General features: G+C 38.2%; 2 protein-coding genes across 2 annotated transcripts; both read right to left on the reverse strand.

The window, feature by feature from the left end:
* Positions 1 to 13,460: 13,460 nt before the first annotated feature.
* LOC141623086 (succinate dehydrogenase [ubiquinone] flavoprotein subunit 1, mitochondrial) lies at positions 13,461 to 30,877 on the reverse strand. Its single transcript, XM_074439133.1, has 16 exons — positions 30,646 to 30,877; positions 30,324 to 30,482; positions 23,878 to 23,965; positions 22,977 to 23,123; positions 22,730 to 22,870; positions 18,279 to 18,364; positions 18,075 to 18,167; positions 17,885 to 17,948; positions 17,488 to 17,631; positions 16,655 to 16,842; positions 16,407 to 16,581; positions 16,122 to 16,292; positions 14,971 to 15,040; positions 14,755 to 14,875; positions 14,625 to 14,662; positions 13,461 to 13,993 (listed from the first exon to the last, which is right to left on the reverse strand). The coding sequence occupies exons 1-16, from the start codon at positions 30,724 to 30,726 to the stop codon at positions 13,891 to 13,893; spliced, it is 1,869 nt and encodes a 622-aa protein (XP_074295234.1). The 5' UTR covers positions 30,727 to 30,877; the 3' UTR covers positions 13,461 to 13,890.
* A 7,907-nt stretch (positions 30,878 to 38,784) lies between these two features.
* LOC141616986 (putative mitochondrial protein AtMg00820) lies at positions 38,785 to 39,186 on the reverse strand. Its single transcript, XM_074434155.1, has one exon. It carries the CDS (start codon positions 39,184 to 39,186, stop codon positions 38,785 to 38,787), a length of 402 nt encoding a protein of 133 aa, XP_074290256.1.
* Positions 39,187 to 72,089: the final 32,903 nt, after the last annotated feature.

A 72,089-nucleotide genomic window follows, 5' to 3' on the forward strand; every position in this document is an offset into this window, starting at 1 on the left:
TTGTTTGGCTGTGTCTGCGGTGATCCATTTGATATTGCCGACAAATGGTGAGCAGTGAGACTTTTCAGGTTGTCTATGGTTGTGGGTTTAACTACGAGGCTGGTTGATGACGACGCGATGACATCGAGTTCAGCTAGACTTCATGATATTAGAATTCCAGCAGTTGTATTCCAGTTAGTAGATATTAGGGTTGTTTATGAGATGTATTAGTTGTAAAGCTTGGTACTAAATTACTAATATTAATTGTTCTTTTATTGTCTAATGATATGTACTACCTCGGGTAACCGAGATGGTAGCACCCTTATTTAGTAGGGAAGATCTTGCTAAAGGCTCCTTGGTAAATGGGGTGTTACAATACCCGTCTACAATGAGACTTATTGATTTTTATAATGCTTCCTTTATTCTTTGTGCCCAAAAGAAAATCGGAAGAACGTTCGAACTAGGAGATTACATAACATATAGGACAACACGTTTATTTTTCCCAATGTATTCTACTTTTGTCTTATTCCTCCTACATAAACACATTTGTGCAGTCTTAAATGAGAATTTGTCAAGACCTAAAAGTGTACGATACAAATGCAAGGAAATTAGAAAATTTGAAGTTGTAACCTCACCACTTACTTAGAAGTTGTTTGGTTGCATGTAGGAACTTGCATTGCCTAGGAAGTAATAGATCACATAATTTTAGAATTCATGTGAATTAAAAAATGTTGTGTTGAGTGTGTAAAGTAAATGCAATTCACGTAGGCATTTCAACTTACCTAGAGGGGTCTGGGTAAGCAACTTCTTCCATTATGAAGGAATTGGAATTCCAAGGCAATTATATTTCGTGTATTAAGGTAGGCAAACAAATAACCCATTTTGCAATTCATTCCAATCCTAAAAGACCCTTAAGATTGTATACTAAAGGAATGGAGTTTGAAACCTTGGTGAAGATAAAGTGGGGTATTGATTGGAGAAGGTAAACAGTTAAATTTTATTTGAAAAACGTATTATATGAGAATAAGAACCCGACAAATACTATAAATATAGGCTAAAAACCTTTGAAATATCATGTACATAAACTCAATTTTGTTTCTTTGTTAGACACAAAACTAAACAATCAAATGTTATACTCCTTCAATCCAATCCACTGCTCCCTTGGATCGGGGCATAAATTTTAATGTGGAATGACTTTGGCATTCTTGGAAATAATTAGAGGTGTTTATAAAAATATGTCATAATGTAGAGTTCTAATAAGGTCGTTGCAATGCTATCATTGTAAAGAGGATAATTATGTCAACTAATTTACCAAGTATGGAAAGAGGAACATTGGATTAGATTGTACGAAAATGAATAGTGGGAACATGAATTGGAATGGAGGGAGTATATGTCATGTCAATATTATATCATTAACTTTTAATCGAGTTATTTTTTTTCACGGTGAGAATGATTGTAAATTTGTAACTACACACCCATCTCCATTATATCGTCTCAGGTGTACTGTTTGATCCCTCTGTTCCTTCACTATTTCACCCATACCTCATTTGCTAACCAAACAAGGAATTTTGCATGTTTTTGTTCCCTTCTCATTTCCCAACCCAACAAGGTCTTGATGATTAAGACATATTGTTTTACAACTAATTAATAACTGATTGAAATCTAAAAGGATAATATATCAAACATTAGATGCAGCATTAGAGTTTTACAACTAAAATAAGTAGTGCAATATTACACTATAGTTGCAACTAATTTTAGTATCCGTGCAACGTACATGAAACAATAACTAGTTATTGTTTAAGACGAACATAACCGCCTTAAACATGAAACAAATCAAATTGTTCAATGAAATAAAACAACATAATGCCTTAGCAATGCAAGAACTTTGTCGCATCTAACATGATGATTTACTATTTAACCCATTTTATATTAAAACGAATATGACTAAGGCTCTGTTCTTTTAGACTGAAACGGATCTGATCTGAATTGAACTGCACTTATAGGATCTGAACTGAACTTATAGGATCTGAACTGAACTGAACTTATAAGATCTGAACTGAACTAAACTTATAGGATCTGAACTGAACTGAACTTATAAGATCTGAACTGAACTTATAGGATCTGAACTGAACTGAACTTATAAGATCTGAACTGAACTTATAGGATCCGAATTTAAATTAACTTAATTTAATTTAACTTAATTATTATTATTATTATTATTATTATTATTATTATTATTATTATTATTATTATTATAAACACAAATCCGTCACAAGCTTGTGACGGGTCAAATAAAATCCACTTAGGTAAATGAAGACAAGGTTTTTGTGATTCCCTATGCATTATATTACTTTTGTACTATCTACCCAAGTGGGTGATATTTGACCCGTCACAAGCTTGTGACGGATATACTCGTCATAAGAGAGACTTATTGTATTATAAAAAAATGCAAATTTTTATTGAGATGAAATAAACTTTTTAAAAGAAATTAGTTAGTAGCCAAGAGAGAACATTGATAAGAAAATATAATTTAAAGCACAAGGTAGGATAATAACATTTTTCCGCTTTATATACATTGGTTTGTACATACATTATACTACGATTACATTACGATAAAAAATAATGAGAAAAGTGATAATGTTATTTTAAAAATAATAATGTATATATGTATCGAATAACTAATGTCAAATGTTTTTGCATCAGTTTTTAAAAATAATACTCCGTATATAATTTTGATGAACTGAATTTATAGGATCTGAACTTATATGATCTCGAATCAACTTACAGGATCTCGAATCGAATCGAACTTATAGGATCGAATCAACTAAACTAAACTTATAGGATCGAATCGAATCAACTTATAGGATCGAATCGAATCAACTTATTGGATCGAATCAACTTATAGGATCTAAATCGAATCGAATCAACTTATAGAATCTGAAGTGAACTTAAATTAAGTGACTTTAAGTTTAAAAGAACAGGCCTAATTTATCTATCTTAAGGACGATCAATTTCTAAAACAATGTGAATAACATCCAATTTTTTTTATATATTGTATTAAAGTTTTAAGTTAAATTTCTACTTTGAACACTTCGCGTAAAAGTTATTGCTTTCTGACGCTAGAAGATAGTAAAGTTACGTTGAAAAACTTTAGAGAGTTTGTAGATTTTACCAATAGTATTAGGCTCAGAGAGGGTTTCTTTTTGGACGGTTGTGGGAATGGTCAAGGTAAGACGAAATGACGAGGCCACCAAGTTAGGAGGTGGGGCTCACCAACCAACGGAAATGTAGTAACTGAATAAAGTTAACGGTGGGAAAAACAAATGCTTTTGACGAGGTTTTGACTCTTAATTGCTCTGTCCATCCCATCTAATTAGTCTTAAGTGTCAAGCCACGCTGTAAAACTGTATTGCTGTCTTTTAACTGTTTTTACTTACAGCTAGTCTTGCTTGTGACGGACTAATCTCGTCACAAGCTTGTGACCTCTCACAAAAAGGAAGAGAGGATAAGGTGGGGCACCCCCCATGTGCTTCTCAGTCACCTCTCAATGAGTATTTTGTGAGAGGAAACGGTATCCGTCACAAGCCTGTGACGGATGTCACCCGTCTTCAATGAGATTTTGTGTTTTAGTTAAGTTGAGTAGACATTCGACAATCTTTTTTGTGATGTTGCTTGCTATCATCTGCTTTTCCACTTTGCTCACTCATCCCACCTAAATCATACAGTACAGTATTGGATTCATGGCTATGCATTCCTTTCCTCGATACAGATATATCCATATCTATCATAAGAATAAAACGGGCTAAAGAACACCTTATTTATATTTAAACTGTTTTAAATTTAAGACGGAGACTTCTATCTTAAATAAGTATTTGTGTTCTTAATGGATAGTGTTAGTATGAATGACTTTGAATATGAGTCAGGTGTAAATTTTTGTTTGATTCGGAACATCTGATGTTTCCTTGTTAAAATACATTCAACATATCATCGTATATTTTTTGAGCTAATTAATGGTTAGACCATTTTATTTTGAGACCAAATTCTTTGTAGAAATCCCCTCCAAATTTCAACTTCACAAATTCTCATTTGTAACATGCACTATCCGTCACTTTGGAGTGACGGATACCATTTTACCTCACAAAGTACCCACTTTTTCTCTCTCTGCAACACTGTTCATGTGGTCCCCTTTCTCCACTAACCCATTTTGTTACCATTTTTACTCACAAATTATCCGTCACAAATGGTAACCAGTCACAAGGGAGACCAATTGTTTCAACTTTTACATCAATTGTATAAAAGATTATTTTGCTCACCTAGAGTGATCATGAAACTAGACCATTAAAAGGCTTATGACTCTTTAGAGTGGAGCTTTTTTGAGGAGATGATGAAGGCCCTCAATTTCCCTTTTTTTTCTGATTAGGAAAGAAAACTAAGTTGATCCTCTAGGGTAGGACCAACTTATCTCATCCTTTCGAATGAGGGGGGTAAGTTGAAGCCACCGGCTATCAAACCACCTCGAAAGAGTTGGACATGAAAGTCCAATAGAAGCCATGAAGTCAGCAACCTTGTTGGCTTCACGAAAGCAATGTTTAATTATCACTTCATCGAAAAAATAAAGGTCTAATTTCACATCCTTGATAATACTAGAAATTTCCCAAGGAATTTGCCGAGTACCTCGAACTGAGTTAATAACACATAAATTATCACCTTCCACAAATAACTTTGGGATTCCTAAATATTTAGCTGCTAAAATACCTTCTTTTAGAGCGAGAGCTTCTGCAACAAGGATACTATTGGATCCGCACTTTTTGCTCCTAACAAAAAACCTTTACCATTGTGATCTCTTATAGAATATCCGAAAGCAGCTTTATTACCTTCTATTTTCGATCCGTCAAAGTTTAGCTTTAGAAAACCGATTCTAGGTTTTTCCCACCAAATTTCTTCCTTACTAGAGTTGTTTCTAGCTGACTCTTCTATCTCAGGATTGTTGAGATCCTTAAATCTAGTCACATTCCAAGTTTTAGTGCTATTATTACATAAAGTAATAAGTTTGCTGATACTTAAATTAACATTATTGAAGATAATATCATTCCTATGGAACCATGCATTCCACCAAATAAAAATAATCTTAAGGAAATCATCTTTTGGAATTAAATCTTTAAGATAATTAAGTTTCGTTAGAAAAATTTGACTTGCAATATTATCATAATTTGACACAAACTCGTTGAAACTAATAATGTTCGAGTTTAATTAGTAAAATTATGGATTGTGTCACTACCTCACATTATTCTTTGTCCCTTAATGGTTAAGTCTTTGGATTTTTCAAGGGACAAAGGGGTTTGAGACAAAAGGATCCACTTTCCCCTTTGCTCTTTACTATGTGTATGTGTTAGAATATATGTGAATATCTTCTTGTTAATATTTAGTCAACATGTATAATTGTATTTCCTATAATTCAGTAGCTATCTTAGGAATGATTAGATTAGCATTCCTTGTAATTAGGAAAGAATTTCTCTGACTTTTTGTACAAATACCAACGTGATTACGTTGAATGGATCAAGCACAATATTATCATCTTTCATGGTATCATTTGCTTAGGTCTCAAAACGATCTACTGCTTCCGCTACTTCTCTTTCTTTTTTTTTCTTCTCTTTCTTTTTCTCCAATCTTGAATCCTTCTCTTCGACGTCACCATGACCATACCTGAGAATTCAAAAATCAATCCTTCCCCTAACCTCTCGGTTTTTGCCGTCAGCAATATCAAAAACCATGTCTCCGTCGTCCTTAGTATGGATAATGACAAATACCGTCTTTGGGTGGCTCTTTTCACCAATTATGCGAAAGCAAATTGGGTCTTGGATCACATTATTGATCCTAAAGGAAAATCCAAGAAGCCGGTTTCTGAGGATGACAACGATCTATGGGAAACGATAGATGCCACGGTTCTCCAATGGATCTATGCAACACTCTCCGACGACTTGTTGCAAACGGTGGTTGAAGAAAACTCCACGGCTATGGAGTGTTGGAATCGGATCCGCGATATTTTTCAAGATAATCAGCACTCGAGGGCTATCACTCTCGAGCAAGAATTTTCTCATACTATGATGGAAGACTTTTCGTCTGCCTCCGCTTATTGTCAACGTTTAAAGAGTCTTGCTGATCAACTCAAAAACGTTGGCTCCCCCGTCTCCGATACCCGTTTAGTGCTTCAAATGGTATCGGGACTAACAGCGGCCTATCATGGTGTCGGGACAATAATCAGGCAAGCTAAACCGCTCCCTCCGTTTCATCAGGCACGTTCTATGTTGACATTAGAGGAAGCGGGTCTTGCCAAGCAAGCGGCCACTAATGGCCAGTCCACGAATTACGCCAATTCCGGTGAGAGCTCAGACTCTCAATCCATTCTAGGTCGTCCTCCGTCGCAGGGGAAGTCCAAGAATAAGAAGAAAGGCGGTGGGCATAAGGGCGGCAAAGGAAAACAAGGGACGCACGACTCTGCTCCTGCGGTTGCTGCTACGCCGAACACCTTCCCTGCTGCGGATCCTCTGCCACCGTGGCCGGCAGGAGGTTATGGCGGGTTTGGTGGTTGGCCATGGGGACCTTCTCCATGGGCCTGTCCTCCGTGCCCTTACCCCACAACTCTGTTGATGCGTGCTCCGATGATGCGAGCTCCACGACCTTCAGTCCCTCGACCCCAGGCGTACACGGCGGAGTCTCCTCCGTCTCAGACTGACATTGAGCAGGCTATGTACACACTTGGGCTGACCCCCCCTGATCCGTGGTATATGGAAACTAGTGCTACCTCCTTCATGACATCGAGTGCAGGTAATCTCTCGACTTATTCTAATTCGAGCATTTCTAACTCTATTATTGTCGGAAATGGCCAATCCATCCCCATAAATGGAACCGGAATAGCCACTTTACCAAAACCACATCCACCCCTCTCCCTTCGTAATGTTCTTCATGCACCACAACTCGTCAAAAACCTCTTGTCAGTTAGAAAATTCACTACCGATAATTCTGTGTCTGTCGAGTTTGACCCTTTTGGTTTCTATGTGAAGGATTACAAGACGGGGACACCGCTAATGAGATGTGAGAGTCAGGGGGCCCTTTATCCTATCACACCCACAAATAAAGTCCACGCCCAAGCCTTTGCTGCTTTTGATTCCACCCTGTGGCACGACCGTCTTGGACATCCGGGTGAAGTTATCTTTAATTCTATTAGGTCTCAAAATTTGATAAATTGTAATTCTATTTCTAGAAAGGCAATTTGTCATTCTTGTTCTATTGGCAAACATATTAAGCAACCTTTTGTCGTATCTTTTTCGAGTACAATTATGCCATTTGATATAATTCACTGTGATTTATGGACTTCTCCTGTTCTCAGTTCTTCGGGTCATCGTTATTACTTAGTCCTTATTGACGATTTTACTAACTATGTGTGGACTTTCCCTATTGCAAAGAAATCACAAGTTTTTCAAATTTTCGTCAATTTCCGTATTTTTATCAAAACCCAATTTGAACGGGAAATTAAGAATATACAATGTGAAAATGGACGGGAATTTGATAATGGCCCATTCATGGAGCTCTGTGCTTCACACGGTTTTCAATTCCGTTTTTAATTTCCATATACTTCTCCACAAAATGGCAAAGCCGAACGAAAAATTCGTTCCATTAACAATATCGTTCGAACTTTGCTTCTCCATGCTTCACTACCTGAACAATTTTGGCACCATGCTCTCTCTATGTCTACATATTTGCTTAATATATTACCAAGTAAACAACTTCAGTTTTTGACACCTTTATACTCCCTTTATCAACGACACCCATCGTATGCACACCTACATGTTGTTGGGTGCCTTTGTTATCCCCTCATACCATCTCTCACAATTAACAAGCTACAAGCTCGTTCTTTGCCTTGTGTTTTTCTAGGGTATCCTGACAACCACCGAGGATATAAATGTTTAGACCTCCGCACCAATAAGATAATTTAAGTCGTCATGTTCGTTTTGATGAAAGAACCTTTCCTTTCGCACAAAACCGAACCCCTGACTCTAGCTCTTATAATTTTTTGGATGATGATGTGTCTCCTTTGATTATTCCTCTTCTTAATCAGGTCCCTGCCTCCCAAAACACAACTCAGTCCTCTCCCACCACTTCTCCTTTGCGTCCCTCACCTACCGTCCTCCACAGTCCGAATAACACCTCCACAATTGACTCCGTCACCCGTGCCCCGAGTATTGAACCCGTGTCCCTTGTTTCCCGCAGTGAACCCGTACCAAATACTTCCCAACCCGTGTTCTCTAAAGCTGTTACTAGAGGCTACCATGGCATCTATAAACCTAAGACAATATTTGACTTAAACATTACAGTTGCCATCTCCCCTATACCACGTAATCCCGTGTCAGCCCTCCGAGACCATAATTGGAAATTGGCCATGGATGAAGAGTTCAATGTTTTAATTAGTAATAAGACTTGGGATCTTGTTCCTCGTCCGTCTAATGTGAATGTTATTCGTTCTATGTGGATTTTTAGACATAAAATTAAATCTGACGGTTCGTTTGAGAGACACAAAGCTCGTCTTGTAGGTGATGGTAAGACGCAGCAAGCGGGAATTGACTGTGGTGAAACTTTCAGTCCGGTTGTAAAACCGGCAACCATCCATTCGGTAATCTCTATTACTTTATCTAATGGGTGGTCTATTCGTCAATTAGACGTCAAGAATGCATTCCTTCACGGTGACCTCAACGAGACAGTGTATATGCATCAGCCACTTGGGTACCGTGACAAGCGTTTTCCGGATCACGTTTGTCTCCTCCGCAAGTCTCTTTACGGGCTAAAACAGGCACCTCGGGCTTGGTACACTCGTTTCGCCTCGTTTGTGAATACTATTGGGTTTGTGCATAGTAAGTGTGACCATTCCCTATTTATTTATCGCGACAAAGACGGTAACTCGGCTTACATATTACTTTATGTTGATGACATTCTTCTCACGGCTTCATCCGAGCAACTTCGTGTCTCCATCATAACACATCTTAGTACGGAATTTGCTATGAAAGACCTTGGTCCCTTAAGCTATTTTCTAGGAATTGCGGTCACTCGAAATGCTCAGGGGATTCATTTATCTCAACAGAAATATGCGGCCGAAATTATTGAACGTGCAGGTATGACGAATTGCAAACCATCTCCCACTCCAGTTGACACAAAACCGAAGCTTAGCTCTTCCACAAGCTCCACTTTTCGTGACCCAACTCTTTATCGGAGCTTGGCAGGTGCGTTGCAATACCTCACTTTCACGCGTCCCGATATATCTTATGCAGTCCAACAAATATGTTTATTTATGCACAATCCAATGGAGGTTCACATGAATGCATTGAAAAGAATAATTTGATACATTCAAGGTACTTTGAGTCATGGTCTATGGCTGACTCCTTCTAAACCCACGACTCTTACCACCTACACGGACTCGGATTAGGCCGGGTGTCCGGATACTCGCCGCTCTACAAGCGGTTATTGTGTTTTCTTGGGCGATAATTTGGTATCTTGGGCTTCAAAACGACAACCCACTATTTCTCGCTCCAGTGCCGAAGCTGAATATCGCGGCGTAGCTAATGTGGTCTCCGAATCTTGTTGGCTACGGAATCTTTTACTTGAACTTCATCACCCTCTTCGAAAGGCAACGATTGTTTATTGCGATAATGTTAGTGCCATTTACCTTGCTAGTAATCCCGTTCAACATCAACGTACTAAGCATATCGAAATCGATATCCACTTTGTCCGGGAAAAAGTCTCTCGAGGAGACGTCCGAGTGCATCACGTTCCAACACGCTCTCAGCTATCCGACATCTTTACAAAAGGACTGCCCTCGGTGTTGTTCGATGATTTTCGCAATAGTCTCAACATTCGTCTTCCTCCCGTCTCGACTAAGGGGGAGTGTTAAAATATATGTGAATATCTTCTTGTTAATATTTAGTCAACATGTATAATTGTATTTCCTATAATTCAGTAGCTATCTTAGGAATGATTAGATTAGCATTCCTTGTAATTAGGAAAGGATTTCTCTGACTCTTTGTACAAATACCAACATGATTACGTTGAATGGATCAAGCACAATATTATCATCTTTCCGTATGGAGTACTTAACAAGGGTTTTGACTGTGGTTTAGGAGTATGAGGGATTTAAGTATCATCCTCTTTGCAGGAGCACAAAACTCACTCGTCTGTGCTTTGCAGATGACTTATTGCTATTCTGCAGGGGAGATAGCAGATCAATGGTGCTACATTTAAGGGCTTTTGCTACATTTTTAGCAGCCTCAGGGCTGAAAATGAATGCAAGTAAATCCAACATATATGGTAATGGGTTAATGCATGGGCTGTTACAGGAGATAACTGGAATATCAGGTCTAGTGATTGGTTCATTACCTTTCAAATATCTGGGAATTCCAATTGCTCCTAGAAACTCTCTGTGTTGGAATGTAATGCTCTGGTAGAAAAAGTGATGGATAGGATAAGGGCTTTGGGGGCCAGAAAGCTATCTTATGCAGGTAGGCTGGTTCTTATTAAGCCTGTTCTCAGCACTCTCCATTCTTACTGGGCCAGAATATTTATTCTACCATCCAGTTTGTTGAGGAAAATCGAATGCATCTGTAGAAATTTTTTATGGCAGGGTGATATTCATGTTAAATCTCCTGCTCTGGTTTCTTGGGAGAGTGTTTGTTTCCCTAAAAAGTAGGGTGGATTGGGGATATATAATTGACATTAATCTTTGGAACACGGCTGCCATGGGGAAGTATGTATGGCGGATAATGCAGAAAAAGGACCATTTGTGGGTCAAATGGGTACATAGCATCTATATTAAACAAACCGATTGGTTATCTTATGAGCCTAACACAGGTGCTAGCTGGTCTTAGAGAAGCATTTGCAGGTGTAAAGACAATTTAAATGATGGCTATACTGGTCAATGGTGGCAGGAAGAAGATGGTAATTATTCTATTGCAAAGGGGTACCATTGGCTTAGAGGTGATCAACCAGAGGTGAAATGGCACTCGTGGATTTGGAACCAAGTCAGTCTCCCTAAACACTGCTTTATAGGGTGGCTGACAGTGAGGCATAGACTGTTAACAAAAGCCAGGCTTTGTAAAGTGTTGATTAGTATTGATGCAGGTTGTGATCTATTTTTCAGCTGCCCATATAGTGTACGTTGCATCCATTTGGTATCTCAACGGTGTGAGATACAACTACCTACAACATATATTGAAGAATGGTGGTGCACGAAGAAGTTTAATTCCTAGATACACATAATATGGTGGCTGCAATCTGGTGGGTTCTGATAGATGAACCATCTCAACCAAAACCTTAAGGTGATGGTTGAGGCCCAACTATTATAAATATTCCTATTACGCTCCCTCACTCAAATGCCTGTTGGGCTTGAAGAGTGGTTAGTTGTGCACCGGCTCCCCGTCAGTGTCGGGTTTCCACTTCGAGTTTTTGAGGAGTTTTGAAGTTGTCAGGATTTGAACCCGTGACCTTCGGTCACACTGGCTCTGATACCATGATAGATGAACCAACTCAACCAAAACCTTGAGGTTATGGTTGAGGTCCAACTATTATAAATATTCCTATTATGATGGTTGAGGCCCAACTATTATAAATATTCCTATTAGGTTCGAAACACATGCAGGTTGACACATTCAATTTCTCGACCTGAATATGTTTTACAGATGATCAAAGAAGTGGTGAGGAGTCGTGGTACAGTCGAGTGTAGGAATAGTGCTTCTATACATTGGCTAAAGAAGTGAAGTGTAATATAGTTTAAAGCTTGTGTTGTTCTTCAGGCTGGTCATATGAAAATTGTAAGACGATGTAATGTTTGCTCGATGATGATATAATAATTCATTACATTTTACCAAAAAAAAAAAAAAAAAAAAAAATACTTCTTTTACATCAACCAAAATAATCAATTTTACTGTTTGTTACTATATATTGTTTGGGTGAAAACATGGAAAAAAAAACAGAGAAAAAGGAACATACATCGGATGTACTACCTCCAACTTTTTTGTTTTTTGAGCATATATGTATTTTTTTTTTAGCTTATTACCTCAAACTTTATTTGTTTTTGAGCATGTGGATTTTTTTTTTTTTAGCATAATAAAGTTTATAAGTTAAATTTTAATATTTTTTCCATCAAAACTCAAATTTAACTAAACTCATATGTAATGTTTTTGAGTTTTATTGTAATTTTTTAGAGCTTAATGTTTAAGTGAATAAACTCAGAAACTTTATAGTGAAACTCAGAAACTTTAAAACAAAACTCAAAAACTTTATTATAATGCACAGAAACTATAGAATTGGAGGTAGTACATCAGATGTATAAATCCTCTTACTGAAAAAAAAAAAAAAAAAAAAACATTGGTAGTGGGTGACACTATCCTATCACTAAATTGTATAAGCAAATCATTGCTACAATTCTTATTTGGTAATGATGGTAATGAAGACTAATATTTCGCACTAAACAAACTTTTGATTATAGAAAACCAAATTAGTCAGTAGTCAGCTGACTAATAATTAAAGTTCCAGACAATACTAAATTGTAGTGTAGCATACGGACACATAATGCAACTAAAAAAATAGTGTTGAATAGACGACATATTATACAACTAAGAAACATGGGTAAAATAGTAAACATGAATTCTCATTTGTAACGGACATATCCGTTGCAAGCTTACGACGGGTCAAGTATTACTCAGGGGTAGATAAAACTAAATGGTAAATGCATCTATTGTATGATTATAGTTTGTTTTTTTATGTGCCTCAGCAGATGCCTTTCGTTAGAGACACTGGGTCAAAACACTCTATTATCTTGATTTAATAGCAGCTGTCGTCTGCCATCTGACCTAGCAAAAAAAAAAAAAAAAAAAAAAAAAAAAAAAAAAAACCTAGAAGAACTTGGAAGAAGTATTATGGTAGAAAACTTGCTCTCGTCGAAGAAAGGTGACACAAAACAGCCTACCTAGAAAAACTAGGAAGTAGGAAGTATTATGTGCGAGCTACAAACTCATGTAAACATCTTATAGTATCGTTTATGCCTACTATGAGCAAAACAAAAAGCAGTAAAAAATATGGGCAAATTTATTCCGGTTTCTCACATCATTTCCGTCCTACAGCATACTTTGTAAATAATAATCCAACTGCCCACAAAAATCAATCTGTTTAACGAAATGGTCCAAAATAATGAGCAAAGATCCTCTCCATTTCCTTCTCTCCATTTCTTGTCCATTTCCTCTCACAATCCCATATTATATTAGTATTACACATTTATCTCATCTATCACTTGCACCATTAGATCGTAGTAAAGTATAATCCGGACTGTTAAAAGGAAATGGAAGGAAATGGTGAGGAGAAGAAATGGAGAGAATCTAAATTGCAAAATAATGTAAACAGCAAGTGTAGATATCAGCAAAGTTCACTAAACAAATCCCAAGTAAACAAACGGAAGAGCTAACTAATAAGAGGATTCAGTCCCATAAGTAGCAATACAACATAAGGTGTTCAAGAAGAAATACATCAATCCAGGGAACAAATTAAGCAGTAGCTTCTTATTAATCCGACCTGCTGTTACCTTTCTGTGTTTATGAATCACAATTTCATAAATACAAGTTCATTGGTGTGTCTTGGACACTGTTTCGTTTATCCAAACAATTACTTCTGTAAAAACATTATTGTTGGAAGAATCTCGCAAAATTCATTAGGCAACGACAACGCCTTTACTTGGCTGGTTGGCTTCCATAGAAAGATGGAACCCTTTCCAAATATATATCTCGTCGGCTTTATTTTCATTTCAGGTCGTTCTTTGTTCCCCTCCCTCTAATCATCCTATTTGCCGTAGAAGGCAGACCTCAAGAATATAATACATCAATAGACACGGGCTTTAGGAGGGAAAGTTTCCACCTCATCATCTAAAGTGTCCATATGAACCGGGCGGTAGTCTAGCTTGACCTTCTCGTTCTCCCAGTATCTGCATTTTTAGAATAGAGGTTAACGAGATTGAGTCAATGCAGTGAAAATGATGGAACTTCTACATTATTATTATATGGCTACACCCCAAAAAATAGCCGGCTTTCAAAGCTACAGATCTAGTAATTAACTAACCACGCTTACCAGAAGACTAATATTATGCAAAATCAGCAAGCGCCTGGTAGGCCACCTATGCGTCTAGTCCTAAATCCTAATCCCTTGACCGGAAGACTTCCCTTAATCGGTTAATCCCCATGGTGTCTATTTTTAAAAATAAATAAATAACATTCTACACAAATTTAACACAGCAAACTATGATGGTATGTTTCCGGTTTCCTAGAGAGGCAAAACAGATTTAGAAACCAAATGGACAGTAGTCACAGTACGATTCTTAGTTAGCATGCTAATTCTAGTTTAAACAAAGTTGGGAATTCTAAGATCTTAACAGAAATTAACTTTAGATATTTTTAACAGCCTTTAAAACAGGTAAGAATCAGGTTGTAACAAAGCTTGTCCATTACAGATAAACAATCTCAAGCAGTGAATGACAAAACTTAAACCGATCAAACGTCTTGTAATTTTAATTAAAACTCTTGAAGATAGAACAATGGGTACAAATATGAGTAACATACCCTAGAGTGTGCTTCATCCACTTCACGTCATCTCTAGTCTGCAAGACCAAAGTAAATCATATCATTAAAAACAAAACCATATGAAACACTTCTAGAATAGAGTAGATGGATAGAGTGCAGCCTAACTAACCGAGAAATCCTCCCGAGCATGAGCTCCTCTGCTCTCTTTTCTGGCCTCAGCAGAGTGCATCGTGATGCAAGCATTAATCAGCAAATTCTCCAACTCTAGGGTTTCTATTAAGTCAGAGTTCCTGAAAAGAAGAAGAAATTTGCAAACTCATAAGAGGGCAAAACATAAAAGAAGTTTCAGAAACCAAAAGTATCATATGAAAGAAATGAAGCATACCATATGAGACTGCGATCTTTCACTTGAACATCATGGAAACTATCCCAAGCCTTATCAATCAATTCACAACCTGCAGAAAATAAATAGGAAAAAACAAGCTAATCAGAATGACTAAGAGAATTGCAATAGCATACAAATGGCATTGAAGTAGAGAACTTCAAAAGCCAAGCAAAAAGTTCAGCGCTAAATAAAACAGAATAAAATATATGACCGAGAGGCCTGTTAAGTGAAGCCGGCTGAAGAAGAAAAAAACTTGGATTATCTTTCAATCCTTCATATTACACTATAACTTCCGCTCTTATTTCTTTTCTTTACTTAATCATCCATCTTTCATTCAGGTGGCAAAGAAGATTCCAAAAAGGAATGGAGTGGGCCTCAATGAGGGAAACCTCCATATCTAATGAGGACAAAGGCCAGTCCTTACTTTTTAGAGACTAGAATAAATAAATAAATAAATAAATAAGTTACACGTGTTTTCAATCCTTGATCTCTATATATATTTCCTTGATCTCACACCCCTGACTTGTGTAAAAAATTACCTGAACTTTTAGATATATCACCTAATCTTTCAGGCTTGGCCTGATCTCAAAAAAAGAGGCCTAAAATCAGATAATTAACGGAATGAGAATCATAAACCTTAGAGATCACAACGAAATGTCACCTAAACTTCCACAAATGCCTGGAAGCTTAATAGCTCTCAGAGTGTCTCTCAACATACATATGATGTGCCTATCACACATCCAAATTCATACACAAACTCACATCTAGTTGTTTATAGAAAGGCAAATACCATCATCATAGAGAGCTTCATGTAGACACCAAGAAGTAATATAATGGCTACATACTATGTTTAAGAAGTGCTAACAGTTCAAGAAATGATTCAAGACTTTGTAACATTGATTAAAAAGAGAGAGATGCAATCCGCACAGGCGCAGAAATAGCATCCTATGTTCTTTCTAGGTTTAAGAAGTGCGAAGATATTAGCAAGAGGATACATAATTGGCAACATAACAAGACAATCCTGATCACTGATATATCTACATTCAAGTTTCACCAACTAATGAAATGTTCGAATTATCAAACATTTTAGGTAGAACACAAAACAAACTGATCAAACAGACCCATCACAAGTAACGAGTGAAATAACAGACCTTCTTCTAAGGTACTTTGTGTCCGGAAAACAGCAGCATTGTTTTGCATAATCCGTTGCATGTTCAGACGAACTTGAGAAGTTGGTAGAGAGCCATTAGAGTTTCTTAATTTGTCCAACCATCCAATAGTCTTTTCTCCAGCACCCTTAGCCAAAGGCTTGAGCTTCTCCCCTGCAAGGCACTTATATAAGCATGTTTTGACAAATGATAATAACTGATCACCCGGTGCAATGAGTCAGCTATCCTAAGGCAAGCAGCTGGCTATTTACTCGTACAATTACATACCTGGTTTATTGATCTCCGCAATCCTGTTAGCACAAGCTCGACCAAAGACAACAATATCAAGAAGAGAATTTGCACCCAGCCGATTAGCACCATGAACTGATGCACATGCGGCCTCTCCAGCAGCCATTAATCCAGGAACCACTGTATCAGGGTCATTACCTTTGATGGTAACAACCTAAGGGCCCAACATATATTAGATTACGGAACCTGGAAACAATACACATCCTGCAAGCTTAAGCTATTGTTACCTCTCCATGGTAGTTTGTAGGGATCCCACCCATATTATAATGAACTGTTGGTAAGACTGGAATCGGTTCCTTTGTAACATCAACCCCAGCAAAAATAGCAGCAGTCTCGGAAATACCAGGAAGTCTTTCCTTTAGTACTTCTGGGGGCAAGTGATTTAAGTGGAGGTAGATATGGTCCTTCAATGGTCCTATCAAGCACAAGATCAACATGACATAATAAGAAAATCTATGTGACGTATAAATAGGCTTAGTTTATAAGTGGAATGTTGTACTAGGGATTACCGCTCAAATTGAAAAAAAAAAATACTGGCACCGTGAATGGGCTAATGAGGTCTATAACATAAAATATGAAACCAGAAGAGAAACACATGACAGATGATATCTAGTATACCAAACAAATGATAAAATGTCTTGAAGTCTTTATTAGTCTGACACTTCACTTTGATCACGTGTCGTGTGTCGACACGACACGACACGACAATTCACTTAAATTTAGACCAAAAAAATGAAAATTTCACGGAAAATAACCGTATTTGACACTGATACTTGTCAGTTGTCAGGACACTTCTCAGACGAGTCAGAGAAACATAGCTTGAAGTAACATCAAATCACCTTGTCAGACAAATAAATCCATAGAGATAACAAGAGCATCATTACCATATGTAAGGTCCCACCAACAGAGGTTACCGAGCTAAGAAACATCAATATGTACACAAACAACCGTTCTAAAATGAAACTCAATTCCCATTTTTACAAATAGCAAGAAGAGACCAACGAGATCATGCATTACCAGTGATCAATTGTTTTAGTAAATGGTATAGATCTTATCTTACCAACACCACGCCCTTCACGAATCTCCATCGTCATGGACCTAGAAACAACGTCTCTTGATGCCAGATCCTTCGCTGTTGGAGCATATCTTTCCATAAACCGCTCACCCTCACTGTTTCTGAGAATTCCACCTTCACCACGAGACCCTAGGTGGAAAAATGAAATCTTTAGATAACATCATTTTAATCTATTAAATTCAGAATAAATTAAATTCATCGAAGAGCCAAAAAAAAAAAAAAAAAAGAGAACTTTTTTTAGAAAACAGTAAGCAACTGTGGAGAGTTAGAAAGCCAAATTCCAGGATACATCCAATACAGCTTGATTCAATCTAGCAGTAAACTAACGAGATTCCAATTTGGAAACCAAAAAAAAAAAAAGACCAAAGCACGAACAACCAACCTTCTGTTATCAGGCAGCCAGCACCATAGATACCCGTTGGATGGAACTGCACAAATTCAAGATCCTGAAATAGATCGACGATGTTCAGGTGAAGTATTCAACAGAAAAAAGCATCAACCATGTTATAATTGGCTTGCATTACTTTAGAATATATCTAATAAGATACAAGCAAAACAGAGAGAGCCATCACCTGTAAGGGAAGGCCAGCACGAGCAACCATTGCATTGCCATCTCCTGTACATGTGTGTGCCGAAGTTGCAGAGAAATATGCTCGACCATATCCCTGCAAGAAATTGAAAATTGAATATTGGGGAAAAAAGGTCACAAAAAATCATGACATTGACGTCCTCTCGGTAAAATAAAGATTTCTAAAATCAGGGAATATAGCAAATACCCCAGTAGCCAAAACTGTTGATTTAGCACGGAATCTATGCAAAGTTCCATCTTCCATGTTTAGTGCAATTACACCTTGACACTCGCCTGAAATAGATATCATAAATCAGAAATCTTCTCCACAAAACAAAGCAACATTGTTTTATACCGAGATTTACGTACACCATAGACTAGAAAGTAGAAAACCACTTGCTTGAGAAATTAAAACGGGGATCAAGTAGTTGTCACAAAAAAAAAGAAATAAAGTTTCCCTGAATGGATTATGGATGTCATAAAAATCCTTAACGGCATTAGGAGGTTTGACTGACAAAAACTGCCACAAAAGCAACCCAGTCCTAAATAATCACAAGAATGACATCATGTTTCGTAAAAATTAAACAAGACTTATTTTTAAAAGGCAAAAAGTGCACTGAGGCGACAAGGGCCTGTTCCGACGAGCGATAAGGGCAAGGTGAAGTCGACCTTCTAGACGCAAGGCGCACTGCCTGTTTTTGAAAAATCATTGTATTTTCAAAATAACATTGTTTGCAACAATATTCTTTTTCTAATAAATAGGACTAACACGTAAAGGAGTAAAAGAAATGGATAATGTGGCAAAGAAAAAGGAATAACAAAACACGAAATTCTTCCACCGCAAAGCTCAACAACGAAAGCAAAAAAAAATTATTCGCCGAATTATTGATGAGAACGGTCGAAAGTTCGAAAATGGGGATGGAATTAGAGGGGCAACTGTTAAATATTTTGGGGCTCTTTTTATATCATCAGAACCGGCTAATTTTGAAAATATTTTGGAGGGAGTCTCGGGAAGGGTGACACATGAAATGAATGATATTCTAAGGGCCCCTTACAAAGGCGAAGAAGTTGTAGAAGCGTTGAATCAAATGCATCCTCTCAAAGCCCCGGGCCTGACGGTATGAATGCTCTTTTTTATCAAACATATTGGCATATTGTTGGTCCGTCTGTGGTTCGTATGACTTTACAAGTGCTTAATGGTGCTCCTTTTCCTACTGGTTTGAATACTACTCAAATTGTTCTTATCCCGAAAAAAAAAGCTCCGGACAAATTTGTAGACTTTCGACCTATAAGCCTATGTAATGTGCTCTATAAAATTATATCTAAAGTATTGGCTAATAGGTTAAAAAAATTTCTTGGTGAGATAGTCTCTGATAATCAAAGCGCTTTCACTCCGGGTCGGCTTATCACTGATAATATTTTGATAGCTTTTGAGATGTTCCATTATATGAAAAACTCGAGAGGAGCATGGGGACATATGGCGTTGAAATTGGATATGTCAAAAGCTTATGATAGGGTGGAATGGGATTTTTTGGAGCGGGTTCTTTGTGTGATGGGAATGGATAGGAGGTGGATAAATCGGGTTATGGAGTGTGTGAGAACGGTTTCCTATTCAGTCTTAATTAATGGGTCGGAATCTGAGACTTTTTTCCCGACTAGAGGGCTGAGACAAGGGGACCCGTTATCACCCTATTTGTTTATCATTTTATCATTTGTGCTGAAGTCATGTCAAGCATGCTCCGTAGTGCCATGAAGAGGGGAAGTATTCACGGGATTCGCATAGCACCCCTTGCTCCGGTTGTGACCCATTTGCTGTTTGCGGACGATAGCATTATTTTTGTTAAGGCAAATGTACGGGAAGCTGGCGTGGTTAGGGACATTTTGAGTAAGTACGAGGTTGCGTCGGGGCAGTCAATCAATTTAGACAAGACAAACATATCTTTCAGCAAGGGGACAAAGGCGTTTCGCAAAGAGGGAGTGCTTGGAGTGTTAGGGTCAGGGAAGTCGATGTACAGGAAAAATACTTGGGGCTCCCTACGGTCATAGGCTTGTCGAAGAAAGCCCTTACTAATATTATCCGGGATAAATTAAGCAAGAAGCTTCAAGGGTGGAGAGGTTTGCTCTTTAGTAAGGCGGGGAAAGAGACTTTGATTAAAGCGGTTGCTCAAGCTATGCCCACCTATGCCATGAGTGTTTTCAAAATCCCGACAACATTTTGTGACGAACTACGCTCTATGGTGTCGACCTTTTGGTGGGGTTCGGACAATGGGAGGAGGAAAATGCCGTGGGTGGCGTGGAGCAAAATGTGTAAGCCAAAGTGTCGTGGAGGGTTGGGGTTTCGAGATTTTGCGAATTTCAATAAAGCGCTATTAGGAAAACAGGCTTGGAGACTCGTGACAAATGATACCTGTCTTATGGCTCGTGTACTCAAAGGGAAATACTTCGGGGACCGCTCTTTTGTCGATGCGGAGCTCGGACACAACCCGAGCTATACTTGGAGGAGCATTTGGGAAGCTAGGGAGGTTGTTATGCGAGGAGCGAGACGACGAATTGGGGATGGTTGGAGCACTTTGGTGTGGTCGGATCCTTGGATCCCGAAAACTCAATCTCGACGTGTTATATCTCGACGTGTGAGGCGGATATGAAAGTTGCCCAACTGTTGCAAGAGGATGGCTTGAGGATGGCTTGGGCTGGGATCGACAGAAGGTGAGCTCCCTTTCTCTACCCTTTGAACAGGAAAGAGTATAGCATTCGCATTAGTGCAACGAAACCCGTGGATGATTGGTGTTGGGATTATGAGAAGGATGGTGAATATTCGGTTCGCTCGGCCTACAAGTTGCTTGTCGATGACGGCAGCGGGATAGAACAGTCGGACTTTGCTCGTGATAAATGGCTTTGGAGTAGGATATGGAAAATGCCAGTTCTTCCCCGTATCAAGGTGTTCTTCTGGCAATTGTGTCACGATAGCCTAGCCACAAAGGCGAATGTTGCGAAGAGGCTAGCTGGGCATGACATGGACTGTCCGTTTTGCTACAATAATATGGAGACTTGTCTCCATATTTTCCGGGATTGTGGGTGGGTGAAGGGCTTTTGGGAGGGATTGGGGTTGGATGTGTCGGTGGATGGTGGGGGAGAGAGGGTGAGGGAGTGGGTGGAGAGCACTTTAAAGGAGATGAGGGAGGAGCATTGCGTAGAGTTCATGGTCGGATGTTGGGCATTGTGGGAACGGAGGAATAAGTTTATCTTTGAGGGAGAAAGGGGTGACCTGAATGGGGTTTTTACTCGAGTGAGGGGACTGTTAGGGGAAATGAGAGCAGATGATGACAGGGAGCTGTACTCTGTACTCTGGCGCAGGGAGTGCGTCGAAAGCGAAAACAGGGGAGTGGAGAGGGGTGGAGGAACAGGGGGAGGTTGGTAATAAGAAGGGAGAGAATCAGGGATGGGCGAGGCCGAGGGAAGGAGCTGTAAAGGTTAATGTCGACGCCGGATTCATGGAGGAGATGGGTATGGGTTTTGGGGTCGTGTGCAGAGATGAACACGGGATGGTTCAGAGAGCCGTGGCAGTGCAGATGGAGGGGACGTGGGATGTGAAGATGGCGGAAGCCCACGCGGTGTTGGTAGGGGTGAAGGAAGCCATTGATGCGGGGTAAAAACAGGTGATCTTTGAAAGCGATTGCTTGGAGGTAGTGACGGATTTGCGGACTCGGCGAAAAGGACGTAGTGATATACATTTGATTTATGAAGATATTTTATCTAGCTGTAATTTTTTCGAGGTTGTTAATTTTTCTTTCGTTAGTAGGCACTTCAATAGGGTAGCTCATTTGCTTGCTCATGTTACCCCTTGGAGCTTAGGTAGACGACAACACATTTCTGATGTTACTTTGCTTGATTTAGTTTTATACAATTAAACTCTTTTGGGTTTCTTCAAAAAAAAAAGGAATAACAAAAGAAATAGAAGAGAAAATATAGAATTTGCATAGTGGTGCGTCAAGATAGGTGTGCCTTAATCTACAAGGCGAAGTTAAGGTGCGCCAAAGCCATTTTAGTAAGTGCCTCACTAAGCCTTGGAAATAAGTGTGCCCGACGAACTCTTTTAACTGCGCAACAAGACTGACAAAAACAAGTTTGCCTAGAGGTTCTGATAACCAATTGCTATTTTCATAGATAGTTAAGAGTCAGAGTGGCAAACGCTGTAGTGTAAATTAGCTGCATAACAGATCTAGAATTACTAATATGAGCGACACATAATAAGTCACACTTTTTTGCATGATATGTGGTTCCGATTAAGTACCCACGAGGCCAGAACAACCGACTATAAGCAAGTAGCCAAGTAGGCAACCCCTTCAATAGAGAATTAAAATGTGACGAGATCTTATTTTACAGTGGATGGTTCACAGTCCAAATGTCGCAAATCGATTTCATTTGGCAGGGAAAGGATTTTAATGGGCCAGTATTATGGTTCACAACCAAAATGTCAATCATTTGTCCAACTTATGTAAAATCATTGAAGCCTAATCTCCTCCAATTCTCAACACCAAAAGAAGGATTATCGTCATTCAACAAGAGAACTCCTCAAATTTTACTTATCGAAGTTGTAATTCGAAGCAACTGAGACATAAATAAACTTGTTCAAAGAAGGTAAAGGGGGTAATAACTTACCTTCATCATCCATAATAAGATCCAAGGCAAAATATTCAACGAAAAATTGTGTGTTGTGTCTCATTGCTTGCCCATACAGAGCATGCAACAGAGCATGCCCAGTTCGATCAGCTGCACATGCACATCGATATGCTTGGCCTCCTAAAATTACAACAAAAAGAAAATAATAAGGAATTTTTCCAAGAGCGGCAACAAAATATGAAATTTAAGCAATTTAAAGTACACCATTGATATTTGACTCATGTACCTTTCCCAAAGTTCAAGCTTTGACCACCAAATGCACGCTGATATATTTTACCATCTTCTGTACGGGAAAATGGCAAGCCATAATTTTCAAGCTCAATCACAGCTTTTGGTGCTTCTCTACACATGTACTGTATAGCATCCTGATCACCTATAAGACAAACAGTTTCCCACATGTCAGAAGAATGAGAAGTGCAGAATCCCACCAGCCAAAAGATGTCGAAATAAAATAAATGAATAAATTCCAGAATCCAACTGCTACTCAATTTTGAAATCTAAAAGAAGTAAAGACTGATGAGCGGAAATAATAAAGGGAATTGCTGAATGCTGAGAGGTAAACAAATCTTTAGCAAGAAAAAGGAGTGTCCTATTAAGATTATAAGTGATAGAATTCCTAATGCATTGAATTAGAACATTTATCCTTTGCATTTCATGGGCAAATGAAAATTAAAGGGGTCCAGCTATGGCCGAAAACAAAATGATACTTGTAATCGACAAGGAACAATGGTGTCCCTAAAAACTCCAAACCTTCCGGTGAGAAAGGATTAGAGAGTGAAACATAATTACAGACATTGGACAGATTAAGAAGGAAAATAATTGGACTGTCTTGTTAATATCGTACACTAGAGCTTCCACAATTACATTCACATAAACTAAAAATTAAGAAAGGTATTCTCCAAATGAAATTTCACATGGCGACTACCTATTTCCCTCTGCCCCTCCCTAATCTCTTCCTTTTTCAAGTATAATTGAACAAAAGAAACCTATATTAAACTCTACTTTCATAGTTTCATTGAGAACACATAATCCAGTACAAAGAGCTTTTTGGGACTAAATATAGTTTTCCATGAGACAAACAAAGCTATAACAATATTATCAAAGACGAAGATGTTAAGCGCACATACCTAGCCAGTCACTTCCTTTCACGGTGTCATACATATGCCACCTCCAATCATCTTCGGTCATATTACCCAAAGCAGCATTGATTCCACCCTGCAACAAGTCATAAAGACAGCTTGAGACAATCGCTAAACAAGAAACCAGTACGAGCATTATTAATGTAACCAACCTAGCTCCTCAAAAATCATGCATGAGAGAATGAGATGCTACTTTTAAAAAGGGTTTAACATAGGAAATAACTAAACTCCATGGAATTTCCTTTCAAAAAGGAAAATGAATCAACTCCAAGGAATGAAAACGGAACATATTCTTCCCCTACTAACGGCTCAACAGCACCGACAAGCCGACAACTATACAAATTAGCACTGGTATGAGTTATCTAACAATTACATACTTGAAACGAATCATCCAAACACCAACATGCAATTTACATTGTAACTTTCTTGCGCCATTATATACAGCAACAAAGAGCATCTACAAGACCAGGGAATACCCACTTCGAAGAATCCAAAATCTTCAGCTTCCTGATCATTTAGCTTTAATTTTTGATTTCTGACAATTTTTGATGAAGGGTGATGATGGAGGTTCAAGGAGGAAGATGAGTCGATTTAGCTTTAATTTTTGATTTCTGACAATTTTTGATGAAAGGTGATGATGGAGGTTCAAGGAGGAAGATGAGTCGATTTAGCTTTAATTTTTGATTTCTGACAATTTTTGATGAAGGGTGATGATGGAGGTTCAAGGAGGAAGATGAGTCGGCAGATCGCCATTGATGAAAAAATGAAGACTTGAAGAGTCAACCGACATTTGTTGAGAAAGAGGCGGATTTTAATTTTTTTTAATTTTTTTAATTTTTTTTTTTAGATATTATTAAATCCTAATAGGTGTGTTCCTAGGTTTTTGTGATTTTTATGGTTTTTGAGTTTCCAATGGAGCATTTGTATTTAAAAATTTAAATTTAAATGTAATGTGAATGTAAATTGAGAGTTATCCTTACGAGAAATTTATTAGTTACGTCGTGTTAAAATTTCATACAATAAAATTTAAAATTTAAAGTTCAAAGATTTTCACATTACAATTTGTTTTAGACTAGTCGGTTTTATAAATTTTACAATAAAACCTCGTAAAACGAAAATATAATACTTGAAAGAAAAATATGTTACAATTGAAAAGCATAACATTTGGGTAACTTTACTATCATATTGTTCGATATTGTTCGATTAGTTCTTTTAAGAGAAAAATCTTAAATAATAATAACAAGTATAAGAAAATTCTTTGTAAATCTTTTCTTAATTAATTTAAGAGCGTTGTAAAAACCGTTAACATAACCTATTCATGTGGCACACATTAGATAAATAATAAGGATCTTTTTAACCTATTGATGTGTGCCCAGCGGGCACACGTTAAAAAAATAATAATGATTTTTTTAACCTAATGATGTGTGCTCAGCGGGCACACGTTAGAAAAATTAAAAGGATTTTTTTAACCTAATGATGTATACCCAGCGGACACGTTAGAAAAATAATAAGGATTTTTCTAACCTATTAAAGTGTGCCCAACGGGCAATTCTTTTAACCTATTAAAAAAACAATTAAGGATTTTTTAACATATTAACGTGTGCCAACACACGTTAGAAAAATAATGAGGATCTTTTTTAACCAATTAATGTGTGCCCAGCGGGCACACGTTAAAAAAATAATAGATTTTTTTAACCTATTAATGTGTGTCCAGCCGATACACGTGTTAAAAGATAATAGGAATTCGTTCCTTAGACCTAATGTTTACTATTGTAAAGTGTAGAGTACACATCACTTATGAGTTGTGAGTCTGTGACCGAGTTATCGTTATAAGAAATTTGATCACTATTCATTATAATAGTTGAGTATATTGCCAAGAGGGAATTCGATCTCTAAAGCTAATGTCGACTGTAACTCTATGGTTGACCGACTGACCTTTATAAGGAACTTGATTATAATTCATATATTATAATACCTGAGTATATTCCTAAGAGGGAATTCAATCTCTAAAGCTAATGTCGACTGTAATTCTATAGTTGATCAATTGACCTTTATAAGGAACTTGATCACGATTCAAATATTATAATACTTGAGTATATTCCTAAGACGAGGGAATTCAATCCCTAAATCTAATGTCGACTGTAACTTTATAGCTGATCAACTAACCTTTGTAAGGAACTTGATCACTTGAGTATATTCCAAAGAGGGAATTCGATCCCTAAAGCTAATGTCGACTGTAAGTCTATGGTTGACCGACCGACTTTTATATGGAACTTGATTATAATTTATATATTATAATACCTGAGTATATTCCTAAGAGGGAATTCAATCCCTAAAGCTAATGTCGATTGTAACTCTATAGTTGATCAATTGACCTTTATAAGGAACTTGATCACGAATGTCGACTGTAACTCTATAGTTGATCAACTAACCTTTATAAGGAACTTGATCACGAATGTCGACTGTAACTCTATAGTTGATCAACTAACCTTTATAAGGAACTTGATCACGATTCATATATTATAATACCTTGATCTCTAAAGCCAATGTCGACTTTGTAAGTCAATAATTGACCGACTGGCCTTTATAAGGAACTTGATCACGATTCATTTATAATAAGTACGGAGTAGTTGATTATCGAAAAGGAAATTCGATTGCTAAAGCTAATGTCGACTTGCTTAATATTGTACAACATATTTACAATAAAAATATCCTTACAAATATTTATAATATTTAATTTAAGTAAATTCAATTTACAATTTTTAAAAAAAAAAAAAAAAAAAAAAAAATTAACAATTAAAAAATCAGAACAATCTAGATCCTATCTATAGTTTTAGAGTTTCAGTCAATACACGTTTATTATGTACCAGACTCATCATCTTCCTTCACTTCATATTCCTACTCCATTAATTTAACCATCAACGACACCCAATTAATGGCCTAACCTTAGCAATATAAATACATCATTCTACAACAATGGAAATCATATTCTTTTCAACTATCCCTCCCTTAATCAAATACTCCATATTCAGTATGTTTAACAAACACAATAAAACTTCCCAAGCCTCCCAAAGTAGTGCCATTGAAAATATCATTTCGGATTCTTCGAGTTCATCTGATGAAGATAACAATGGCACTATTAACCCAACCGAGCCCGGTACAAGAAAAAAACGCAAATATAAGAAGAAAAATTCAAATACACCGGATGTAAAGCCACTGCTTGCTTTCATCGAGTATACTAATAAGGAAGCTGAAGATAAACTTGCAAAAGATTCGAACCGATCTTGGATTTGCAAGTTTTGTCATACTGGGGGTAAGAGTACCTATACTAGAATTCATGCCCATTTCTTTGGTTTTGGTGGCAAAAAATCTGATGGTAAGCGTTGCCCAGTGATGGAGAATAATCCAGCGGAGTTAAACAAAGTAAAAAAGGCCGTTGAAGAGGCAGAAAAATTTGGAGTGTCAAACACACTAAAAAGTTCGGTCATTATAAAAAAAGCCTAAAAGAGAATCATCCAACCCACTTGAATCTGCATTCGGTTTAGTAGAGAGGGATGCTGTTGATCAAGCAATAATGCGTTTCTTTTGTGCAAATGGCATTGCATTCAATGCTATTCGTAGTCCGCACTTTGTTGATATGGTAAACGCCATACGGCGTGCTCCCGGGGGATACAAATCCCCGTCCTACGAAAGGGAAAGGACGACCCTACTGGATGAATTGAAAAGAAAGGTTGATAAAGATCTAGCTCTGATCAAAGATACATGGAGCACACAAGGAGTGTCCATAACCTCTGATGGTTGGTCTAATGTTAAAAATGAGCCACTTATTAATGTCATTGCTGAGAATAGCAGGGGCGCAATGTTTATGAATGCTTCCGATTTTTCAGGGGTAGTGAAAACAGGCCCGGTGATTTCAGATTACTTGATAAAGGCTATTGACGAGGTAGGTCCTTCAAATGTTGTTCAAGTTATAACTGATAATGCGGCTAACTGTGTATTAGCAGGTAAAGAAATTGAGAAGGTGCATAAGCATATTTTTTGGTCCCCATGTGTGGTCCATACAATGAATCTAGTGTTCAAAGATATTGCAAAAACATTCCCTTGGTTGAGTGATACATATAAGAAGGGAAAGGCAATTGTGAAATATGTTAAAAATCATCAAAATGCTTTAGCAATGTTCAGGTCTCACTCAGATTTAGAGCTACTAAAAGTTGCGGAAACACGATTTGCTAGTCACTATATACTGCTTAAGAGGATTTTGGATTGTAGAGAAGCTTTAGTAACTTTGGTTTGCCAAAAGAAATGGAAAGATTGGCTAAAAAAGGGAGACGAAAACTCTCGGAAACAGGGTAGTGAAATTGCTGAATATATAAAAGATGAGAGCTTTTGGGACGATGTAGAAAGTGTTCTAAAAATTTTGGAACCTCTTTACCATGTATTGAAGTTTGCTGATGGTGAAGGTCCTCTCATGGGTGAAATATATGAAAAAATGGACAATATGCTTGGAGAGGTAAAGGATGTTATGGCTACAAGCAGGTATCTTCATACTTCATAAGCCATCTTCATACTTCATAAGCCTTTATAGCACAATTTTTCATTGCCTTATATCTGTAAATCACACTGCAAAGTTTCAGAAAAAGAAACAGGCTGTAAATTTCATTGCCGTATGTTTATTACTCACAAGTAGTTTTTATGTAGGTACTCTTCTGATTTTGATGCAATGGCACATCTTATTACTGAAAGATGGGAGAAGATGAATGTTCCTCTTCATTGCTTAGGATTTGCCTTAAATCCTCGTTTCTACAATGCTAAGTATCTTATGTCCACTGCTCCCGGAGGTGTTAAAAGAAAGGCTCCTAACACCGATAAAGAAGTGGTTACCGGAGTAATGAAAGCTTTTGAAAAGTTTGCTACAAATTCTTCGGAGGAGGTTAAACTAAGAGAACAATTTGGACAATTTCACATGAAAAGGGGGTTATTTGGTATGAAGGCAGCCCAAGAAGATGCGCTAATAATGGACGGTATTACTTGGTGATCCTCATATGGTGTTTGAAACTCAGTGGCTCAAATTGCGATTAAAATATTATCGCAACCGATTAGTAGCTCCTCGGCTGAAAGAAATTGTAGTACGTACAAGTTTGTTCACAGCGTTGTTAGGAATAGGCTAAATAATGTACGAGCAGAGAAACTTGTCTTCATCCACTCGAATCTCCGCCTCCTATCCCGATTTACAGCTGAATACAAGACCGGAGAATTTAAGAAGTGGGATGTCGAACCTGACAATGCGAGTTTGGAGGATTCATCCGTTCAACTTCAAGACATGACTTGGGAGAGATTGGACATAACCCGTAATGCTTAATAATTCAAGCAAGAGTTCAGTGGGCATCAAGGCAGCAAGTCAGCAACTACTTATTTATTTCTAGCTTTTTCATTTATCGAACTTTGTTATTTTGGTCAGTTTTCCGTTACTTTTGTACTTTGGAGACTTGTTTTAAGTCATTTTATCAAAAATAAGTATTTTGCTAAAATAATTTTCGTATTTTATTCATTTTGTTGAGTAGGCGAATTGATTTGAATTAGCGAATTATGAATTCCTTTTGCGAATTGGATTCAACGAATTACCGAATTTTAAAGAATTGTAATTCGCCAGCGAATCGAATTCGCTAAATTGAGCGAATCGCGAATTAGAATTAAGAAAGCGAATTGAACGAATTGCGAATCCGGTAACCCTGTACAAGACCCTGGCTGGCTAATACTCCGTCAACAGTAGTAAAATATGTTAAAAATCAACTTCTAACAACAAATTTTGAGATCATATAGAACCCGAAATAGTTAATTAATCCGGCAGGAACCTTATAACCCTTTAGCCTCCTATGATATGAACAATCAATCAGGTTCAGCAAGCATTCTTTTCTAACTTTAAAACATGAAACAATACGGAAGTTAGGTTCAACAAACCTTCACATCTCACTTCAAATGAAACAATGCGGAAATTCACAAGTTATCATTCAAAATGCAACAATACATGAAGCAGAAAAAAATCAAGGCTACACTACTGCCACAAATGAGATACAAAATCAATCAAAATGCTGACAAGTCACAAGTCAGGATACAAAGACATAACCAATCAAATGCAAAAACAATCATGAGTCACACTATATGAAACAAAAGTAAATCTAGGCGACAAAATTGCGCCAAACGAAATACATAATGGATCAAAATGCAAAAACTTCACAGGCTACAATACAGAATACCAAGAAAAGAAAATTGAAATAAGCAAAAACAAATCAGTGATACAAAAAATACACCAAATAAGATATGCAATCAATCAAAACGCGGCAATTTCCGAGTCACAATAAGTAGCAAAAACAATCGAGGCTACCAAAATTACGGGATATAAGACAACATAATCAATCAAATTGCGAAAAAAATACCTGAGCGGCGACGGTGTGAGACCGTGTCGGAAAGAGTTTAGTTATACAAGCGGTGTTGAAACCGTGTTCCGAAAGACCAATGGCCGCACGAAGACCAGCGCCTCCTGCACCTACAACCACCGCATCGTACGCGTGGTCCACCACCGTATACCCTCCACTCTGCCACACACAATCCAATCCCAATCCAATAACATCAAATGATATCGAATCGAATTCAATACAAATACAATCAATCAATCAATCAAAGATCGAGTGCGATTTAAACCTAAATAAAAACAGTAAATATCACAGATTAAAAAGTTTGAAAGAAAGAAGTAGTTACCGAATTAGAGGAGAAGAATCTGGAGATCGGAGAAGTGGATGAAGAATGAGGGCGAAAAGTTCGAGTAACGCATCGCCACATGATTGTTGTATTGTTGTGATGACGGAGCTGTGTGTTTCTCTCTCTATACAAATTTTATTTTAATGGCGTACGGGGATATGTATTTATTTGGGAAAAGTGCGAGAGCCAAGAGGCGACGTTGCGAAAATGAATCCGAGGTTTTGATGGTTGTATTTATACTTCTGGTCTCTATTTGTTTTTTTTATTTTTTTATTTTGAGTTATCTTTACAATTGGATTGGTTTTTTTGGCTCGATCAAAATTTTAGAAATACAAATTCTTACTTGTGGCGGTATAATGAAAAGAGATGTGGTTGTAACTTGTAAAATGCCATAACCAAAAGTTCCTATTTTACGAAATACTTGATGTTTTTAAGTCAAATATTGAATTGCTATTTTACAATTTGTTCACCGCATAATTTAAACATTATCACCTCTCTTTTCAAACAATCAGACTCAAACCTTGTTAAACACATATGAGTTCTTGAAAATATTTCATTCCCACTTCTTGAAAATATAAAGTGATTCGGTCACAATTAATTCGGATCTATATTCTCATTCTTGTTAAACAGGTATATGTCCATTATTAATCAGTAATTTACTCTTTTAAATTTTAATTATGTTATACAATCTCTTGTGATTTGATTCTAAATTATACTCCACGAAGGATGTATATGAATACCATGTCCATCCAAAAAAATCAGATAATTTTCCTTAAGATGCAAATATCCGTCTTATCATAAAAGGAATATATCCGTCTTCAAATAAAATTTGTTATAGGAACTAGACTTGCCCTAACTTGAAAAGTCTAATTTGGTCACTACAAGCAGCTAGCACATAAAGCAAATGATGGTTATGAATAAGAAGGTTGAATTGGGTACGAAATCAAAGGAAGAACTCGGTGTACAATTACTAACCACTTGAGCCATTAGATGCAAATACTAGTTGGACGTGTCCATTAGCATTTCCAGTGGCAAAACTATGGAAGATTATTTCCGCAACCGACTTGTTGCTCGTGAGTCCATCTCATTAAAGATGGTTACTATTCGTCACAAGCTGAAGACGGATAGTGGCTCTTTCACAAAATACAAGTGGGAGGACAAGTGGGGGTATCCATTTCCCCCCACTTGTATTATTCATTTGCATTTTGTGATAGAGACACTATCCGTCTTCAGCTTGTGACGGATAGTGTCCGTCTTCAATGAGAATTTGCGGTTGCTTAATAAAGTGATCTACATATCGTTAAAGTATGATTATTGGTGAGACTTATCAAAGTATTAAGATTCTGCTACATCAGTTTTACACTAACTTTTATTATTATTTTATTGTTCAGACGCACCTCAAACTTTATACATTATTCATCAGACTTACCTCATACTCTACTTTTTTACTACGGAGTACATTTTTCTTATGAGGTTTTAGGTAAAAAGGAAACAATAATAGTACAACACATGGTAGCAATTTATTGGTTGTAATAATTATAAAAAAGTGGGGTCAAGACTCTTGTAGAAATTTCCAAAACTCAATTTAATACTTTCTCAAAATTTGGGTAGATTCTTAAGAGTCTTGAGTGAGTTTTATCTCAAAACTCATGTGAGTCTTGTCTTAAAATTCACCAATAATTTTACCCTTAGCTAATATGTATACAACATTCTTGTTCATGTATCAGCTTTTACCCCAAATTTGCTCTAGGAACACTTACGGGCCGAATTTCATGTCCTAGCTGATTATGGCCCATCACAAGGGAAGTTTCACTTTTGTGAGTTATACACTTATACCTGTATAGGTTCATCTTATTCGGCCCAAAATTAAGTTCATCAATTGATACTTGATAGTAAGTAACTAAGGAGTGTAGTAAAAAAGATACTCCTCCGTCCCAGTTAATATTACATTTGTTATATTCCCTCACAAAATAAAATAAATGTAACTATTCATTGTGACAAATAGAGTACTTACGTCTACGTGGAAATGATCGAAATGTTATGTTCACTCATTATCCGCCACCATGCCCTTGTAATTGGGGTGGCTATTAGGGTCATGGAAGATGTTCGCACCCACAACATGAGTCACATATCGATGCTAGACTTAACTAAGAGATTTATGAGTAACTTGTGTTTTATGTAATACGAATTATAGATCAAGTCACTCATTCATATAATTTCTTGGTTTGTTTTTCATTATTTAACCTCGTAGTCAGACATTCATCAATTTCTTGGTTATTTTCATTATCTAACCTCGGATTGAGGTACTATAGCTGGAATTTCGAGGGAATATAGTTATTTAGTTGGTTTATGACATTTTCTATAATAAAGCAAGGGGCAAAGCTTTGTAGCAACTTCCCTCTCATGTAGTCGTTGGTCCTCTTCCTTAGCCCCTATTGTCGCTTTTGGCAAAGCTACGTACAAGCCTACTTTTGAGCAGACCCGGACCGTGTTTTGCCTTATAACAAGAACTGAATGAAATGACCGGAGATTGTGGTTTCAATATCAATTATATTGTAATGCTACCCACCTATTGTAGATGGGTAAATGACCGGAGATTGTAGTATCATCTAATTTATGGTGATCGTTACATATCATATGGAATTTAATTGGAAAATATATTCCATCTTAATTCGTTCAAATCAATAGCTGGGGACGACAATGGTAAGATGGATTAAGTAAAGCAATGTGTGCATTTGAGCAATGATAGTGTGTTAGAATTGAAGACCATCTCAACCAAAATGTTAAATTGATAGTTCATGTCAAATTAATGATTTTATAACACATTTTTTTTAACTTGAATGTCCTTTGAGCTTGAACAATGCACAAGATAACTGATATAGTCATATCCAAGCAAACTTTCTCCCATTTTACGTTAGTTACAAAATCATGAAAATTGTTACTTCATTGAAACCAAACAATCTAGTTTAATTTGCATCTAGCAATAAATAGCGTAACTTTTAACTTTTATATTTCTTTGCAACTAAGATCCTCTCCAGCAATTGGGAATTACAGTACAACAATACTTATTATCAGACACAAGACAAATAAGATGGTAATTACATATGTAATCCCTCATTTGTCTTTTGGAAAAGTATTAAACCTCTCCAATTACTAATACGGATCATTTGTTTTGTCAATGTTCATTATGGTGTACTTGCATACGAAATGTCAAAACATAGGACATGACTCCATTAAGTGTCGGTCCAAAAAAGAGTTCATACTAAAATGATTAATTAAAACAAGAGAAGAGTAAAAACGCCTTTAATAATCGGGTCTCATTCGAAATTTCCCATCGTAATTGCAACTTTATGCCTGGATTATCGAAAAAGCAGTGAGAAAATAGAACCGCGTTAGCTGACTTTACTTTTTAAAGAGGATTAAAAGTTGATTTATTTTTTTGGCATCAGTCGAAGTTTCAACGCCCTTTATTTTCCCCAGTTGCATTGCATGGCTGCTTTGCTGAGACAACGCCAAATTAGCTAAGCCATACGTCATGTCCATTTAAGCACTCTTATTTTCTACCCTAACATTTTCTTGATTTATTATCAAAACTCTTTGAACCAGCAAGCCTTTAACCAGAAAAATTAACTTGACTAAAACTGCTTAATAAATAACTAGTGTAGAGCCCGTGCGAATGCACGAATGCACGGTATTTTAGATGGTCATGTGTAGAGAACTTAATAATTAGAGCTAATAATAGTATATAAACGAACTTTGAATTTTATTTTTAATTATCTACAATTGTTAATGTGCAAAAATACTAAGAATTAAAATAGAGAGAATCTTTCATTTTTACTCGGAATAAGTATGTGATTAAAAAAATAAGATTATTTACAAAACTTATGCTTATTTTTACGTATTTGAAGCATATAACTATTTTTGTAATTTTTGTTACTACATACGGAGTAACAATTTAAACGGAGTAAAAAATTTAAAGAATAAAAAAGTGAAAAGCACACATTGGTTTTAATAAAATGATTAAAATCTGCATACGTTTTAAATATAATATTTACGACATTTAAGATAAATATATTGGACAAATGAGATAATAATCAATAAAACACATTTAGCCCAACTATAAAAGTTGCGGTGTTTGATAAGATACTGTGAGTCTGTGACACATAAAGGTCATATATTAGGTCCAATACATATCCAGATAAAGTTAGGCCCAATTTCTAGCTAATAGCATTTAGGCGGGAAAATTTTCATTTTTCTTATTCTCTTAGTATAAGGGGGATAACGAGTAAAATGATCTAGGTCTAAATATCGCCGGCCAGTAAAAATTGAACCACAAAGTTAACTTCACTTGTTAAGTTATGTTTTGTGTTTAATCATTGTGTTGCCTGTCTCATTAATCATCATTGGCTTAAATACAATATCGAGACCCGAGACTTCGTATGTCATAGGCCGGCTCTAATACCCCCCCCCCCCCCCCCCCTCAAACTGGAGCATGAATATTAAGAATGCCCAGTTTGCGGAGGAGAAATACAAATTGAGTCGATGCTAAGGCCTTTGTAAAAATATCAGCTATTTGTTCTTTAGTCGCTACATGAGAAGGACGGATTAATCGATCAGTAATGGCACCACGAATGAAATGACAATCAATCTTGATATGCTTCGTTCGCTCGTGAAAAAGGGGATTTTGAGCGAGTTGAATTGCGGACTGACTGTCGGAGTAGACATTCGTGGGAGACGAAAAAGACACGCCTAGGTTGAGGAGCAATCCTTTGACCCATTTTAACTCGCAAAGGAGAGCTGCCATCGCCCTGTACTCGGCCTCGGCTGAAGATAAGGAGACCGTCTGCTGCTTCTTTGTCTTCCAAGAAATGGAGGAGGCACCAAGGAAAACGAGCTACCCAGAAACAGACCGTCGAGTTGAAGGATCACTGCCCCAGTCGGAGTCACACCAACCTGTGACAACGAGCTCGCTATCAGAACGAAGAAGAATGCCTTGACCCGGGCTACCTTTGAGATAGCGAACAACACGAAGAGCTGCGTCATAATGGACCTTGCGTGGCTTGCTTAAGAAGCGAGACAAGGTGTGGACAGCGTAAGAGAGATCGGTCCGTGTTACAGCTAAGTATACAAGGCGCCCAACAAGTCTTCGATAGGACTCGATATCGTCAAGAAATTCACCCGTATCAACCCCGAGTGTATGATTCTGTTCAATGGGAGTGGCGACGGGTTTGGAACCCAGCATACCGGTTTCAGAAATAATGTCAAGGGCATACTTTCTCTGACTCAAGAAAATTCCTTTGGAGTTTCGGGCAACTTCAATACCCAAAAAATATTTCAAGACACCTAGGTCTTTCATATGGAAACAGTCACCAAGATACTTCTTAAACTTCGAAATAGCCAAAGAATCATTACCGGCCACGTCATGAGGTCATCCACGTAAACCAAGACGTGAAGAGAGGTAGTATTCTGTGTGTAGCTGGACAAAGAATAATCAGAATAAGACCGAGTAAAACCATACCGGCGCAAGGCAGTTGCTAGTTTAGCGAACCAACAACGAGGAGCTTGTCGAAGGCCGTACAGGGATTTGCGTAACCGACAGACCTTTCCCTCCTTTCCGTTTCCAAAGCCGGGGGGAAGCTTCATATAGACTTCTTCGTCAAGATCGCCATGAAGAAAGGCATTGTGCACATCCATTTGATGGAGCTCTCATTTCTTTACAACAGCTACAGCTAAGAAAGCACGAATAGTGACCATTTTTACCACAGGGGCGAAAGTTTCACCGTAATCAATACCCTCCACCTGATGATTACCCAAGATATTGCCTTTCTCATTAATCATCATTGGCTTAAATACAATATCGAGACCCGAGACTTCGTATGTCATAGGCCGACCCTAATATAACTACTCTTCATCAATTACATTTAACCGTAGAATGCTTATCATAAGATTTCACAAAGTAAATGTAAATAACTGAATCCCTAATCGGGTCATTCTATTGAGTGTAGTACATATAGGGCATGTTTGGCCTCGCTTTAGGAAAATTGTTTTTGTTTTTAGAAATGAGTTTTTTTAATAAGCTACTTCTTGATAAAATTGTTGGTGTTTCGCCTAATATTTTACAGAAAACGACTTTTCAACAAGACTTTTTACGTAAGCGGATGAAAAAAAACGAATTTTGTTGTTGAAAAGTATATCAAATGGGTCTCGATTTGTAGAGAATCAAAAATATGAATTCATAAGTATTAATTTTATTTTTTTTAACATGTTTACAACATACAATTTGTCATTTATGCATTAAAAATCTTTAAAATGAAAGTAAAAGCTAGAAGCACCAAATTGATGCTTCTACTTCTGACTCTCAAAATTGACTTTTGGGCTTAAAAGAAGTTGTTTACTTGTTTTAACTTCTTCAAAATTGATTATTTGGCCTAGCTTGTGCTTATTTAGTGGAAAAACACTTCTAAAAGTCGGGCCAAGCAGCACCATAGTTAGGGTACAAGGCTAATTACAGATGTGAACGTAATACACGAAAGGATATCTACGATATACAATCTAGCCTAATAAGAGGAAATACTCCTTCCTATTCGAAATAACTCTCCCTATTGGAGGGTGCCACGAGAATTAAGGGTGTTTGAATTAAATAAGCTAAAGTATTGTGGTAAGGTGAGATAATTGGAGAGAGGGAAGGTATTGTGAGGTATTATTGTGGGGTTAGATGATTAAAATAAGTATTGTTGTGGGATGAGTTGATTAAAATAAGATAAAGTATGTTATTGCAGAGTATTTTTGTGGGGTGAGGTGATTAAAATAAGTATAAAACTTACTAAAAAAAGGAAAGGGGGAGAGTTATATGAATAGATGAAAAAGGAAAGGGGGAGAGTTATTATGAATAGGAGGGAGTACAAAATATTGCGTAAATAAGCGGGAGGAGAGCGGACGCAAAGACTGGTCCAAAATTGATTGAAGAGTTGTCGTGGAAGCCCCTTGGTGAATATATCAGCATACTGAAACGTAGAGGGGACATGAAGGACGCGTACTTTGCCAAGCTGCACCTGCTCACGAACAAAGTGTATATCAAGTTCAATATGTTTTGTGCAGTGGTGCTGAACGGGGTTGCCAGAAAGATAAACAACGGAGATGTTATTGCAATAAACCAGAGTAGCATGGCGAATAGGCATGTGAAGTTCAAGTAACAAATTTCTTAACCAACTGGTTTCAGCAACTGCATTAGCAACCCCGCGATATTCGGCCTCGACGCTAGAGCGAGAAACCGTAGCCTGGCGCTTAGAGGACCATGATATCAAATTATCACCTAAAAATATGCAGTATCCCGAAGTGGAACGGCGCGAGTCGGGACAACTGGCCCAGTCGGCGTCGGAATAAGCAATTAGAGAATGCGACTTGGATACGGACATAGTAAGGCCAAATTCCATCGTACTCTTCACATAACGCAGGACACGTTTCATGAAGTGTAAATAGGGTTCCCGTGGGTCGTGCGTAAATAAGCACAACTGTTGAACAACATAGGGGATGTCAGGTCGCGTTATAGTAAGATATTGTAACGCACTTGCAAGGCTCCTGTAAAGAGCAGGATCGACAAAAGGTGGACCATCGGTCGCCCTGAGTTTGGATGACGTGTCAACGGGCGTGGTAGAGGCATTGCACCCCGTCATTGAGGCACGGGCAAGAATAGACCGAGCATACTGACCTCGCGAGAGAAAAAGACCTGTTGTAGAGCGAGTGACAGTGATGCTGAGGAAGTGATGGAGCTTGCCCAAATCTGTCATGGCAAATTCATGAGACAAACTAGCAATAATAGACCGAAGAAAAGCAGTACTAGATGCAGTTAAGACGGTGTCATCCACATATAATAAGAGGTAAAGCCATATTGGAGCCATCGTTAAAGATAAACAATGAGGCATCACACTTACTGCTTCGAAACCCCTGTGGGATAATAAAATTTGAAAATCGTTGATACCAAGTCCGGAGGGCTTGTTTTGGCCCATATAAAGATTTACATAAGCGACACACATGAGACGGGGCAGAGGAATCCACAAAACCTGGGGGCTGATGCATGTACACAGTTTCTAATAAATCACCGTGCAAGAAAGCGTTCTTAACGTCAAGCTGATGAATGGGTCAAGCACGGGATACATCGAGGCTTAAAATTTTGCGAATAGTAGCTGGTTTAACAACAGGGCTAAAAGTCTCATCATAATCTATACCGACCTGCTGAGTTTTGCCATTAACAACCAAGCGCGCCTTATAGCGCTCAAGATTGCCGTCGGAACGAAATTTATGGCGAAATAGCCACATACACCTAATCCCATGGGAGTCTGAAGGACGAGGTACCAAATCCCAAGTATAATTATCATTAAGAGCTTTGTATTCGACATTCATGGCAGCTCTCCAATTCAGATCACGGAGGGCCTCAGATGGAGATTTTGGTATGGGTGAAAGCCAAAAGGGTAGGTTTGTGTCAGCGATAAGGTTCATACGAGAGATGGGTTTATAAATGCCATGTTGTGAACAGGTGGTCATTGTTGGAATATGTGTCCTCCGACAATAATGCGATCACAACTGTCGATCATGATGATCACATGTTTAAATCTCATTTTAAGAATACATGTGGGAAGTAATATTTTACTGTCAACTGGTCCACACATATCGGTAATGATTGGCTGACTAGAGTTTGACATTACTGTCGTGCGACGGTGGTGATCAGTTGATCCCCTTAGGTCATACCTAAAGGGTAACACTCTTAATTGATTATTTAATTGATCGTATGTTGATACATATTAATTAAATTGCTTAAAATTGACGGATGATTTTGTGAGTATTATTGACGTGTCTTATTGTAATTTGATTAAATAAAGATACAGACTAAGTAATCAAATTGTTTTATTACTTGGATAAAATTATTGTTTACGAAACAATTGAAACTGAATGAATAATTTATTATAAATACAAGACGTTGTGATTTATAATTGATAAACCATTTTTGGTACAAATAATTATGAATTATTAAGTCGATTTTTGTACATGCCGTATTTTTATTAATACGTTGATTTTTAATATGTTAAAAATACATTACATTGTGACATGTCATGTAACATGTTACATATGACAAATTGACAAATGACAAAATATAAAATGGACCTCCTATTTTATGAAAGTGCCGAAAATAAAGAGGGAGTATTAAGCTTAACACCCCCCCTATAACCGGTTTTCTAAAGGGCCATTATAGAGAGTGTTTCTCTCTAATATTCATTCACAACTTCACATAAAAATTTCTAGTGTAAGAAATTAAAATTTCCTCTCTACATATTATGAAAAATTAGAGAGATAATAACTCCCAAAATTCCTTTCTCAATTTTTAGTAAGATTAATATTGTTCTAGTTCAAGTAATATTAATCTATTAAGAGGTTATCTTGGGTATACATCTTTGGGAGGGATTCTAAACTTGAATCTTTGTTCTTCCATATAAGGAAAGCTCAAGAACAAGTAAGAAGGGGATCTTACTTGTGCCCTTTTAATCCGAAAATCCATAGTAAGAATAACGATTTCTTCTCTATTTCGAATTATGTTTGCATGCATAAGATTTGTAATTATTTTATGACTAAATAATTTCTCACATATATTAATATGTTAAATAATGAGATTAATAATTTATAACAAGTGGTATCAGAGCCAGGTTGTTTGCATGCAAATCGGTTATTGTTTTTCCGAGTTATACGATTAACAAACAAAACTTATAAATTTGTGTTTATTATGAAATATCACGAAATTTATTTGCATGTTAAAGTTTCTGGTCCTAAAATGTATTTAGGATATTTTGGTTCATTTATGGATTTTATTGTTCATTTTTAATAATAATGGCATTAAAATGTGATTTTTATGATTAAAAATGTCATTTTTGGACTAAAAATAGCTAAACTTCGATTTTTCCAGTGGTTTTTGGATATGTTTTCACATATATTATATAATAATGGCCTGTAAATTTTCATAATAAAATGAGTTGTTATGCTCGAAATATGGATTTTTCAAGTTAAAATCGTATTTAAATGGGAAAATAGGTTAATATGAGTTATATTTCGAATCTGGTCATAGAAATTTAGTATGTTGTCACATACAATTTTAAAAGATGTGTATAAAATATTTGTCTATAATGAAGTCTTATGCATGATTTATGAATTTTTGATGAAAAATCACATAAATAGTGACTTTAATTAGTAAAAATGCTAAAACATACTTCATGACTAAGAAAAAATGTCACATGTTGCATTTTATCATATATTTCAGATCTAAAAGTAAAAATTTAATAAAAATAATTTTTTCTCATACTTTTATGGTAATAATTGATAAATCCGATAAAACCGCAACATTGTTTTTCTCGATAAATTTTCGAAATTTGTAACCTATGTTTTTGAGTATTATGAGTGTCATGCTATTTTTCCAGAATGTTCATGAGTTTAAATTTCAAATTTTAAAATTATTTGAAATTTTTATGATTTAATTTGAAGTTTATGGCAAAATTTTGTATTTTGAGTCCATTTATGAACAATATTAAGAAATATAAGTTAATTATTGTCAAATGTTAGTGGAGACTAATTTTGAGTCCTAAGATGGTTAGGGTAATTAACTTGTACATAAATATGAATTTATGTAATTATTGTGATTATAAAAGGTTAAATCACGCAAATCCGTAAAAACCGATTAATATACGATATTGGCTCCTTAAAGGCGATTTAGCATAAAATTAGGCATGTTCATACATATTATAATGCAGCATTTTATTTATGATTGTCATATTTTAATTTTATGTAATTTTGAATTATGTAATTTTACTTAGTATGGCCTTAGTTTTAATTGGTATTACCCGAAATGTATGGGAATATCGATTCGGTTGTAATTTATTGTGATCTCGTATCACCGTTTTGTAATTTAATAGATTTATTTTTATTTTTAATTACAAATGTATAATAGGAAATTATGTAATTTATTTATTCCGGTGTTCCTTGAAGACGGTGCCACTCGAGAAGGCGATCCATTAAAGAAAGTGTTGCCTTGAAATGCGTGTCAAGACCGAAGTTCAATTGACCAAAGGAGTTGGTTTTCGAATTTGTAATAGTTTATTAGATTTACTATTCTAGGAAGGCCATACTAGGATTTTATTTATGCTTTGCATTTTTTTTATATGTTGCATGCATCGCTAAATCGCCATAACTAATCATTTATAATAGTTGGGTAGAGGTCGCTATATAAATGCTCATATCTTGTTGAAATATTTACTAGTATGATATAAAAAGACAAATGTTAATATTTCCTTTTCCTCCATACTTGTAGTTCATTACAATGAAACCATCAAACGCTACTACACCGATTACCATTGAGTCTTGCCACAATGTTTTTAACGACGTTTGCTTCAACAATGATTTCAACACTACTAGAGAACTTCATTTTGAGATAGGTTCGGATGGAAACATAAACTTCATCACTTTTTCTAAACCTCCTAGTACTACAAGATCTCTTGTGAGCCGGTCTCAAGAAGACCGCCTCATAAAATCTATAGGATCTTTGTCTTTGGAAGAGAAAGATGTCAAAACTAGTGGGAGCTCAAGCAATCAAGTTCTTGCTTCCAAGGGCAAAAAGTTTAAGAAGAAGGGAAAGAAAGGGAAAAACTTCAAGCAAGTTGAAGATGAGTGCCATTATTGCTATGGCATGGGACATTGGCTTAGGAATTGTCCCGTATATTTGCGAAATATAAGGGAAGGAATCATCGTTCGAAAAGATAAAATTCCTAAGGAAATTTATGTCATTGATGTAAATTATACTTCCACTATGACATGGGTACTGGATACCGGTTGTGGTTCTCACCTTTGTAATCATTTACAGGGGTTAAGAGACGTGAAGAGGCTTAGCAAAGGAGATGTGGATCTACGCCTTGGAAATGGAGCTTGATTAGCGGCCGAATCCAAGGGAACTTATGTATTAGATTTGCCTAATGGATTTGAGTTGTATTTACATAATTGTTTTTATGTGCCTACACTTTCTAAAAACATTATTTCTATCGCTATGTTAAACATGGACGGTTTTTGTTTTGTCATTAAGAACAATCGTTGTACTATTTCAAGGAACGACTTGGTTATAGGCCAAGCTCCTTCCATTAATGGCATTTACATTTTAGAAACCTCAAATCCGACTAATGACATCTACAACATTCAATCAAAGAAACTCAAATCAAGTGATCCAGATGAATCATTCATTTGGCATTGTCGATTAGGTCACATAAACGAGAATCGCATCAAAAGATTAATTTCGACTAATGTGATTACACCATTTGATTATCAATCATATGGAACATGCGAATATTGCCTTCTTGGCAAAATGACTCGTAATCCTTTTAGCGGTAAAGGAACTCGAGTAAGTGAACTATTGGGACTCATACATACTGATGTATGTGGACCAATGAGTATCACCGCTCGAGGAAATTATGATTACTTCATAACCTTCACCGATGACTTGAGTAGATATGGGTATATCTATCTAATGAAGCATAAAAGTGAAGCTTTTGAGAAATTCAAGGAATTTCAAAACGAACTAGAGAACCAATTGAACAAAAGGATAAAGGCACTATGATCCGATCGTGGTGGAGAATATCTTAGCCTTGAATTCGATTCACACTTGAAAGGTTGTGGTATTATATCACAACTTTCTCCACCTGGAACACCACAACTCAATGGTGTTGCCGAAAGGAGAAATCGAACCCTACTTGATATGGTTCGATCCATGATGAGTCAAACCGAGTTACCGAACTCGTTTTGGGGATTTGCAATCCAAACTGCAATTATATCTTTGAATAATAGTCCCACAAAGACAACCGAAAAGACTCCATTTGAGATATGGAAAGGAAGAGTTCCTAATCTATCCTACATGAAGATTTGGGGATGTAATGCTTACGTTAAGGCAAAGACCGACAACAAGCTTGCCCTAAGATCGGAAAAATGCATCTTTGTAGGTTACCCCGTGACCTCTCGAGGATATTACTTCTACAAGCCTCAAGAAAACAAAGTGTTTGTGTCTTGCGAGGCTGTCTTCTTAGAAAGAGAATTTATTTCTAAGAGACAGAGTGGGAGAAATTTTGAACTTGATGAAGTTCAAGAGCCACAAACCGAGGTAGAGACGCAAGAAGATGTTCCTTCGTCATCTAGCGCGGTTGTCCCTCCTCCTCTTAGAAGAACGGGCCAGTTATTCGCCATCCCGATCGATATGTAGGACTTATCGAAGAAGATGGAACACTCGATGTGTTGCTTTTAGAAAGTGATGAGCCCGCCACCTACAAGGCCGCAATCTCTAGTCCAAATTCCTCCTTATGGCTTGAAGCCATGAAGTCCGAGATGGATTCTATGCATGAAAACCAAGTTTGGAACTTGGTAGATTTGCCTAAAGGAGCAAGACCTCTTCAATGCAAATGGATTTTCAAGGTCAAGAATGGCATAGAAGGACATGATGATGTCTACAAAGCTAGGCTAGTGGCAAAAGGATTTACCCAAGTCCAAGGTCTTCATTATGATGAAACCTTCGCCCCAGTAGCCATGCTAAGATCCATACGGATTTTGTTAGCGATTGCCGCATTTCATGATTATGAAATATGGCAAATGAATGTCAAAACCGCTTTTATAAATGGGCATTTAGAAGCAGAGGTGTATATGATAAAACCCGAAGGTTTTGTCGATTCTAAAAATCCTAAAAAAGTGTGCAAACTTAAGAGATCCATTTATGGTCTTAAGCAAGCATCAAGAAGTTGGAATCATCGATTCGATCATGTGATAAAAGAGAATGGTTTCACTCGAAGTGTTGAGAAACCATGTTTATACATGAAATTTAGTGGGAGCAATGTTGTGTTCCTAATATTGTATGTCGATGACATACTACTCATTGGAAATGACATTCCAATGTTGTCTTCTGTTAAGAAGTGGTTAGGTAACCATTTCCAAATGAAAGATTTAGGAGAGGCGCAACGCATATTAGGTATCCGGATCCATAGAGATAGATCCAAGAGGATATTGGCACTAAGTCAAGAGTTATGTTGATAAGATTCTTCGACGTATCAGCATGGACAAATCAAAAAGGGGTTTGGTACCTATGGTAACTGAGACGATATTGAGCAAGTCTCAATCGCCCTCCGAACCCCATGATGTTGAACGCATGAAGTTGATCCCTTATGCTTCCGCTGTTGGATCAATCATGTACGCCATGATATGCACACGTCCTGATGTCTCGTATGCCTTGAGCATGACGAGTAGATATCAAGGAAATCCAGGTGAGAGTCACTGGATAGCCGTCAAGAACATCCTTAAGTACTTGAGAAGAACTAATGATTCTATCTTAGTGTTTGGAGGAGACACCGAGCTCCGTGTTAATGGATACACGGACTCAAGTTTTCAAACGGATAGAGATGACATGAAATCACAAGCTGGTTTTGTTTTCATGCTCAATGGTGGTGTTGTTAGCTGGAGAAGCTTTAAGGAAGCTGTGACTGCGGATTCAACAACGAAGGCTGAGTACATTGCAGCATCAGAAGCTGCCAAGGAAGCTGCATGGATCAGGCAATTCACGGAAGGTCTAAGAGTAGTACCCACCGCCAATAATCCCATCACTCTCTATTGTGATAATAGTGGGGCGATCTTCCAAGCTAAAGAGCCAAAGTCTAGTAATAGATCTAGACATGTACTTAGAAAATATCATATAATTAGAGATTTCATTGAAATAAAGGAAATTGCGATATGTAAGGTTGGGACGGATGACAACATAACCGATCACCGCTCACCAAGCCTTTATCACAGGCTAAGCATGATGGACATGTTGCGTCCATGGGACTTAAATGTGTACCAAGTTTGTGTTAGATTTTGAAATGAAATTAAAAGTGTTATTTTGTTCATGTTCATAATCGCATTTGTCTTTTATCTTTTCTTTATACATTGTTGCATCCAAATGGGTTGTAGTGACAATTGAACCCCGTTAAGTGAACACGGATTAACATAGTATTCGCCCATAGTCACTTGTATGAGGTGACGTCTCGAAGTGACTAGAGTGTGATGCGATTGATGGCAAGTTCAAGTGCCATGGAGTCATATGAGAATGACTAGTCGATCACATAGGCAGACTGTTAGGAACACTTTGTCGGGCCTTATGACCGCTTATAGAGTTCTGGCAAATTTATATAGCCTGGTCGTGGCGAGAGCTACTATAGTATTCTAATGAGTCGCTTCTTTTGACTAAAGACTGTTCACCTAAGGTGACACAGTTTCAGATTAACTTTGATTTATGTTACTACGACCTTCGTAAATGGGGTCAAATGGGCATATTTTGGGTTATGATGGCTGTGGCTTGTCGAAGGGAATAAGTGCGATAAGAATTGTCCACCCCTTGTCAGGGTTATAACAATATCTCAGGGCCACTCGAGGAGAAATGAACTGGAAATGCGTGGCCACGCTCGGAAGGTATCTATGGTAGATAATTCCGGTCAATCAGTTATTCTCCAGATCGAGGAAACCACTCTCGATATGATCACTTATAAGTACGACCTGAAAGACACCTTGCATTGAGTGGGAGATAGTAATAGGACAAGAGAATTGGTGACGCACACTTGTCGAGGACAAGTGGGAGATTGTTGGAATATGTGTCCTCCGACAATAATGCGATCACAACTGTCGATCATGATGATCACATGTTTAAATCTCATTTTAAGAATACATGTGGGAAGTAATATTTTACTGTCAACTGGTCCACACATATCGGTAATGATTGGCTGACTAGAGTTTGACATTACTGTCGTGCGACAGTGGTGATCAATTGATCCCCTTAGGTCATACCTAAAGGGTAACACTCTTAATTGATTATTTAATTGATCGTATGTCGATACGGATTAATTAAATTGCTTAAAATTGACGGATGATTTTGTGAGTATTATTGATGTGTCTTATTGTAATTTGATTAAATAAAGATACGGTCTAAGTAATCAAATTGTTTTATTACTTGGATAAAATTATTGTTTACGAAACAATTGAAACTGAATGAATAATTTATTATAAATACAAGACGTTGTGATTTATAATTGATAAACCATTTTTGGTACAAGTAATTATGAATTACTAAGTCGATTTTTGTACATGACGTATTTTTATTAATACGTTGATTTTTAATATGTTAAAAATACATTACATTGTGACATGTCATGTAACATGTTACATATGACAAATTGACAAATGACAAAATATAAAATGGACCTCCCATTTTATGAAAGTGCCAAAAATAAGGAGGGAGTATTAAGCTTAAATTATGTTAATTATGTTTAAGTGGAAAGCATAATCATAAGACCTAATACATAGCCGTGCACACCTAGTTGCTTTTGTGAAGAGCATCTTGGTCATGCATTGGCCCTTGCCACCCCCCATAACCGGTTTTCTAAAGGGCCATTATAGAGAGTTTTTCTCTCTAATATTCATTCACAACTTCACATAAAAATTTCTAGTGTAAGAAATTAAAATTTCCTCTCTACATCTTATGAAAAATTAGAGAGATAATAACTCCCAAAATTTCTTTCTCTATACCGAAATAATAGCGACCAAAATAAATATTTTGGGTCAATTTTTAGTAAGATTAATATTGTTCTAGTTCAAGTAATATTAATCTATTAAGAGGTTATCTTGGGTATACATCTTTGGGAGGGATTCTAAACTTGAATCTTTGTTCTTCCATATAAGGAAAGCTCAAGAACAAGTAAGAAGGAGATCTTACTTGTGCCCTTTTAATCCGAAAATCCATAGTAAGAATAACGATTTCTTCTCTATTTCTAATTATGTTTGCATGCATAAGATTTGTAATTATTTTATGACTAAATAATTTCTCACATATATGAATATGTTAAACAATGAGATTAATAATTTATAACAGTTATTTTAGGAGGGAGGGGTGGCGGGGGAGGTAGGGGAGGTGGGGTGGAGGCTGGTGGGGTGTGTTTGGTAGGGCTGGCAGGTGTGTTTATCAAAGAAGTGCGGTGGGATGGACTACGGGAAGTGGCGGGTTGTGGGCTGGTTATAGGGGTGTGGGTGACGTATGAGCTTGAGAGAGGGGTGGATGGTCTGGGTGGTGGTGCGGTTGAATTGGAAAAATGGTCCATGGGTAGTGGTGGTGGGTCAATGTCGAGGAAGGTATAGGAGGAGGAAGTAGGTGTGTATGTAGTGGCATACGGGAAAACATGTTCGTCGAAAGTTACGTGCCGAGATAATATAATCTTTCCAGTATTAAGAGCAAGGCACCGGTACCCGCGGTAGTTAGCAGGATAGCCTAAGAAGACACATCGAGTGGAATGGGTTTGGAGTTTATGATCACGAGTGGCGGACATATTTTGGTAACACAAGCAACCAAAGACACGAAGGTGATCATATGTGGGTTGACGAAGATAAAGGGCGGAAGCGGGGGATCGATATTGGAGGAGATGACACGGGAGGATGTTGTGAAAATATGTAGCAGTGTGAAAGGGATCAACCCAGAAGTGAGGAGGGAGAGAGGCGTGTGATAGTAAGGCTAAGATAATTTCATTTAGTCTTCGAATCATGCGCTCGGCCTTACCATTTTGTGAGGATGTTTGTGGACAAGAAAAACGGAGTGTTTGACCGTGTGTGACAGCGAAGTTATGGAACGAGGAGTTATAAAATTCGCGCCCCATATTGCATTGAAAACTTTTTTTTTTCACGTTCAAACTGAGTGCGAATAAAGGTGCGAAATCGAATAAATTTTACAAACACTTCGGACTTGATTTTCAGCGGGTAAACCCAAACATATTGAGTATAATTATCAATTAAAACCATATAATATTTAAAACTGCTTTTACTAAGCACATGAGAAGTCCAAAAATCACAATGAATTATATCGAATGGAGACACAGACACGGAGTTTGAGCTATAAAAAGGAAGAAGCTTATACTTGCCAATCTGACAAGCATGACACAACTTGGAGCGACGCTCCTTATTACAAGAAATAAAACGTTTAATTCTAAGATTATCAAGAATATGATGATCAGGATGACCAAGGCGAGGATGTCAAGGGTCAGACAAGGACTCGGTAAAGAAGGCCGTGGGTGGCTCATTTGACGAAGTGGCTGACACGGGATAGAGAGTATCGGTGCTATTGCTCCTCATTATTATTGTCCTAGTCTATAAATCCTTCACAGAAAAACCAGCGGGGTCAAATTCAACAGACACGTTATTATCCTTGGTGAATTGACGTACGGAAATCAATTTTTTAATTATCTTTGGGGTGTACAAAACATTATTAAGGGACAATTGTCGGTTAGAGGTGGCGATAGATGTTTGGCCCGAACCATGAACCGAAATAGATTTACCATTGCTAACATAAATAGACCGAATATTGCTCTTATTAAAGGGAGGGGATAGCATACCTGACTCGGACGTCAAATGTGACAACGCGCCTGTGTCCATATACCAATTATTGTCCTCGGGTTGGTAGAGAGTCATAGCTTGAAATGCTTGACGAAGTTGAGACGACTCAAGGCCATCTCCGGTGAAAAAGACCTGACCTGCGGCTGGAGTAGGGCTGGGAAAGCGCTGCTGCTGAGGTTGTGGGCCACAGGGGGGATGTGGTTGCTAGGGAGACACCCACCCTTGCTGGGCGGGGTAGGGACATGGTGGTGTTGCCCACGGAGCATTATTCCAGTTCTGCGACGGCCATATTTGAACAGGGGATGCGACCCATGTCTGAGCAGGCCGGGAACCACCCGAGTTGTTGCTACCACCGCGGTTCCAACCACCGCCATTGCCTTTCCCTTTGCCTTCGTTGCCATGCTTGTTTTAGTTCCAATTCCCACCACCACCATTGTTATTGCGAGAAGGTGGAGTCGAATTACCAGATCCGTCAGCCCAATTCGAAGGAGGAGCCGGAGATGAAGTAGCAGAGGCGGCTAGTGCCGTAGAAATAGAGTCGTTATAACGAGCAGACCTTCGCTGTTCTTTGAGTTGTAGCATACTTCGAGCATTTTTAAAGGTGGGCATCGTCTGATTGATAAAGACCCCAACTGTGTCGCAATCGCTTGGCAGGCCACGAACCAATTGGAGCACCAAACGCTGATCATCGACCGTGGTTTTGACATCCGTGAGTTGGGTGGCGACGTCTTTCAACTTTGACAATATTCATCCAGCGAGGCGGACTTGGCAAGTGACAGGTTCGTAAACTCATGCTCCAAGGCTGCAGCGCGCGACCCCTTATTGTTGTGGAAATGATTCTTGAGGCGTGTCTACGCCTCGTAGGCTATGGACTCCGTTTCAGGTATTTTAAGAAGGAGGTCGTCTGATATGGAGCCGTATATCCATTGAAGAAAGTGTGCATCGATTTCGCACCATTCCTCACAATTCGGGTCAGTCTTGGCAGGGGGACGGGTACCATCGATGTGATGAGAGACTTTGTATCCGCGAGCATGAAAGGTAAACAATTTGACCCCCGAAGAATACATGAGTTTCACCCCGTCTAACATACGCACCTTGTGAAGAATGTTATTGATGGAGTAAACAGGATGGAGTCCGAACTTACCGGAACTCTGAGATTTGTCATCATCTTTTGTCATGGCCGTAGCACAAGAGGGAGATGACAAAGATGGTGACGATTTCGGAATCGAAAAAGAGGCTGCTTGTGAGAAATTAACCTAATTTTCTGATACCATGTAAATAACTGAATCCCTAATCGGGTCATTCTATTGAGCGTAGTATATATAGTTAGGGTACAAGGTAATTACAGATGTGAACGCAATACACAAAAGGATATCTACGATATACAATCTAGCCTAATAAGAGGAAATAGAATATTGCGTAAATATTACATATTTACGGTTACTAATAGTAAATTTCGTTTTTTGTTAATATGAGTAAGACTAATTTCGGTATTCTAAGTGTTAGTCATTAAAGTTTATTACCTTTTCAATTACTATGGGTACTAATTTAGATTCCGCACTACGCGCGGTATTTATAGAATTTTTAATTTTGTAATACTTAATCATTCTAAATTAACCTCTCATTAATTTTTCATATTTCACGTCATTATATTTTGATATGAGAAAAAAAAATCGAACTGTAAAATTATTCAAGAAAACTGAGTAAAATTGAATTGTAAAATAATAATGTTATCTCATGAATTATTCATTTTTCTCGTTATTGTATTTTATTTAGAGAAAAAAAATTAAAAATTAATTCAAGAGAATTGAGTAATGTGCTGAAATGTATTTTTTTAAAAGTATTTTTTATACCACAAAACTAATGATTCCAATTTATCACTACACAAATTCTGCGCTTTAACAACGACTCTATAACAACGGTTTACCACATATAATAACGGAACATAGATCATCGTTGCCTAAATATTGACGGAAACCTCAAGTGCGTAATTCTGATAAACGGTTTATAGAGAAACCGTTATAAAATAAAGTTCAACAACGGTTCTGTCGACGACCGTGTTCTAACTTATCAACGGTTAGAATCAAAACCGTTATAAAATATATCTTGTAAACGGTCTTGCAAAACCCGTTATTATATTTTGTCAACGGTTTACATATAACCGTTATAAAATCTAAAACAAGAACGGGTTTTTTTTTGTTGTTGTATATTCGAACAACGGTTTTGGCAAAACCGTTGTCATGTCTTTGCATAGAACGTTTTTATCTCAACCGTTGTCATTTTTTCAAAACCGTTGAGTTGAACCAATTCATGCGAAAAAGTGTAACTTTATTCAGAACTTTATGCATGCGTTATACTATTCAATTTGGACTATAAATATGTCGTCATAATGTTATAGTTGAATATCAAATATTTACTCTTTCACTCTCTTTCTAAAATATACTCCTTACCTAATAATATGGCTAGTTTACCGGAACCACAATCACGTTCTCGTTACGTTTATCCTGTTACTTGCATTGTTCATAATCCCCCTATTCGTTATGAAAATGGAAAGGGTGTAAATAAGGATCTTGGGTGGATGAGGTTAATGCTTCATGACTACGGTTTCACTGCAGTTAAAAGAGTCCACCCTGTGTTGGCTAACAGGCAAGGTTTTTAAGGATTCGCTTTTCTCGAGTTTGACGAAGCCAACTACCATGAGAGTTTTCGTCAGGCAAGAAAATTAGAGGTTAGATTTGCGGGGGAAGATGCGGGAAAACTGAACTTCTATTCGGATGCTAGACAAAAGGGCCCTTATCTATGGGTTGGAACCCATGTTGATCATCTTCTGCTGAGTCATTACAGGAGGCATCACGATGTTGTCACCGTGCCTCTGTCATAGAAGACAAAGGTAATTCCACCTGTGGTGGCCGCAGACAATGAAAGGTCGTTCTACGACTTTATGTGGACCGAACTTCATGAAGATTATCCTTTATCATCAGATCCTAATAATTAATAATTATGTCTTTATTTTAATTTCTATCAATGAAATTAAGTTGATTGTATAATTTGTTGTTGTTCTTTTCCTAATGAATTGAATCTTAATTATTTATGTTTTTTAATTGTTAAGTATTCGTTCGCGTATTTAAAAATTAAACAAAGGAATGAAGCAAGACAGAATTGAAAAAAACCATACGAGATAATTTGATCTTAAAAATTATATCAAACAAAAAGAAAAAAAGAAGCTAATTAATAATCAGGGAACAAAGTGCGGAATCCATCGACAGTATCACTAAAAACATCTCTTTCACCTTGAACTCAATCCACCGAGTCGTTTTCCCATTCCAACGGAACTCTCCCTAAATCGAAATTACGACTGTGTACATACAAATACATCACTCGTCCACGGTCATCTTCATTCGCGACCCATATATATGGTCCTTCCCGTTCTTCATCGGTATCAAACCAAAACCTTGAAGAATCATTGTTATAAAAAGCTCGCTCCAGTTTGCGAGCTTGAGAGAAGCATTCCCGCTCCTCACCCCCACCAAACTCGATGAGTGCATGACCCTTGAACGACCCATCATGCGAAAGAGCCGGGTAGATAGCTTGAACCAAGTCCAGTCCGGCAGCCCGAATCACCTCTATTAACCAGTTAAGGTCATAGGAGAGTATTTTCTTCCCATTCCCGTCTTCTGTGTATGGGAGATTGTTAATCATGCACATCAAAGGTTTGACATACAAAATTCTAGTTAGGCGTTCAAAATCTTCCAATCCATCGAATGATTCGACATCAGATTCGTACGATCCTTTATCGGACGATGAATTATAAGATGACATAATTAATGAATACTCTTTTGAATAATTTGATATATTAAAAAAAAGTTTAGATTTTGTTTGTACATTATTAATTACTATCCATTCACATGCACACATATTTTCCTATAAATATGTACCAATTCATAGTTTAATTAACCACAAGTACCAATTCATCGAGTAATTAATTATCACATATAATTTAATTAAAAATTTTATACTTCGATCATCATGTCATCGTCTTCTACAACCGCTGAATCACAATCAAACACCCGCTATGTCCATCCTATTACGTGTATTATACACCACTTTCCAATCAAAGTTGAAGAAGATGGTAAGGGTTCTTCGAAAAGTTTAACGTGGACGAGAGATATGCTTCATCAAGTTGGTTATACGAACATTAAAAAGGTCCACCCAGCTTGGACTAAAGATCGTGGTTTTCTTGGGTATGCAAGGATCGAGTTTGAAAGTTTTGGGAAGAAGTTGGACTCTTTTCGTCAAGCGAGAAAACTCTAGGCAAGATACGAGGATTATGAATTCATGACGCCAGAAAACACAATTATTATACGGATGATGGGTTACAAGCACAATATTTATGGAGTGCGACCGAACGTGACGTTAATCTATTAAGAACATATCTGTACGATATTAACACCGTGCCTCGTTCATGGGAGGCAGAACAAGTGCTTCCAAATAATCCTCATATTGAACTTCCGATATTTAACTTAAACGCGCGGGAATTACACGATGATTATAATTATGATTAATTAATTATTATTAATATATAGACTCCGTGTAGTGTTGAACTATTTAAATCATCTTTCTTGTTATTGTTATGTATTTTTCTTTCTCTAATTAATGAATATCAGTTTTCTTTCTCACATTAATTAATTAAACAGAAAATTAAATACGAAAAAATTAATAGGAATATTGAATACGAATATAAATAGTCATTGATCTAGTTTGATACATAAACCAATTTACTCTTATATAAATTACTGTTAAAGCATCCTTTTATTAACATCATCCCCATCATTCAAAAATCAAAAAACACGATGGCATTTAATCCAGCTTTAATCAACAATGAAGAGTGGATTAAACAAATGATTCCAGATGAGGAGGAGGTTCTAGCCGGGCTTCCCGCTGATCAACACTCATTAGTCAAAGCATCCATTGAACATAGCCGGAATTATTGGAGTAAAAGGCTTGATGTAGTCCGGCTTGTCAACCAAGCGTCATCATCCTCATCACTGTCTTCATACCCTCGTCGGCCTGATACTCACAATTTGACCGCCACGAGAGATATGTTGAGTTCTACTCTTCATACCTTATCTCCACATGCAAGACAAGTTCTTGAATACATTGAATCTGTTATTGCAAAATACGAGGCTAATGACCCGGAAGTTGCAGGTATACTAGAGTGGCGTGGTTGGTGGCAGTGTGAGAAGAGCTTTTTACTCTTAACCGGGATTGTTCCGGATTATTTTAAATCTTTTGATGTCTGATGAATGTAATAATATTAATTTCTTTTTGGGTTATTTCTAATGAAATAAATGATACGTTTATTGAACTTTTTCTTGCTTGATTTGATTAATTTATTGAATTTCATAGGTCAGCAATCAAGATTGCTCTTCGTCTCAACAGATTTTGAATATTAGACAGTTCAATTCATGATTTGACCAATGCATGCTTCTTATGGACCGTTGTCAATTTTAAATTATAAGAACGGTACTTAGATAAAATGACAAGGGGTTATGAAACCGTTATCTTAAAATACAAATATAACGACAATTCAGAGAAAACCGTGGTCAATTTTCACATTAAAGAACGGTTTTTTAGCAACCGTTGCCATTATTATTCACTATTCATGATCAGACTTGTGCATGCCTATGTATTGACTTTTTATTATTCATGATTTGATAATAGCATGCTCTTAAATGGACCGTTTATTATCTTAATATGAATTTAAATTTATATTTAAATTATATGAAAACGGTTTTAAGGAAACCGTTATGAGGTTTTAACAAATGAGAACAGTTTTTGACAAACCGTTGTCTTATTTTTTCACTATGTATAATTTGACAACTGCATGCATGCCTATGGAGCGTTCATTATGTTTTGGTTTGGATCAACGTTTCGCTTAATGGGCGTTTGAACGTTTTTAAGTTTTCAACGCTGCATTGTTACTGCACGCCATGCAGTGTATTCAACGTTGCATTTATTTGTTGTTTGAATGCAACTTATGGATGAAATTGCTCTTAATTAATTACAGAGTATATCCTTATACTATAGATAGCCTACCATATATGGACTACTTAATTAAAACATCTATCCATTATTCTATATTTAATTATGTCGTCGTCTACTACTCAATTCTCGATTACCCGTTATATCAATCCAATTACTTGCATAATACACAATTTACAGCTACAGCTAAATGACGCAACAAGTGATAACTCAGCCCATCCATATCCCGTGAGCTATCTCAACATCCAACCTGCTAAGTCAACTGCTCACCATCCTCAAATGGATCACCACAATTTTAAAAACATGGAGCGGGGTCAGTCAACTGTTTAACCAAATTAAGTATACGCAACGGAAACAATTATAAACAACACAATCAATCAATACTCCAACTCTAACAATCACCAATAAATGACTACGCACTAAAATGTGTAGCCCTGCCAGGTTACCCATCCCAACAAGTAACCCACACCGCCAGTAGGGACCGTAACGATAGCACCTAAGTACCGCTCATCGCAACGAGCGATCCCATCTCCTTAATGTGCACATCCCCCCCATGTGACGGGAGTCACAAGGGCGAACATGGGGTTGGAACCATCTCCCGACATGGTCCCACAACAACAACTAACTGTAATATCCCGGAAAAAAAAATATATTTATTAAATAGGATGTGTCAGTTTTCGGGAATATAGACGGAATACTACTAGATTTAACTTGACTTGTGTGTAATTTATATATTGATTAAAATAAAATTGTAGTAAAGATATGTGTATATATGTTTAGATAAGTATTAACTATAGCTATCTTACTCTTGACAATTTAGTGTGTTTGTCTTAGAAACTAAGTAATAAAGATGAGAACAACAAGAAGTCTTGTGTGCTAAGTATATTGCATGCGTAAGCCATGAGCAAGTGATTACATGGACAAATAGACTGACATACATGGCTATAAATAGCCTCACACTTTCATCATTTTATCATATATTTTCATATGTTAAAATAAGATTTACGAGAGAAATGAGAGAAGGGCAGAGTAACCTAGTACATACACACCACCTCCATTACTCCGTATATAAGAGTAAGGTATGATTTTGGGATCCTTCGTCGTAGAAATAAGTAATAATGTAATGATTATTATATATTATTATTGACCGTATAATGTTATATTATCATTATGTTACTCACATGTTATATTAACTGTCTTTGTAGAACGTATGGCGGTCATGTTAATACTTCTGTTATAATGTACTATTGGCCAATTATAGCATTCGGGATACGATTACAGGAGTGAGATGACATTATAAATTTATCCTGTGTACATGGAAGGGGGCATGGCCTCATGTGAACTACGGTTCTGATTATTACTGGTGAAAGTGCCAGGGGGTTTACACGGGTCTTAGACCTGGGATCCTGTGTACATGGAGGAGGACTTAGCCCAGGGGAGTTTCTACTCCGTAATGTCTCTCTATTCAGTAATGGTAGACCGGTATAATTGTATAGTGAGTTATTACATGCTGAAATGACAGGTTGTGCATGTCTATTTAATAATTATTATTCGACTGTGTTCATGTGACCAATTTTTAGTCCTTGTTCGACCAGGAAGATTGTATAAATATTAAAATGGAGGTAAGTAGGGCCGGTGGAGGTGACTGGAGTCATACTCAGCCTGTGGTTGGCTGATTCCGTTACTTTCATTCTTTTTCAGCTACAATTATGAGGGAAGGTCAAGTGTGAGGATTTTCAGATGGCCTAATAGGATGAATATGTTATTGAGTTATTAGTTTTTAGCATTAAAAGATGTATTTATCTTTTTTCTTGTAATAGCCTTGTATTTTCCAGATGGGAAATACGGCGGTGACGCCCTATTATTCCGCTGCTGTATATTATGAATAAAAAGAGCTATTTTGAGCTGCCTGTCTGCTTTTCGGGGGCGTTACAAAATGGTATCAGAGCGGCCCATGCAACCGCGTGGTGAGCCTTTGGCCACACGTCTAGCGGGGAAAAGATTCTTGGAGCTAGTATAAAACTTGAAACAAATAGACTAACATAGAAACCGACTAATAGAGAGAGTGGGGTAGATATAAAATGGCTAGGATTACTTGTTTAAGTGATTTGTTTACTAATTCGTACATTGTTTAATGATGTATAGTTTGAGTCTTTTTATTGTTTTTGTTTCTTGTTCGTGCGTTGCTCCATGGAGTTACTAATCTCATACGTTAGTCAATTTCGGGACATTCTACGTATTGTAGGTTGAGAAGTTATAGGAGTACTTACTACTTAGTTAATTAGGTTGTGTAGTAGAGTATGTTGTTCGTTTGTTACATACGTGCATTGAGCTTTCATCTTACGTGCGCATAGATGGCATTAGGAATACTTTAGGTGAAAAAGGCACACAGACTGATGTACTAGAAGTATATAATAGTAAGAATGGGATATATAGATATTATATAATTCTTTACTCGTTTAACTGATTTATTGATGAATATGTAAATTATTTTAATGTTATTTTGGGTGGTGTTTTTTTTTTCTTTTAATGTAATTGCTTGGAGTTGCTAAATGCTAATCTGATATTATATAACCATGCATAGTCATTAGAGTAAAATGAGGTAGTCGAGTTTCGTGACCTTTTACATACCTTTATGATTTCTATTTCTACTTCTTCCCTCCCGCTCTTTAAAATTCGGGGTTGTTTCTGTGATTTCAAAGTTCTTATACTCAAACTATTTCACGCCCTATTATTCCGCTGCTGTATATTATGAATAAAAAGAGCTATTTTGAGCTGTCTGTCTGATTTTTGGGGGCGTTACACTAACCAACAATACAATCCAATCAACCTCCATCAATTCCAAACAAGAGATAACATGCCAACAATTAATCACAAACAACTTAACCAAATACACAGCCAACTGAGTAGGGAAAACCCTACCTCATTCACAATCCAATCAACCACAACAATCAAATCAGAAAGGCTCATCTACGAACTCGTCACCTATAACCACATCATACAATCAAAATCTACTCTAAACTCCAATCAATCCGATTAGAATTTATCAACTACAATATGATAACAATAACAAGAGTACGATGCTTACCAATGAAATTGACGCAGGCAAAAGATGTAAAAACCCTTTAATCGAGCGAATCTAGCCTTAGGAGTGATTATAATGGTTGGAGAAGTTATACGTAGTTTAGGTTTGTATGAGAATGATTAATAAATGATTAAGAAACATTTAATACGCCTTTATATACTTCTCCAACTAATTTAATCAAAATCGCGAAAATTAACCCGTCAGACCGGTTACTCGGCCGAGTACTCGATGTACTCGACCGAGTATGCCCAACTCAACTGAGTACCAACATGCTCGGTTGAGTACTGACATTCCAGAGCACAACCTCAGCACACCCGGCAACCTACTCGGCCGAGTAAGCCCTACTCGACCGAGTATCCCATGGTCAGAAACCTGTGGTATTACAGTCTTCCCTACTAAAAAACGAACTTCATCCCCGAAGTTCACACCTATGTCTGACACGAATGCAAAAACTATCCGACACAACACCAACGTACCAAACACAAGACAAAAACAACTTAAAACAACACAAAAGACAACACACAGCTGACTCGAAAACTTCATAAACAACCCAAAACTGTCCCAAAACTCATGCGATTTTTTCCTACCCCCTTAAAAGAAAAAGGTTACGACCCCGTAGCCAACCATACCTGATCAAAAAGGTGAGGATAACGCTCTCTCATAGCCTCCTCTGATTCCCATGTAGCCTCTTCAACATAATGATTAGACCACAACACCTAAAGTAACACCGTTTCGCCGTTCCGTGTCTTACGCACTTTTCGATCCAAGATCTCTTTCGGTGTTTCGACATAAGTAAGTGCTTCATCCAACTCAATATGTTTAACCTCAAGCATATGAGAGGGATCAGTCACATACTTCCGAAGTTAAGACACATGAAAAACATTATGCACCCGATCAAGCGCCGGTGGCAAGGCCAATCGATAAGCCACCTCGCCTACTCGATCTAGAATCTCATACGGTCCAATGTACTTCTGACTCAACTTCCTTTTCTTGCCAAATCTCATGACACGTTTCATAGGTGACACTTTTAAAAGGACCTTGTCACTCACCTTAAACTCCACAGCTCGGCGATGTAAATCTGCATAACTCTTTTGTGGATCCTGGACCGCCTTCATCTTTTGGCGAATCAACTTTACTTGCTCAACCATTTCATGTACCATTTCTAGTCCTAGAACCATGGCCTCTGAATTGTCATCCCAACAAATGGGACTCCTACACATCCGTCCATACAAAGCCTCAAAAAGGTGTCACCCTAATACTTGTATGATAGCTGTTATTATATGAAATCTTGATCAAATCCAACCTATCTTCCCAGCTGCCACCAAATTCCATCACACATGCTCTCAACATGTCCTCCAAGGTCTTTATAGTTCGCTCAGTCTACCCGTCCCTCGCAGGATGGAATGTTGTACTCATCTTCAATGTAGTTCTCATCGACTCCTACAACTCTTGCCAGAATCGTGATATGAACTCCGCATCTCTATCTGACACTATGTCTTTCGGTACCCCATGTAATCTTATCACATTCTTTCGATAACCATTAGCCAGTTGCAGCTTGCTCTATGTATCTTTCATCAGAATAAAATGAGCTGACTTGGTCATTCGATTCACAATCACCCAATTCATATTGTTTCTCTGTTGAGTTCTCGGTAAACCTACAATGAAATCCATCGAAATAGACTCCCATTTTCACTCTGGTACCTCAAGTGACTGAACCTTACCATGTGGCCTTCGTTGCTCACCCTTGACCCTCTGACAAGTTTAACATCTAGCCACAAACTCAGCGACATCTTTCTTCATCCCGGGCCACCAAAAAGTCTTTTCCAGATCTTTGTACAATTTGTCACTACCCGTATGCACTGAATAAGGAGTGCAATGAGCCTCAGTCATAATCGCCTTTCTCATCTCCACATCACCAGGAACACACCATCTACCATCATACCGAACACTCTCATCCACATGAATCGAAAATCGCGACATGTTGTTGTTGTTGTTGCCTATCCTTCCTCTCCATTCTTGAATTTTAGGATCCGTCAATTGCTTCTGTCTCAAGTTATCATAAAACTCTGGTTCAACTGTCAAATCCCCGATGGCATTCCCCTTGCGAATCATATGTATGCCCATCTTAGTCACTTCATCTTTTAGCTGCATTAGTGACAAGGCACTGCATAAGAAATGCACACTCTTCCTGCTCAACGCGTCAGCTACAACATTAGCTTTACCCTCATGGTAGATAATCTCCATATCATAGTCCCCAATCAGCTCCATCCACCTCCTCTGACGCATATTCAGCTCCTTTTGAGTAAAAATGTACTTCAAACTCTTGTGATCTGAAAACACCTTAAAGATTGCCCCATAAAGGTAATGTCTCCAAATCTTTAGAGCAAAAACAACAGCACCTAACTCCAAGTATTGAGTAGGGTACTTCTTCTCATAAGATTTCAGTTGCCTCGATGCATAAGCGATGACTTTCTCATTCTGCATCAAAACACAACCATTCTTCGAAGCATCATTATATACCCCGAAGTTCTCACTTCCCTTAGGTAGTGTTAAGACAGGAGCTGTAGTCAAACACTCCTTTAATGTTTGGAACGCTATCTCACAACTCTCATCCCTGCGAAATAGGTTCCCTTTTCTCATCAAAGCTGTCATCGGCCTAGCAATGGTAGAAAAGTCTTTCACAAATCTCCTGTGGTAACCAGTCAAGCCTAAGAAACTCCGAATTTCAGCCACATTTTTCGGTGCTTCCCAGATTGACACTGCTGCAATCTTGCTAGGATCCACAGACACCCCTTCTTTCAAAATCACATGGCCCAGAAAAGCCACTTTCTCCAACCAAAACTCGCACTTGGACAACTTAGTATACAACTGGTTATCGCGTGCTTCTCTTTAGTCTTAGAATAGACTAGGATGTCGTCAATGAAGACCACCACAAACTGGTCCAAGAAAGTACTGAAGACCCGATTCATCAAATCCATGAATACAGCTGGTGCATTAGTCAGCCCAAAAGGCATCACCACATACTCATAGTGACCATACCGTGATATGAAAGCTGTCTTAGGAACATCCTCATCACGGATTCTCAACTGATGGTACCCCGCCTTAGGTCGATCTTGGAAAACACCTCAGCTCCACTTAATTGGTCGAATATATAATCAATTCTCGGCAACGGATACCTGTTCTTTACCGTGACATGATTCAACTCCCTGTAGTCGATGCATAACCTCATACTACCATCCTTCTTCTTCACAAATAAAATGGGTGCTCCCCACGATGATACACTAGGTCGAGTGTATCCCTTCTCTTATAGATCATCCAGCTGTTTCTTCAACTCTTCCAATTCTTTCGGTGTCATCCGGTACGGAACCTTAGATATGGGTCCCGTTTCCGGCTTCAACTCCACACTAAAATCGATGTCCCTCTTTGGCGGTAACTCTAGAATCTCTTCTGGAAAGACATCCACGAACTCATCCACAACCGGTATCTCTGTTGCTATAGGTTCCTCCGATCGACCATCACAAATGTGACAAAGGATCATGGGACACCCCTTCCTCAAATAAGATTTCAAGGTTATAGCTGCGATACCCTTGAACATTGGTTTGACCACAAACCCTCGGTAAGATATTCAAGTTCCCTTAGGACCCCTCAAGGTCACCTTTTTCTGATGGCAATCTATACTAGCTTTATACTTACCCTCCCAGTCCATCCTGACGATGACCTCAAACCCACCCATAGGAAACTCAAACAAATTAACCGGAAGATTAACTTCCCCAATAACCATATATACTTCTTTATACAACCTCCCACAAGACACCGCCTCCCCCGACGGTATAACAACACTATCTTTTACAGACTCATACTCCCCAAAACTCATAGACAAGGCATGTCCCCTAGATACAAAAGAATGCGTAGCCCCCGAAACAAATAAAACAAAAGTCGGTGTATTATTAATGAGAAAAGTACCACTGACGACTTGCGCATCCTCTTCAGCTGCCTGTTTGTCCATCATGAACAACTTGCCACTATTCTTTTGACCTCCACCCTCCACCCTGTACCGTGCTTGCTGATGGAGTAGACTTAGCAGCCAAATTCTGATTAGCATTACCACCTTGACGCTGGTAAGCCCCTCCGTTATTATGGTTGAAGTAGTTGTTACTGCTGTTGCTTTGACCACCCTAATTAGGCCACGACCCAGCTGGCTTATTACTTGCCATGCTCTGACTCGGTGTCTGAGAATACCTCCCCTGGTGCTGTCTCTAAAAGCCTAGTCCCACAAAGCTCGTACATTCAAATATCTTGTGGCCAGTACCGCCATAGTTGAAACACTACAACCCGGAGTTGCCACTGCTGGTACGACCACCGCGACCACCAAAAGACGACCCTCCATTGAATCCGGGCCCTCTAGAGTAAGCCTTAGCTTGGTTGTAATTACCATGCTTGAACCCCGATTGCCCGTTGTTCTCATTATCAGATTTCCTCTTCTCGCTCAGCTTTTCTCTAGCTTCCTTAGCCATATCGACTAATCTCTCAGTATTCCCAGCCCGTTCATACACATCTTTCAGGTCCTTAAGAACCCCAACAGGTAGCCTCTTCATAATCTTTAGTGATAGCCCTTGCTCAAATCGGAGAGCCATACTCAATGGACTTAGCTCCAAATTGTCCGCATAACGTGATAATTCATTGAACTTCTTGTAATACTCCGCCACAGTCATGCTCTCAGTCATAAGGAAAGTTCTAAACTCGGCCCTCATCTTGTTCCGAATGTGCTCGGGAACAAACAGGACTCTCATAGCCTTCTGGAACTCAGCCCACGGAATAGCTGGTTTACCCTTGTTCTTGTAGTACTCACGGGCCCCTTCTTTCTCCCCATTCCACCATGCTCTAGCCTCATCCCTTAGGTAGAACACAACTTGTTCCACCTTCATCTCTTCCGGACAGTTCACCACCTCAAGAACACTCTCTATATCTCGATGCCAGTTATCGAGCAAGTGAGGCGCCTCTGTGCCCTCATTAGTTATGGGATTAAAGCACGAGATAGTGGTGCTCATGTTAGTGGCGTCGACAACCACTTCCTTCGCCTTCCCCACATTCCTGAGCGCCTCATCTAGAGTCATCTCTGAAGCCTTAAGGTACGCAAGAGATCTCTTTGGCGACAGTTTTGGCGAATATAAGAAGATAAACGTAAGCATGTAGCCTACGGCTCAAAACAAGAACGCAATCGCCCAAAGCAGTACTCGGTCGAGTACACGACGGTAATCTATCGAGTAGAGGCTACTCGGTCGAGTACAAAAACTACTCGGCCGAGTACCCAAACTCCAAAAGCTGATCAGAATCCCATATAAAGCATACTCGGTCGAGTACCTGAAGTATTCGGCCGAGCACGCCCCACTCGGTCGAGTGGTCATACTCCAGAAGATACTCTCAACTACACATACACCCTCACTCGGTCGAGTGACCGATACTTGGTCGAGTTCCCTCTACTCGGTCAAGTATCTCTCTCACTCGGCTGAATCATGCCGACACGACGTCCCAACCACATAGTTAACCAACTAAAGTACTAAAATACAACCAAACATCCTATTCTCATATTACTACCACAAGTAAAACAAGACACACGATCACTACTAATCATGCCATATTATCATCTTGACTATTCCATAACACATAAGGCCAACTCATGCCATCTCATCTCAAACCACAACATGCACATCACTCTATAAAGCACAGATATAAACACAAGCATACACCGATCCCCATGACACACCCGGTAGTGACCGGTTCGAACTTGTAAGGGCCATAGTGCGGTCTTAGGACGTCTCCCAAACCTTTGCAGTTGCTCCAAACAATTCCTACCCGGGTTCATTTTATTAGACGCCTTACGTTCATTTTGTTCATTGGTTTTAGGTTCTAAAATCGTCGCTCTGATACCACTTTGTAACACCCCCATATACCAAAGTGCCTTACCAACGACCACCTTAGCAAATAAGGGTGCTACCATCTCGGTTACCCGAGGTAGTACGCATCATAGAAACCATAATGAAGCAATTTTTATTAAAAAAGCTAAAATGAAAAGGTTACAAGTCTTAAAACTCCAAAACGATACAACCAAAAGCAAATGTCATAAAACTAAACTCGGCTACAGCTAAACGACACAACAAGTGATGACTCCGCCCATCAATATCCCGCGAACTATCTCAACATCCATCACCTGCTAAGTCAACTGCTCACCATCCCCGAATGGATCACAACAGTTTTGAAAACATAGAAAGGGGCCAGTCAACTATATAACCAAATTAAGTATACGCAGCGGAAACAATTACAAACAACACAATCAATAAATACTCCAACTCCTACAATCACCAATAACTGACTACACACTAAAATTTGTAGCCCTGCCAGGTTACCATTTGCAACAGGTAACCTACACCGCCAGTAGGGACCGCAGCCGTACCACCTAAGCCCCGCTTATCGCAATGAGCGATCCCAACTCTTTAATGTGCACATCCCCCCTATGACGGGAGTCACAAGTATAACACCCCCGCATACCAAGGTACCTTACCAAGAACCACCCAAGCATGAGAGACTGTTACCAACTCGGTTGCCCGAGGAAAGTATATCAAAAGATACCATTCCACAACATTTATTAAAGTATATAAGTTAATGTTTACATAGTTCCAAAAACCAAACCAAAGAAATGTTTACTAATACTCAAACAACTGAAATCTAAAACAACTAATCTCGTGACAGCGGAAGCTAGACTCGAAGTGATGACTCCCCATCTCGTCCCTATAGCTAAAGACCATCATCACCTATCACAATCTGCTCACCATCCCCGAGTGGATCAGCACAGATTTTACAAAACAACAACTGGGTCAGTTCACTGCATAATCAAAATAAGACAAAATGCAACAAAAGTATACAGATGTTCCACCATCAATCTCCAACTCCCAATCACAACTCATAACTGACTACACACTAAAGTGTGTAGCCCTGCTAGTGGGGGACTGCAGCCTTGCCCACCTAAGCCCCGCTCATCACACGAGTGATAATCCATGTTCATTAATGTGCACATCCTCTCTTGTGGCGGGTTCCAGAAAGGGCAAATCAAGGTCGTGAAGCCACTCCCGCAAGTGACTCCACTCAGCCGAGGACGCACCTTGCAAACATCATCAACCATCTCAACTCCAATACACCATACTTCAATCCACCAACAACAATCAATCAACAATATTAATCATATCAATTAATCACAATAATGCATCTTAAATCAATTATACAATCAACTAAGTAGGGAAACCCTACCTTAGCACAAATCTAAAATGAGTCAATCAAGAAAGCTAGAACGACTCCTCTATGAAATCTCCACCTAACAATAACTATACAATCCAATCACAATCATGCCAAAATCCCTTTTCCCCCAAATCACAAAAATAGGGTAAACCCTAAAAGACAAATTGACAAAACTTATAGGACTAGTGGTTTACCGACACAATCGACGCAAGAGAGGAAAGAAAAAGACTCACGAGCAATCCACGAACTTGAGAGAGATTAGAGATGATTAGAGTTACGTTTGAAGGTTTAGGTTTTGGTAAAAAGTAATTATAAAACTATAAATCCCGTTTTATAACTCTAATCCTCTCTAAATCAAACCGCGGAATTAATCACCGTCAGACCAGATACTCGGTCGAGTATTTCCATACTCGGCCGAGTATTTCTGGACAGTAGCCTGACCAGAAATACGCGACGCATTACTCGGTCGAGTAAGCCATATTCGGCCGAGTAACATACTTTGAAAACCGTAGTATTACAGTCTTCCCTCCTTAAAAATAACTTCGTCCCGAAGTTCACACTGTACTCAAAACAAAACCAACAACCACAACACAACTCCTGAACAACAACACAACAACTACTCCAAGTACCAAACAACTCCCACTATATAAGAAAAAACACCCAACTCAAACTGAAAAGATGACAAAAATATAGCTATGCTAACTCAAACTAACCCAAAACAAACATGCGACCATCTTCTACCCCCTTTAAAAGACAACGGTTACGTCCCCGTAACCAAACATACCTGATCAAAAAAGTGAGGAAAACGCTCTCTCATCGACTCCTCTGGTTCCCATGTGGCCTCTTCCACATTGTGATTAGACCAAAGTACCTTTAGTAAGACGGTCTCACCGTTCCTTGTCTTGCGCACTTTTCGGTCTAAGCTCTCCTTAGAAACATCCGCATAAGTTAGAAACTCATCAAGCTCTATGTTCTCAACCTCAAGCACATCTGATAGGTCACTCACATACTTCCGGAGTTGCAAAACATGAAACACATTGTGGACTCGATCCAACGATGGTGGTAAAGCTAGCCGGTAGGCTACTTCACCTATGCACTCTAAGATCTCATACGGGCCCATAAACTTTTGACTCAACTTCCCTTTCTTGCCAAACCTCATCACCCCTCGCATAGGTGACACTTTCAAAAGGACCTTATCACCTACTGCGAACTCAATGTCTCTACGGTGCAAATTTGCATAACTCTTTTGGCGATCTTGAGCTGCTTTCATCTTTTGACGAATCAGATGAACTTGCTCAATCATATCTTGCACTATCTGTGGTCCTAAAACCACTGTCTCTGCCCTGTCATTCCAACAAACTGGACTCCTGCACTTCCTGCCATACAAAGCCTCAAACGGTGCCATTTCAATGCCGGTGTGATAGCTATTGTTGTATGAAAACTCAATCAAGTCCAGCCTATCTTCCCTACTCCCACCAACCTCCTTGGCACAAGCCCTCAACATATCCTCCAAGGTCTTGATAGTCCTCTCAGTCTGACCATCTATCGCAGAATGAAATGCTGTACTCATCTTTAAGGTTGTTCCCATCAAATCCTGCAACTCTTGCCAAAACCGTGATATAAACCTCGCATCTCGATCCGACACTATGTCCTTTGGCACACCCTGTAACCGAACCACATGTTTTCTGTAACCCAAAGCTAGATGTATCTTGGTCCAAGTATCCTTCATCGGAATGAAGTGAGCTGACTTTGTTAAACGATCGATGATCACCCAAATCATATTGTTACCTTGCCGAGTCCTTGGTAACCCCACGATGAAGTCCATGGACATCAACTCCCACTTCCACTCTGGCACCTCAAGTGACTATATCTTACCTTGTGGTCTTCGTTGCTCATCGTTGACTCTCTGGCAAGTTAGGCACTTAACCATGAATTCGGCCACATCCTTCTTCACATTAGGCCACCAAAACGTTTTCTTTAAGTCCTTATAGAGCTTGTCACCCCTTGGGTGAACTGAATAAGGAGTGAAAAGAGCCTCCATCATGATAATCCTTTTCAAGTCCGCATCATTAGGAACACGCCATCTCCCATCAAAATGAACACTCCCATCTGTTTGGATAGAAAACCTCAAAACCGTGCCACTCTCTACCCTTGACTTCCATTCTTGAATATTTAGATCAAGCTCTTGTTTCCTCTTTATATCATCATACAAGTCTGGTTCGATCGTCAAGTCCCTGATGGCATCCCTTTTCCGAATCATATGAATCCCCATCTTGGACATCTCATCCCTTAGCTTCAGCAAAGACATAGTTGTACATAGCGAATGAACACTCTTCCTACTCAAAGCATTTGCCACAACATTGGCCTTACCCTTGTCATAGATGATCTTTATGTCATAGTCCCCAATCAACTCCATCCATCGCCTCTGTCGCATGTTCAGCTCCTTCTGAGTGTAGATATACTTTAGACTCTTATGATCTGAAAACACCTTAAAGGTGGCCCCATAAAGGTAGTACCTCCAAATCTTAAGAGCAAAAACAACTACACCCAGCTCCAAATCTTGAGTAGGATAGTTCTCCTCATACGGCTTCAGCTGCCTCGACGCATAAGCTATAACCTTCCCATTCTGCATCAAAACACAACCCAAACCATTCTTTGAAGCATCGGTGTATACTTCAAAGTTCTCACTTCCCTCAGGTAGAGCTAGGATAGGAGCCGTGGTCAAACACTCCTTCAAGGTTTGGAACGCCGTCTCACAACTCTCATCCCAATGAAATCTGGTCTTTTTTCTTATCAACGCTGTCATAGGCCTCGTGATTTTAGAGAAGTATTTCACGAACCTCCTGTAGTAGCCAGTTAAATCCAAGAAACTCTGGATCTCAACAACATTCTTCGGTGATTCCCACTTGGTCACTGCCTCAATCTTGCTAGGATCCACTAACACACCCTCTTTAGATATCACGTGGCCCAGAAAAGCCACCTTCTCTAACCAAAACTCGCACTTAGATAACTTGGCATATAACTGGTTATCTCTTAAAGTCTATAAAACTAACCTCAGATGTTCCTCGTGCTCTTCCTTGGTCTTAGAGTAGACCAAGATGTCATCAATGAAGACGACCATAAACCTGTTCAAGAACGGGATGAAAATCCGGTTCATAAGATCCATGAAAACTGCTGGTGCATTCGTCAACCCAAAAGGCATCACTACGTACTCATAGTGTCCATAACGTGACCGAAAAGCTGTCTTAGGGATATTCTCATCTGTTATCCTCAACAGATGGTAGCCCGACCTCAAATCGATCTTAGAAAACACCCCTGCGCCACTCAGCTGGTCAAAAAGATCATCAATCCTTGGCAAAGGATACCTGTTCTTCACCGTGACATGATTCAGCTCCATATAGTCGATGCATAGCCTCATGCTCCCATCTTTCTTTTTCACAAACAACACTAGTGCTCCCTACGGTGACACACTAGGCTAGATATACCCTTTGTCTAACAGATCATTCAGCTGCTTCTTCAACTCTTCCAACTCTTTAGGCCCCATACGGCACAATGCTTTAGATATAGGACTTGTCCCCGGTTTGAGCTCAACATTGAAGTCAATATCTCTCTTAGGTTGTAACCCCGGTATATTATCTGGACAAACATCACTAAACTCCCCTACCACAGGTATATCAGACGTCGATGGCTCCTCCACACGCATATCCCTCACTTGGCAAAGAATCAAGGGACACTTCTTCCTTAGACATGACTTTAAAGTCATCACTACGATAAACTTACACTTTGGTCTCACTATAAATCCCTTATATGATACCCTGACACCCTTGGGACCCTTTAAGGACACTCTCTTTTGTCTGCAATCTATCTGTTAGAAATTATTAATCTCATTAATATACATATTCATATATGAAAAGATTTATTTAGTCATAAAATAAAACTAAATCTTATGCATGCAAACATAAATAAGATATGAGAAGAAATCATTGTTCTTACTATATGATTTCGGTTTTATGGGCACCAACAAATTCACCTATTTGTTAGATCTTGAGCTTTCCTTAAAATGGATGAACAAAAGGTCCAAATTAGAACCTCTCCCAAATGTGAATACCCAAGGAAATCTCTTAATATCTAATATTATTTTGTACTAGAAATAATATAAGTTTTACTATAAAATTGACACAAAAATATTGTGTATTTCCTCTTGAAAATTTCGGCCAAGAGGAGAGGTTTGTGTGTATTTATCTCTCTAAGTTTTCATAAATTATGGATAGATTATTATTTTTCTTACACTAGAAAAAAAATGAGTTGAAGAAGTGATTGAAAAATTATAGAGGAAAACCTCTATAATTCCTCTTGGAAAACCGGTTGGAGGAGGGGAAGGGTGCCCTATGCATGAGCTTATTTTTCTACCTAAGAAAGAATAGGCATGCAAGGCTACAAGAAAGGTCTTATCATTGTGTTTTCCACTCAAAAATAAAAACACAATATACACCTTAAACTCCTTCCATATTTCGGCACTTTTAATATAAAATGGATGGTCCATTTTATTTTGTCATTTGTCAATTGTGACATATGTGACATGTAACTTGACATGTGAAATTGTAATGTATTTTTAACATATTAAAAATCAACATACTCATAAAATATGTCATATACAAAATCGACTAGTAATTCGTAATTACTTGTACCAAAACGGTTTATCAATTATAAATCACGTCGTCTTGTATTTATAATAAATTATTCATTCAATTTCAATTGTTTCGTAAACAATAATTTTATCTAAGTAATAAAACAATTCAATTACTTAGACCGTATCTCATTTAATCAAATTACAATAAGACACGTTAACTTTACTCACAAAATCATCCGTCAATTTTAAGCAATTTAATTAACTCGTATCGGCATACGATTAATTAAATAATCATTTAAGAGTATTTCCCTATAGGCATGACCTAAGGGGATCAACTGATCACCACTTTCGCACGACAGTAATGTCAAACTCTAGTCAGTCAATCATTACCGATATGTGTGGACCAGTTGACTGTAAAATATTACATCCCACATGTATTCTTAAAATGAGATTTAAACATGGGATCATCATGATCGACAGTTGTGATCGCATTATTGTCGGAAGACACTTATTCCAACACTATCTTAACATCATACCTTCCCACCCAGTTCATCCCGACGATGACCTCAAACCCATCCATAGGAAACTCTAACAAGTTGACCGGTAAGTCTACTTCCCCTACCAACATGGACACATATCTATATAACTTAGAACAAGACACTGACTCCCCAGAAGGTATAAACACACTATATTTTACAAGTTCATATTCTCCCAAACCCATAGCTAAGGCATGACCCCTAGACACAAAAGAATGGGTTGCCCCTGAGTCAAACAAAACGAAAGACGGTGTATTATGAACAATAAAGGTACCGGTAACCACATGAGCATCGTTCTGTGCATCCTGCTTGCCCATCATAAAGAGCTTCCCGCTGCTTTTCTAACCTCCACCCTGGACCGAGTTAGTCGGCTTAGCTGCTGAGTTCTGAGTCACACTGTTGTTCGGGTGCTGATAGGACCCTCAATTATTGCGGTTGAAGCTGCCATTGCTGTTGTTCTGCCCTCCATGATTGCCCCATGACCCAGATGGCTTGTTGCTAGCAAAACTCTGGCTCAGAGCATGAGAAAGGTTCCCCTGATTAGTCCCTGGAAAGCCTCCTCCCACTCTGGCACTGGTACAATCATGTCTCTTGTGACCCAATCCGCCACAGTTGAAGCAGGTAAGGTTGGAGTTATCACTAGTACTCCGACCACCACCTCTTCCCCACGCTCGAGATCCCCTTGCATATCCAGACCCTCTAGAAAAAGCCCTAGACTGACCATGGTTGCTCTTCTTGTGGCCCGACTGGTTGCCACTCTCACTCTCTGCCTTTCTCTTTTCAGCGTTTCTTTCCTTAGCCTCCTTGGTCAAGTCCACCAACCTCTCAGCATGCCCAGCTCGTGCATATACCTCTTTCAGATTGGTAAGTACCCCAGCTGGTAGTCTATCCATGATATTAGGTGTCAACCCCTTTTCGAAACGAAGAGCTAGACCTCGCTGACCCAGCTGCATATCCTCTACATAACGTGACAACTCTAGGAACCGGTGATAGTACTCCGTGACAATCATATCATCAGCCATGGTGAAATAGTCAAACTCAGCCCTCAGCTTGTGATGGATGTGCTCCGGCATAAATTGCTCCCTCATAGCGCTCTTGAGACCTACCCACGGTATAGCATCGTATCCCTGGTCCTTATAGTATGCTCTGGCATCATCTTTCACATTCTTCCACCATACCCAGCCTCACCTATTAGATAATACGCTACTTGCTCTACTGCCATCTCCACCGGACACTTCACAACCTCAAGAAGACTCTCCATTTTGTGGTGTCAGTTATCGAGCAGCTTTGGTTCACCAGTGCCCTCATAAGTCGAGGGGTTGAAGCGACCAATGATGGTGCTTATATGGGATGCATCCACTGGTTTCTCGCTTCCCTTACCCCACGTTCTTGAGAG

Source organism: Silene latifolia, chromosome X (assembly GCF_048544455.1).
Source record: "Silene latifolia isolate original U9 population chromosome X, ASM4854445v1, whole genome shotgun sequence".
Classification (NCBI taxonomy): Eukaryota; Viridiplantae; Streptophyta; class Magnoliopsida; order Caryophyllales; family Caryophyllaceae; genus Silene; species Silene latifolia.

Bases quoted from the DNA above. Each gene is read 5' to 3' on its own strand.
- LOC141623086 (XM_074439133.1), bottom strand. From the start codon at position 30,726: ATGTGGCGATGCGTTACTCGAACTTTTCGCCCTCATTCTTCATCCACT. The intron at 30,483-30,645 runs GTAACTACTTCT...TGTGTGTGGCAG, and splicing joins GATTCTTCTCCTCTAATTCG to AGTGGAGGGTATACGGTGGT. The intron at 13,994-14,624 runs GTATGTTACTCA...CTAAAAATGCAG, and splicing joins TGGATGAAGCACACTCTAGG to ATACTGGGAGAACGAGAAGG.
- LOC141616986 (XM_074434155.1), bottom strand. From the start codon at position 39,186: ATGACCACCTGTTCACAACATGGCATTTATAAACCCATCTCTCGTATG.